Source organism: Apium graveolens, chromosome 11 (genome assembly GCF_009905375.1).
Source record: "Apium graveolens cultivar Ventura chromosome 11, ASM990537v1, whole genome shotgun sequence".
In the NCBI taxonomy this organism is placed as follows: Eukaryota; Viridiplantae; Streptophyta; class Magnoliopsida; order Apiales; family Apiaceae; genus Apium; species Apium graveolens.
Window position 1 is genome coordinate 108307662 of NC_133657.1, and position 61449 is coordinate 108369110.

The window sequence follows — 61449 nt, forward strand, 5'->3', positions numbered from 1 at the left end:
TATAGAGGCATGGTTGGCTCACTTTTATATTTAACTGCTAGTAGACCTGATATAATGTTTTCTACATGTCTCTGTGCTAGATTTCAAGCTGACCCTAAAGAATCTCACTTAGTGGCTATTAAAAGAATTTTCAGATATCTCAAAGGGACTCCAAATCTAGGAATTTGGTACCCTAGAGAGTCTGGTTTTGATCTAATTGGCTACTCAGATGCAGATTATGCAGGCTGCAAAATAGACAGGAAAAGCACAACTGGTACCTGTCAATTTCTAGGGAACAAGCTTGTGTCATGGTTCAGCAAGAAGCAGAATTCTGTTTCCACATCAACAGCTGAAGCTGAGTACATTGCTGCTGGTAGTTGCTGTGCACAGATACTATGGATGAGGAATCAACTATTTGACTATGGTCTGACTGTTGACAAAATTCCAATATTCTGTGACAACACAAGTGCCATTGCCATTACTGAAAATCCAGTGCAGCACTCAAGAACCAAGCACATTGATATCAAGTACCACTTCATTAGGGAACATGTGATGAAAGGTACAGTGGAACTTCATTTTGTTCCAAGTGAAAAGCAGATTGCAGACATATTTACCAAACCACTTGATGAATCAACATTCACAAGATTAGTAAGTGAGCTAGGTATGCTTAATTATTCATAATTTATGTCATCTATATAATCTGCCTTGAAGCCTGAAATGAATTTGCTGCAAGAACAAAGTTGGCTTTAAGTAAGACTTATCCTATCAACGGATATTCCCTATCCGTTGAAAGCCAAAATTGTTCTATCAACGGATGTTCATTATCCGTTGAAAGACAAATACATTTCTGGTAATTTTATCCTTCAACGGATAAAATGGTGTTGATCATCAACGGATAACTATTTACCTTATCCGTTGAAGTGTCACATCAGTTACTATAAGTGAGTCACAGCCGTTGATTCTTTTACTCAACCGTTGATACAGATATACAGTGTTGTATGTCTTTGTATTTAAGGTAGTTTTCAGAATTTCTACAGTTTTATTTATTCTTGAACGGCTGTAACTTACTTAAAAGTATCATTTAATCATTTTATTTACGTTTTAATTCAAGAAAGTATAAAAGCCCAATTGAACTCTTATTTTCACTTTACGCTTTCTTGCAATTCTTATTCTCCTTCTCTCCCAAAAATTCTCAAGTTTTTCTCTGCAACCTCTACTCACAACAATGGCACCAGTAGTCAAAATTATGTCTCAAACAGGATTTGTTTATGAAAAGAATAATTTCGTAGCCTTGGCTGAAAAGAATGAAGCCCATTCTGATTATCACAAGATGATGGACTTCATCAAAAACTTGCAAACTAAGCTATGCAATGCTGGAAGCCCCAACCATCTACTGTGAGGTGATTGAGGAGATTTGGACAACTGCAGAGTTCAACTCCACAGATATGACTATTGCCTTCTCTCTCAAAGGTAAGGACTATTGCATTAACTGTGATGATATACAATCTTGCTTTAAGTTGCCTGAGAATAATGCCATGACACCACACACTGATAAAGATGTATCTGCTATGTTAGATTCCATAGGCTATGCTTTTGATTCTGCTAGTTTAGGTAGTATTAGAAGGAAAGGCCTTAGGAAAGAATGGAGTTTTCTTGGAGATGCCTTCATTAAAGTTTTCTCTGGGAAGATTAGCAATTTTGATGCCATAACTTCATCTCTTGTTAATATGCTCTATATGCTAGTTTCTGATAGGTACTTTAATTTTAGCAACTGTGTTATGCTAGAATTAGGATCCAGATTAGGTAACAAAGCTAATAGACCACATAACATCTACTATGCTAGATTCTTTATGTTATTGGTTAACCATGTTGCTGAAGGTTTGGTTATATCAAATGAGAATAATAAACTCAAATGTTGGGCACAAGAGAAAAGGGTCCTTGCAGACCTTTTGAGAATGAACCTCAACAGCCAGGTGCCATTGGTATACTTGTCAATCATGAATGCGCCACAGGTAAGTGAGGTAAACACTCCTATAACTCCTACTATTTCCCATTGTTTCTTTGCCCTCTAGTGTGGCCATGGAATCTGTATCTTTGTCCAAACAGGTTCCTGCCAAAGCCACCAAAACCAAAGTTTCAAAACTCAAGTCAAAGAAACCTACCTCTGTTGTTTCTCAAAAGACAACAGTTGTAACAACTACCATAAACCCTGAAGGGAGTGAACAGGGTGTGAGTGGTGAGGGGAGGGGTGAACATCAAGAAACCCCCCAGGATAAGGTGGGAGAGGTGAGTGGTACCCAAGCCAGCCAAGCCACAGTCTCTCAAAAGACTGTGGTGGTTCAAAAGGAGTCCAACACATCCCTAGTTGCATCCTCCCAAAAGGATGTAACTATTGAAAATAGTCCCCAACCAGGGACACAGAACAAAAGAGGGAGGGACACTGAAGCCACACATTCACCAATTAAAGCCTTTTCAAGGAAGAAGAAGGCCAAGACCCTAGTTTCCACACAAGGGACACACACAGCACAGATACATCCACCTGTATCTGAGCCTTCACAAATTCAGCTTGATGTGATTCCAACAAATGTGGAATCACAGCCCCATTCTCTCATAATAGAAACACACCAATCATCAAACTCCCCATCACCCTCTCTGGATGTGGATATGATATTCACATCAATTCCTGATTCTCCCTCATTAAAACTCAGGGAGGAGCCCCACTCAAAACCTGATGATCATCATCTCTTAGATGATTTGTTGGATCATCAGCCAATTCTTTCAGATGTAGTTGAAGAATCTGTGTTACCTCACTTAAAATCAATTCTCACAGATTCAACAATTATGTCACTTTCTATATCTACATCTTTTCCTTCTTCGATGGATATCTCTCATCCGTTGACAAGTGGTTGTTCTTCAACGGATAAGCTTAACAGCAGTTATCCGTTGATACCATTAGTTTCCACTTCAACGGATACTCCCTATCCGTTGATGTTCTCTACACACATAACAGAAACAACACCAACTGTAGAGGACATGGATACTGTACAATCACTTTTAGGTTTGAGGGAAGGGAGTGATCTTTTGAGTGAGAGGTTGGGTTGCTCCCAAGCAAAAGGAGAGGTTGAGAGTCACCATATGCATGCTATTTCTTCCAGCATGGAAAAAGTGAGTGAGGGGAGTGCCACCTTAGAAGGTGAGGGTGAGGGTGTGAGGGTGTGTGTGAGCTAGGGGAGCCCCTGATGCAAGAAAACAGAGAAAAAGAGAGAAAGGCAGGTACAGAAGCTATAAGGGTGGATCCAGCCATTGCTAGTGAGTCAATGAAAATGGATGATGCAGAAAAGGAAAGACAATTTCAGCAACATTTCAAAGCTGCAATTGATAACATTTCCTTGGATGCTGACACTTTTACTCATCCTGTTTCAGCCTATCAATTATTGGCTGCTCAGGGCAATGTGGAGGCAGAACATACATTACACATTGTACACACTTCAGAATCTCTTCTCAGAGATAAAGCTGCTGTTAACAGGCTGCCTTCTCAAGCTGGTGAGCCATCTGAAGAATTTGGAGTGAATTCTAATGATGATGACTCTAATTTTTTGGATGAGAGCATGAACTTAGGGGGAGTAGCAGGCCCAAGTTCTGTTCCTGATCTTCCTGAATGGGCATGGGCAAAAGCCTCAACACCAAGAGAGTTTAGTGTCACTTTGATTAGACAAGTCATGATAATTCAGCAGGCCCTTCAGGAGACTACAGATGCTGGTACCAAGGCAATTCTTCAAGCTCATCTGGAATCTCTGCATCTCTTGTAGTTGCAGCATTTCCAACAAAATCTAAGTGTGGATGAGCTCAAACAGGACATTGCTGATCTGAAATCCTACAATGCTGAGAAGTTGGATTCAGTCATACCTTATGGTACTATACAAGATTTGTTGGGGAGACTGAGGAAAGAATCTGATGCTGACAAGAGACTGGCCAGATTGGAAAACAGGGTTCAAATCATTGAAGATTCTATGGTCACCATTCTTCAGAATCAACAAACTCAAACAAATCTACTCATGCAGCTGGCCAATGCACAAGGCTTGACTCCTACCCTTGATGATAACAAAAAGGGGGAGAATAAAGGGAAAAGGGAAGGAGAGCCATCAACAACAGTTCAAATTTCTCAAGTGCTAGTTCCTGTCATCACCACTTCTCCAATTATTCAAATCAAAGGAAAGCTTGATGGAATTGATCTAATCCATATAGCAGCAGCTGAATTGCAAGTCAAAGAGCAAAGGAAGAAGATTGATGAAAAGATGCAACAAATATTTGGTTCTACAACTTCTCAATCACAATCTGTGAAGCACAACACAAAAGTGGAATCAATTATTATGGAACTCAAGCCAGTAGGGAGGAATAAGGTTGGAGAGACTTCTTCCATGGATTTGAAACCTATGGTCCTCAAGCCCAACAACAGATCCAATAAGGACTCTACAAAGAATCCTCTGAAAGAAGTGGATTTTCCTCTTCCAAAGGCTGATGAGGACAAGCTTTTGGGTAGAAGTATCTCATATCTCAAAGAGACCATGGATGTGGCTGTAAGGAGAAACATGACTATTATCTTCAGAGAGGGAAAGAGCATATGTGTGATGCAAGGACATCCCAAATTCTCAATAGCCAAGAGGGAAGAAACCAGAAGGTTGAAGGAAGAAGCCAAACAGCTAAAGGCTGACAAAAGAGCACAAGCAAAGCTTGACAAACAGCTAAAGTCAAGTCAGGCTGGAGAACAGAAAGAAATTGAAGACAAAAGTGAAGATGAAGCTATGGGGGACGTGGTTGGTACTGAGATGGAGGAAAGAAGTAAGGGAAGAGAAGAATGGCAGAAAGGGAACAGAAAGAAGGTCAATGCAAAGAGAAAAATGGTAGATAAGACTGAAGAAACCCAATCAATATCCAAACCACTACCCTCTATTCCTGAACCCATTATGCCTGACCCCTTCATGAACATTCATGGTGAAACAATCATTCCCAAGGAGGAACCAATTGATTGGGATACCATCAAATTGCCCACCTTCCTAACCTCTTCTCCACCATCAAAGAATCAGAAAAGAAGAATCAAATCAACACCCTCTAGAGCCTCAATCAAATTCACACAGAAGTCTAAGCCTAAACCTCAAGCCTCTAAAGATGATTATGTTCACATCTGTGACATAAAAGAATTTTCAGACATTGAACTCTATCTGGATGAGCTGGAGGAAGTAAGGGGAATAGCTGCCTATAGACAGCTACCAGAAAGACTAGTGTTCAAATACAAAGGAGATGGGGAAAGAACCTGGCCTCTTTACAGAATTCTGAATGAAGGCTACTCTACCTTGATTAGAGTCTACTCAGCCATACAAAGGGATTCTGGCTTTACCAGGACTGCCAAGACTGAGATTCTCAACAAGATTGCCAACATAAGGAAAACTTGGAGGGAGCCCAATGTTTTGCCTAGAACTTTACTCATTCAAGAAAGAGGAATTACAATTCACAAATCACCTCATTGGTTGATGGAGTTCAGAGACAACAAAGGAGTCAGAAGATTTTTCAGAATTGAAGATCAGCTCAAGATTGCCAGTAATGAAACTCTCAAGGATATGCAATCTAAGTTGGACATCAATGAAGAAGATGAAGCTGAATTCTACAGAAAACTTCAACTTCAAATAGAGGAGAATGACAGGAGGCTAGGAAAGAAAACAAGGGATCAAAGGAAAAGGAAGTAATCTGCTCAGGCTAAAGGAGCACCCTTGGAAATAATGTAACTCTTCAATTCCATCTCAGCATACACATTTTTGTAGCACTTTTGAATTTCTGCTTTATTACAGTTAATATATTTGTCAAGTGTTTTGTTATCATCAAGCTAAACCCAAATTTATGCCTACAGTTCTAGTAGACATAAATAGGGGGAGATTGTTAGGAATATGTGTATCAGTTTGATGATAAGTTAAACAAAACACTTAAGTAGAAATCTAGTGATTGTAGCCTCAACGGATAAGACCATCTTGGCTATCCGTTGAAGGAGTAGCTTTACTTAGTAATAAGTTTAGTATTGTAGCACATTTCATTCTCTGGTTTCAAGTTGTAATTCTTAGATGTTGTAGGAAATTATCAGTCATGTTGACTACTAATGGATATACAAATAGGAGGGCTAATTGTAAATATTTCATGCCTTGTAATTTTGTATAAGTGAAGAAGTATCAACGGATATTGAAGACCTTCAACGGATAAGAAACAAAGCTTCAACGGATGTCTCTAATGCTTCAACGGATAATATCCATCAACGGATAAGTGCTTCAACGGATAAAGACTTCAACTGATAATGCATCAACGGATAAAGCTTCAACGGATAAAGCCTCAATGGATAAGGCATCAACGGATGAAAGCTTCAACGGATGCTTGGTTCATTAGCAGTTGATAGTGACAATTCACAAGCTGACAGAGGCACATGGGTTGACAGAGACAAACTGGAATGTGGAAGCCTCTAGGAGGAATCAAGAAAATGCAGCATTCCCATTCTGATGCAAACAAGAAAGTATTCAAAGATTCACATATTATCCTAGATTGCATTGGATAGAGAAATGAAGAAGAAACATGTGAAGAATCCTTTCAATTGTATTTTACAGTTTTGTCTTCACTTGTAAACTTGGTGTTATATAAACCAAGTAGCAGCTAGTAATTAGATAAGAATTTTCCTGAGCTGTTTAGAAATATCAAGAGAGAAAATCATCTAGTTTGTACTAGGAAGCAGCTGTGATTTAATTCTTTGAATCACAGATTTTCTGAAATAACACATCTCTGGTGGAACAACAAATCCACCAGAAAAGTTTTTAAGTTCTTTGTGTTCTTTACATTTGTGTTTGAATATATATCTGTCTGTATCAGCTTCAAGCAATTCACACACATTTGTTCACTTAAACACTTAGCCTTAGAAACTGCTCAAAACTTGAAAAAGTTTTGAGATTTACATTCAACCCCCCTTCTGTAAATCTCATTGTTAGTCCACTGGGAATAACATTTTCTTTTTCCAAAGTGTGTAGTTGATCTTGTCAAAGACAGGTATCTTGATACTGCTTAATTTCTGAGCACTCATTCTTCCAAGATCTTTATATGTTTTCTTCCATATTTTACTCTGATACCACTTGTTATATATTGAATGTAAAGAAATGTAACACGGGGGGGGGGGTTGAATGTGTTTTTTGAATTATATTTAGCTTTTAAAACTGGTTTGGATTATTGGTCAACAAAGCAGTTTAGTTTGTAGAGATAAAATATTTGACTGTAAAACACACAAGACAATATATCAAAAAATTACTTAATTATATTAATTAAGTTTGTCTTGCTACAAATCTGTGTTCTTGAATAGTAAGAACTCAACTTCTATCTTGAGAGAGTTACAAGATTTTTTAGATCTATTTTTGTTACTTCTAAACTAAGGACTCGTGCATGCTTTATAGACTAGCAACACGGGTTTACAAAACTTGCACTAAAATGTACTAAACCAATTTTTAAAGCAACCTTCTCTATTTCCTTTTCCGGTGTTAGCAAATCTGTGCAGCATCTTACAGGTCAGTAAACATCATTTGTCTAGTGAATCTTGGCCCTTGATCTTGTATTCTTCAAACTACTTTTGTAGACATTCCAATTCAGTAAATGAATTATTTGTTGACTGATAATCTTGAATCTTGAACTTGTCTGTATTCAGAATTTGAGATAGTATGTCGAGATCTCCTTTTGTTTTATAGAGAATTGATATATCGATATGTATAATGACTTATCGATATCTTGAGTTCTCTATAAATATATTTGACTTTTCGAGGTCTCGAGTTCTCTATATATGAAATAACTTGTGTATATCTCCGAGATCTCTACATGCAGAAATGACTTGTTGATATCTCTGAGATCTCTACATAGACATTTTGACATATCGATATCTCTGAGATCTCTATATGAGAAATTGACTTGTCGATATCTCCAGTTATCTACATCTTTATTTGACTTGTCGATGTCTCTAAGATCTCTACATGCAGAAATGATGTAACACCCTAAAATTCAAGGTCGGGAATTCGGGTTGTTACGATCACTTAATATTGTCTAATAAATAATTAATCCTCTTTTCACATAATTACTCGACCTTTTAACCAAACTCACACACACACACAGGTTATATGCTCAGAAATATTACTAAATTAACGTTAAAGTATTTAAGTTATTACAGACCAAAGGAAATTATCTCAAAAGAGTGAACGCCGAGAACAGCTCTACATGAGACTGGCTCGGGTCACAAATAGTCTTGGTTTAAGTACTCAAAAGGAAACTATCTCTACTCGTCTACCTGAGGTGGCTGGCGGACGAACAATCTACGGTACTCACGTGCGTCCCCTACCCGCTTGCGGGCAGTCGTCCTAGTTCGGGCCATGCTGGTAATCTGTTGTGATATGATATTTATAAAAGCAAGAGTGAGCACTAATGCTCAGCAAGATATAGATATCCATTATTTAAATATGATCATTTAGGGAAAAACAACCATTAAGCATTGTATATCCAAGGTTTCTAAAAGTTTATATGCTTGTCAATTTTTATGAAAAACTCAACTTTAAAAGTATCAGTTTAATCAGTTTATACTCGTACTCATTTCATCTCAAAATCTCAATATGATGCTTGAACCAAGATTCTCGAATGGATGTGATATATATTCATCAACAACCTTATTTAAAACTTAGCCTTATCGGCCTTCTGCTGTAGGTTTCTCAACAATTTATCCAAAGTGGAGGAAAGAGACTATACTGGAATAAACCACGTACCGGTGATCAGCCGAATACGAAATTTTCTCTACTAGTAGAAGGAATACAAACCTAGCCGCCTTTGGGCTTATCAATACATTACACGATGGTTGCCCATTTCCGTGCAAGTCTGAAAGTCAATGGTCATAGAGACCATATAACTGTATACTGCGCCACTCCGCGCTTGGTCACTACCCGATACCTCTCCGTGCCGGGCAGGCCACATTCCAGTCCCAAAACAATTATATCATTTACATAAAATCCTTTTCGAAGGAATAGATCGTTCTTAGTTGACCTTTAAATAAGATGATTTATTCATCACTTTTAATACAATTGATCCTTGGGAGTTGTCGGAGTTTTGAATTTAAAATCATTTTCAAACCCTTAATCGTAGTAGAGTTTTACATCTATTGTTCACTTGCTTTTCATTGAGCGAGGAAGCAAAACCCTTATGCTTCTAGACTAAGTTCCCTAAGGTTTTGATAAGTTTCAGATGATTGATCTCTTCCAAGAATTTTGAATAATTTAGAAAGTATCCTTGGGAACTATGTCTATTTTTAAATGATTTTTAGAAGTACGGAATATTACATATTTACGGTCTCATAATATTTTTAAGAAGGGTTCAATGAATTGATAAACCTTAAGTACAAAATATTTCTCAATAAGGTTCAATGAATTGATAAAAATCTTAATTAAATACTTAAGACAGGATTTGACATCTTATAATTATCCTTCGAATGGTTACATACGTTTTAGATCGAGTGAATTTATTTAAAAGCTTTTCAATATCTCTTTAAGTATTTTCCGGATATTTTAGTAACTCTTTAGGTATTACTTATAAATAAATAATCCGGTAGGATATCCCTTGAGTGAATATTCGATTATCTCTTTTAGTTATAAATCAAATCTCAATCGTTCGCTTAATATGTATATTACGCGAAAGTACTTTGTTTATTGAAATCGAAATCTTCCGCGTCCGGCTCGTCCCGGGATTAAATCGATTTAAAAATATCTCCGACTCCCACTATCTTGTATTATATTACAATTACGTTTCAATTTCTCATACTCGTATAAAATGAAGTTTGTTTTCGTAAACAATCGCATAATTGGAATGTATTGATATCACAGACAAGCATATATTTTCAAACTGTAAATCATGGCATCAATATCACAACAGTATATATAGCATGGATAATTTGTGTTAGGGTTTCGTAAACTTGCCTCGAGTGCTAGGAGTGGTATGGTCTCAGGGCTTTTGTTGGCGATCTAAAATCAATAACCAACGATCTTATTTAGTACGTGATTATCGATTCGCTTAACTAAAACATTTTTATAAAATCGAAAAATTAATATTTCCTTAAAATTCTTTTTGGACAGTCTTCCTTGCTGCATTATTTACTTATCATGATTTTTCCAAGATCCGAAATTATTTTTAGCCTTTCAAAATCATCATGCAAGTGGCCTATGTGTAATTGGCTTTTCGTATGAACGCTCTACACTAAAACTGTCATAACTCTTAAACCGTAAATCCCCTCGCGACGATCCACACATGTACAGAAACTACAAATCAAGATCTACCCAGTATGGCCAGTGACTCACAAGTTTCAAACATTTACATGGCCGAATACACTGTAGAAGGCAGACCAAGTGCAATAGGCTCCACATTCCATTCCTACTACTTGTTCTTGACACAATCACTTCTTATGACCAACACAACACTTCTTACTTCTCAAGATCCACCCACATACACCTTATATACTTTATCTAGCATCACATACAAGCATCACAACTCAAAAACTCAATTACTTAGCAAGAATATGAGCAAAACAACCTTACACATACACAAACTCTTGGATCTTGACACTACATCATAAATAAATCTTAAACCCACCCTTAAAACTTTAAAGAGTTGGAAGTTATACATTCTTGAGCACTATGAGGGTTAGTACTAAGATGATTAGGGCTTGGTTTGCTTGAAAAACACTTAGAAGTGCTAGATCCTTAAGAAACAAAACCAAGAAACCATGTTAGTCAAAACAGTCCATAAAGTTCTTGAACTTCAAGAATTTGTTTCTCACAAACCATTAAGAATTTGCCCATGAAATCATAGATATACCTTTACTAGGATGTAAGGAAGCTTTGTGAATTTTTGTAGAATTTTTAATAGAGGGAAGAATGGAGAAGTGAAGTGAGGAAGAGGGCTCTCCCTCCTTTTCTGCATAAACAGCCGAGAGAATGAGGGGGATGGGGGGGTTGGCTTGATTTTTGTTGAAGTGTGGGAGTGTATAAGATGGGTTTGATAGTGTGTATATATGGGCATAATAATCAGCAAAAGAAATGGCTTAGTTGACAATTTTAGATGAGTAGAAATGGGGAGGTATGGCCTTGTACCTTATTGTCTCCCAATTCACTAACCATTCACTTACTATTCACTTACTATTCCACTAACTATTCTAGTTAGCTTCTAATTCCCTAGTTACATCTCCTAACTACTAGTTAGCTTGGTTTTGCATGGGCAACTTGCATGGAATTAATTTCTCATTCGATTATTTATCGTACACGCGATTGTCGTCCCATTCCTATAGTTTACTCTCATAACATTTCGTTTCGTAGTGAATTCTTTTATCGCTTATTATCCTTTAACCAATCATATTCCTTTCTCTTGATCATAGAGACACCTTAATATAATGTTTATTCCACGTAGTATTCCCGGTTCTACGTCATTCCTTACGGATACGAAAACACATAGTATAATCGTGAATCTTCGAATTTCGACGGCTTTTACATTCACTTATTTTCCTCGATAAACAAGAATATGATCTCGGATTTCCAAAATTCCACTATTCATATTTGTGATGAACTCCATACGTATTACATAATTAGTTCCAGTTACTATTCACTGAAGTTTTAAAATATTACAAAAATTAGGGTTCTTACAAATGATTGTCGATATCTCTGAGACTTCTCTATATATCATTTTGGACTTCTCTATAAGTCATTCTGGATTTCTCGATTGGTTTCTCAATATATATTGATCTGTGACTTGGCTATATCTTGATTTAGAACATTTTATCCTATAACATCATTATTCAACTCCAAGATGCTCCATCTTTTCTCTGAGGCATGATCAGAACTTAATCTTCTTCCAGAGTTTATTCCTTAGCTTGAAACTGTTCACAGAAAAATTCACCAGTCTAATCTACTAAACATTTTTACAGACTTAAGGAATAGAATTACATAATACAAATATTGATTATCAAGAAATTTAACCTTAGGGTTGTCAATATGATTTAATCTTATTATTATACAGACTTGTCTTGCAGAACAATACCCCATAGTATCTTACTTTGGCTATATAATCGAGGAATGCAGGGCTATGCTTGATGAGTTAGAATTTGTTTTTATTTTTTTGTTAGATGATTTGTAAATCGGGTCGCTCATGCTATACCCACTATTTCTGAGCTGATTGTATTTATAAGGAAGTTCATCTCTCTCGTGAGATTCAAAATGTAATCATGGATGATTTACAAGTTTAATAAAAGATTTCTTTTTTCAATTTTTTTTAATAGTATAGTAGAAATTTTATTCTTAACCGGTCTTATTACTTTAATGTCCAATAAATATTTCTGTATTGTATATCATTTTGATAATATGTTGATAATATCGTAATATTAAATCTTGGATACTAAATAAAACTCATGTACCAAAAACTGAAAACGTTCAAAATTAACAAAATCGGAAAAGAAAAAAGAATCTATCAACGGTCAATAATCGTAAAAATGGAAATTTACTAATCCGCAATATTAGGAATAACAATATTATCTTAATTATCCATCCAACGGTCATATTTATCATATTAAGAAAGAAATAGACCCTCCTCAACTTCTCTACACCCGCGCCACAGGTGATCATCACACCAAAATCTCCCCTCCCATTACCATCTTTGGCGCCAAATCCGACCTGGCATATATACACGTCAGCTTCCACGTAGGAATCGCGCCAAAACACCTCTCTCCCCCCAAAACCCTCACTCTACCTGTATATATATATTAGCTACTGTAAGTCTACAACTCGCCTCCCAATCTCTCTCTAGGTCTTTCTCCCCAATCTCTCTGTCCATCTCTCCATCTCTCTCTGTGCATCTCTCTCTCTGCATCTCTCTCTCTCCGTCTCTCCATATTTATAATGGATTCAACCGAAGAAATGAGATCGACATTTGATTCGTTTAAATCGAAAAAGATCTTAAACTCGACCTCCAAAACGGTGTCGTTCCACGAATCCGTTAAAGCTCCTATTGAGAGTCCGTTGAGCGCCAAAACGCCCGAAAAATCAGTAAATCCGACCCGCCGGCTCCGGAATCGAGCCACAGTTATGTCTCTGAAAGAAGTTCGACAGTGTGCTAAACAGCTCCAAACCCGAAATCCGGAAACCCGACCCGATCCGGACAAATCCCTAGATGAACAGATCTCCACAGAGCATGTTCAATCTCCTGCTCCAAAACCGAAAAAATCCCTAAAGCTGCCGGAACAGTAAGCACTCCTTAATTTTAACTATATATATAAATATTAATGTATATGAAATGGTATAGAATTTAATTTACATTTTGTTGATGAATTTTTCAATGTTATTAGTGAAATGAGTAGAATGAGATTCGGGTGATTGAAGCTCGTAATAAGGCCTAATTCGAAGCTTTGTTTATGAATTTGATTTTTAGATTTGTGATGATAAGTTGTGAATTGTTTGCAGGTATGAGATATTGGATAAGTTATTTAGTAGTTTGGATAGTTCGATTCGGTTACTTCGTATCAAGGGTACGGTGTCAACGTTCACCAACATTAGCCCCAAAATGGAATGCTTAACCGATAGGTATTATTATTTATAATCTCAGATTAATTTAGCTCACCAACATTAATCCCAAAGTGGAGTGTTTTCGGTGGTGGTTCATGCTAATGGCTTTGTTATTGGTTTGATGTAGGAGATTTTCACATGGTCATTTAGCTCAGCTGAAGTTTGTTTTCCCTGAAGCGATTGAGATTGAGAAGATTCTTATACGGGATGAGCGTACTTGTTGTATAAAACCTGATCTTCATGTGAGTTTGAATTTTGACGCCATTGAGAGTGGTGGGAAGTCCATGTCAAATAGTTCTAATAGTGGCAGTTTGCTGTTGAGGAAAGCTTTTCGTGCCCGACTTTTCAAATTTTCTGAAGCTCATCCGAAGGTATCACTTGTTCTACTACTCTTGTCTAGTATTTTCACTGTGGAAGTAATAATCATATAAAACTGTTTGTTTAAATAATGTGACGTGTGCTTGCTTATCATAAGACATAAATGTGTGCTTGATTTTAAAATCCATTTTTTTTAAAAGATATTTTATTATAATGCCAACACATTGTTGCTATTCCCTGGTTTCGATCCCTGGAGCTTTAAGTACCCTGCAATATCTTATAGGGTGATGTTTAAACTAGTCTAGTATAAGTCCGAACAAGCTTTTTAAGAATTTTTTTCCTCAAATTGCATGTTATGCATACAGGGGGATGAAGTTCCGGAGGCGACACTACCAGAGCCATTTAACAAGCCAACTCAAGGCTTGCTGAACATGGATACCGTTCCTGCATCCAATATTTCCTCAACTAACCAGAAATTGGTATTCTCCAGTCCGCAGACCGTACCAGCTTCCCATTTATCTCAGTCCTTCAGAAGGGGATTCTCAAAACGAGCTTTAAGCAATGAAACAGTGAAGACAAGTCAAGTGCAATCTGTTGCTCTTTGCCCAACTACAGTTCTTCCAGATTCAAAACAGTGCAATGATCTTTCTTCTGAAAAGGAAGCATCAACATCTATAGCCTCTCCTTTGAAATCAGCCATCCCCCGAAAAGGCTTAGTATCTGGGGGTTCCCAAGCTTGTCCACGAGCCTCTTGCCCCCCTGCAACTCCAATCAAAGTATTAACTTCTGCAATGAATGAGGTTTCCTCCACTGCATCTGATAGCATCCAAGTTACTGCTGTAAAATCCTTCTCAAAATCATCAAAATTGCTAACTCCTGCAAAGCTCTCAGGCGCTGAAGGCACTCCTGCAAAATCCCTTTCGACTCCTGCAAAACTCATGAGTGCCACACCCGTGCTGCAGCCCCCAAAGAGGTGTTATATGAGCCCAGATGCTGATACAATAAGTTCACCTAACAAATTAGTCAGGCGGCCACAACGTAGCAGGTCCCTGAAATTTGATACCCCTAATAAAAAGGAACTTGTTGAGGAAGCAGTTGAGACCCCTATGAAGAAGGAACGTGTTGAGGAAGCCACTGGGGGCAGAAAGTTGTTCCTTGACAATGATATTTTTGACATTCTTCCTGAGAATCTTCTTCAGTCGGTAAGTATTGCATGATTCTGTTTTTTCTGATTACTATTTGCCATGCTGATATTTGTTGAGTGTTGCTTTGATGCTAGCTGTTTATTATATTTTAATCAAGACCTTGAATATTGAAGATGATATCACTTTAATTTTATGCCAAGTAATAAGGCACCTTTAGTGTATAGGTCATACATGAACTCACTGCATTAGGCAAGTAATAGAAGATTGCAACCTTTGGAAAAGTCCTTCTGTTTTAGCTGATATTGCTGGTGTTTAAAGTCCCATTTGTAACACTGAGAATAATTATGGACAGCTGCTTTCTATAAAACTAGACTTAATTTTCTTTTTAGTTCTTTGTGGTGACCACTTAATGTTGAGAAAAGTTAAGATGGACAAACAGGGCTGTATCTTACTTTATTCCATACACTTCAAGTACCCTGTTCTACAGGACAGGGTGCATTTTGGTCGTTCCATGATGTGTGCTTTAAAGTTGATAAAATAAATTTCTGGCACAACTGATGAAATTAGCTTCTTTTTTCTGCCTCGAATTAGAATGAATGGTAATTGTTAGATGAAGTCATCTATGAATTGTTTGGTATTTATTATGCTCTAACAATCCACAAATATGGCCAGAATTTAAAAATTTTAGAGTGTACTGCTTGTGGCTGTCTTTTGGTGTCTTGACTTAAATCAAAAGACTAAACACAATTTTTTATTGCAGATACGAGAAAAGGAAAAGAAAACCCTGGAAGATCAGGACCCAGCGATCTCGCAAGCAAAGCGACGCCAACAGATGATTGCTAGCTTACCTAAGCTCTTTGACATGGTTCATTACTTTTTTCAGTCAATTAAGCGTTCAGCCATTACAAAAGATGAGCTTATGCACAAAATTATCACAAGCCATTTGGATATTGTTGACAAAAGTAAGTCGCTGTTAGCAATAAAACAAGATAGGAAATCAGCAATACTTTGACAAATATTTTGAATCTAAACCTGTTTTATATTATTTACAGGAGAGGTTGAACAGCAGCTCAGATTGTTGCAAGAACTAGCTCCTGAATGGATATATGAAAAGTCCGCGATTACAGGGGATCTTCTTCTGTGGTAGGAACTTCATTTATTTTTCTTTTAGTGGTTGCCCTGTTAGCTTTTCATGATTGATAGTTGCAGTCTTGTATTATTTTGTTTGAATTCAGAAGTATTAGGCATGAATTCGATATTCCTCTATAATGAGGTTATACTGTTCTTCAGATATTAAAAGTATTTATTGTTGTGTGTTCTTCTGCAGCATCAACAAGATATCAAGTCCCGAGTCAGTACGAGCAAGATTAGCTGAAGCAAGATAAAGAATTCTTGGTGGACTCAAAAGCTGACAAAAGAAGACTGCACCAACTGCATTTTGCCCCTGTACATGTCATTGGCATTGTTTCTAACTTAATTTTTATTCATTCTGTCACTAGCATCACCAGTTCTGTATTTTAGTTTGAGATTTAGAATGATGAAATCAAGTTAGAAATCTTAATCTTTTGTTGCCAGTTAATAGCCAACAGAGCCTATTCTTCAGAACCTGGTAATTTATCGAAATTATATCGTTATTTACAAATTTGGCATGTCAACTTAACTATATTGTGTTGTTCTATTCTCACTGACCATTAGATTTAAATTTGATCTTCTTGTCCTTTACATTGTTACAAAATTAAGCATCTATTCTGATGAACAGCTTTGCACAAATTGTGTGTTCTATTCTAATGAACAGCTTTTCCTGTGTTTCTATTTTGATGAAGAGCTTTACTTTGGAATGCTAATCCTTTGGATGAACTATTGTATTATGAGTTTTTAGAAACAATGTAATTTATGTAAAATAGAAGAACTTACACCCATATCTAAATCAGCAGGCGTAATTTTCTTGATGCATCTGGTCAAAGAAGCCAGATAAATGATCAAGGCTTATTTTTTTGGTTTTAACATCCTGATTAATGTGTTCTATTGATTGATAATAATTGCTAAATATCATATAGTGTTTTTCTACGTAGGTTTTGTCTGTTTGTCCCTGTTATTTAATAAGAAATTAAGAAGCCTTATTTGCATATGTGCACTGCTGTTATTATTCTTGTTGGGATACTTACAATGTCGAAGATATATCCAATGCGGGGAAAAGTAAACAATGAACACGATTCCCTCGCATGCTATAAAGACACGAGGAGAAAACCAAGAGAATCTAAATTAGAAGGAATGGAAAACATGAGGCAGCGAGAAATGTTGCAGTTTAGGACTCCCCAGCACCCAAGTTCAGGCACCAACAACTGGGGTGGTGCTTCACCGATGTTAGCTAGAGATGTACCCAAGGAGTCCCTGGAGCAAAGGTACATCAATCTTAACTATATCCGGACACGTGATGAGATCTTTCCGGTCCTTGATCATGATTTTTTTAAAAGTTTGACTGAGAAAGAATCACAGTGTCCTCCCACACCTAGTCGCCGCAGGGGAATCTTGTTCAGGTTCATGTTTAGGCAGAAACTCAAAAGCGCGCAGCTCGGTTCCCCTAAGAAGAAAAAGAGATGGTTTGCCAAAATGGATCACAAAACAAGGTGGCCTCAAGGCTGGTGTTGATCTGTTCAACAAGTTTCTCTCTTTTAAGTTGCGGCATTCGTCATGACAAGTCTGGCATCACTGCTGTGCTGGTGTGAGTTTGATAATGAAGAGAGATCAGGGGCAACTTATTCAATATGCAATGCAGTCGCAAACATCACTTGTGATGAGATATATATTCATTCTATTCTATTATATATATATATATATATATACAGAGTATACACTAATTGCAGATATATACACCTGAAAAATGTATGATCTAGGGGCTTGTTTAAATTATCAATAAGCATGTCTGAGTTGTAAATGCAACAATGTTTAGGTTCACTGGTTTAATTATAAAATAATTAAGTAGTGGTAAATTGTTTTAATACACATCATCCTGATAAAAGGACTTATTCTTGTGACATTCCTTCTGTAACTTGAAAGTAACATGATCACATTTGATACTCAAGTCATCAAAATTGATTTAATGATCTAATCAAACACAGAAACACAATGACTTTTGCTATCACACTCTTCTGTTGCATTCCTCTTGTAAGCCAATCTTTCATAACATGCCCTTTGACTAAATGACCATTGACCATACATACATACATACATACCATTGACCGCAATCCATTGGATGCCATAATTGATGTGGCATTCCTTTGGTGGCTAGAGTGTAGATTGGGTTGATCACCTGAGTGACATGATAGCTGATCGGTCGTCTCATGTATATAATACAAAAATTGAAGTATATAAAATACAAAAAAGGTTAGATATATTCAATAAAAAAACATATAATTTTATTTTTTATTTTGGAACATCAAAGGTATACATACATACGAAAACAAAATTTTCGTTACATACCGTTTATAAACATTAATTTCATTTCAAATTGAATATAAATTCTAGATTTGAAAATTCAGAATCTCAATTTCAAATCTTTTGTTTATAAATTCAAGAAATTGATTTTCAAAACTTTTTTTTTGGATTTTTCTAAAACTTGAAATAATATTTTTTTTTTGGAAAATTGAAATATTAATTTTAAATATAAATTTCAGGAAAAATTGTCGAAATACAATTCTTTAAAACAAATCCCCGAAAAATTTCCCGGTGAAAAAGTTAACGAGAAACGATTCCACGATATTATTTCATTTATAAAATTCTTTTGAAAAAAATTTCAACCGGAAAAAGTTTTAGCGAGAAATTTTTCTGAAAAAAAAATTTCCGAAAAAAGTTGAAATTTTATTGAGAAAAAAATTTGTGAGAAAAAAATCCCCAGAAAATTTTCTCGAGAAAAATTCCCAAGAAAAAATTATCGGGATAAAAATTCTCGAGAAACTTTTCCCGAGAAAAAATTCTTGGGAAAAATTTTCCGAGAAATTTTTCTGGAAAAAAATTCCTAGAAAAAATTTTCACTTCCCGAAAAAAAGTTATTGTGAAAAAATTCACAAGAAAATTTTTTTAGGAAAATTTTGGTGAAATTTTTTTATGGAAAAGATTTTCCGAGAAAAAATTCAAGCAAAAAAATTTCCGAGAAAAAATGTTCAAAATTTATCTAAAAAAATTATTAAAAAAAATAAGTCATTTGAAATGACATGTAATTTACCAGTATTTCAAATTCTAATTTTTAAACTTATTCTTTAATTGTGTTGGATTTGAACAAATTCCAAAATCATATTCTTGGTACTTATCAAACAATTAATCAATTTTAGGATTTTAAATGAATAGCCTGTATTCAGACAGGTTATTAGGTATTTTGTAAACTGAATTATAATAGAATATATAACAAATATGAACTATCGCATAAAACTAAGCATAAGAAGATCAAATACATACGGTCAGAATATATTTATAAAAATAGATCACATATCAAATTATTTGAAGATTAACAATCGCTAACCAAAAGAGATTAGAAGACCTACTTAAAATTAAATCTTAGCAAAAGGATTAAAAGTAAGCTATTTTAACAGGTTGGCGATCTTGGAGTTTCATGGGTTAATAATTGTAAAGAGGGGCTGCGCCAACATACAACATCTGTGATTTTAATAAAATAAATAGTAATTTATGTCCAGAAGAAAGAAAGTAGCAGTGCTAATAATCACAATTGTTTTGATGTAATATAATTTTTTTTTGTTTTTCAAAAACAAAAAGGGATTGTAATAATATTATTTTGGTTGTGAGTTTTAATCTTATCTCACACTTTATATTATTTAGATTCTGTTAACTTCGGGATTTATTATATTTCTACTGTTATTATATTAGGTTATTGGTTTTGTGAGTTCTCGTTCCTAACCCCCAGAATTGAGAGCGTCACATTTACACTCTAGGTGTTACGGAATGATATATCTCTCAGATAATCTAGCAGCTCTCCAGGATAATTGTTCATCCTCTGAGAGAGTATTTTTGTAATAATTTTTATCTAATTAATATAAAAACTGTTGATTCTGTTGAAATTTTATCAAATTGTTTGCATAAATTGTATTCACCTCCTCTACAGTTGTATTACGTTCCTAACATTATGTATCAATCATTAACGTTGGAATTTGTTAGAAACTATCTGGTGGCTCTAATTACATATGTTTTGAGAATACGATACATTTCTCATGCTCGTTTTTATAAATCATAAAAAATCCAGTAATAAGTTAATTCAAATAAAATAAGAAACCTAATTCGGGATTTATTATACGCCATTTGTTTTGGGTCTTATATTATTATAATAAATGAACCGTCTTTGAACTTGGTTTACATTCAAATTCAATCAAATACCGTTCTAGAGACCAAAAATTTTATAGTTAGTTATCACGTCTATTATTGAACCTTAATTTCGAATTAAATTTTAATTGATACCGGACTATAACTTTTGTGTCATATATATATATATATCTAGTAGTTATCTATCATAAATTATGTAATTTCCGCCTTTTAATATTTGGTTGTTAAAGGTTTGTAGAGATTTCAACTGCTACTACTAACTGGTAAAATGCGACTCGGATTTGATGCATCATAAACTATTGAGTTAGGATAAGACAAATATATAATACTTACTCGAATTTAATTTATATACGATTTATAATACTCGAGACTAGATTATATTCGAATAAAACTGTTATGGATCAAAATTAAGTTATAATAATTGCTGTGCTTACTACTAGGGTTCGTGAGTTTCGAGACTCAATTTAATTGCTCTTGTGTCTCGTGACTCGATATGTGTTAACAAGATGCCTACGTATCTTGCTGATTGCCAATGATCAAGTCAAAAAAACGTAGTTCTGATTGGTGGGGGTGAGACCCCTTATATAGGTGTTGAGAGTCCTTGAATTGGACTAGACTTAGGGAACTTGGTGGACAAGTCTCTAAATTAGAATGGATTTTGAAGTTCTAAGAGGCAGCAAACTAAATTTGTCCCTATTTTTCTTTTAATATATAGAAGGAGGATACAATTATTTAGTTTTTGACCAATCGATAAATAATATTTTTACAGCTAATTTTCGATTTTTACATATGGGTGGGATGCTTAAAATTTAAAAATAAAAAATAATAAATGCATCTGGTTGAAGATTAAAGATTAGAGTGGATCGGGTTCCGGTTCCGGTTCCGGTTCAACCCAGTTTAAACTGTAAACTTGTCTCTCCATCCATAATTCTAGTCTCTAGATCGATTTTTATAATTATAATTATAGTTATTGTTATTTTGTTAGTAAAGTAACCGAGCTGTTTCCAGATCTGATTCGTCTCTACCAGTAAGTTCTCTCTATTTTTGCATTCATATGTTCCACTGTGATTACTTTACCAATTGTTCATAATTGTTACATATACAGATTTTTATGTTTTCATTTATCGATTGAATTAATTTGATTGCTTTTAGTTGTATATTACTGTGTTCCTATTTTTGAATTATTTTAGGGCGTGATTGCAATTAGTCGGAGGGCTTGGGATATCTGTGAATTGCCAGATTTGAGTGTTGGGTTTAAGTTGAATGTTAATTTATCAGACTGAATTGCCTGTTTCTACGTTATCCAAAGAATTGTTCGATGTGCTCAGAGGTGCTTTATTTAAGATGGTTGTCGTTTTTGTTGGGGGATTTGGAGAAAAATTGAGGCGCAAACAGTTACTGCTATGTACTGAATTATGTGATCTAAATATTGATTTTAAGGGAAAGATCGTAGAAATCACCGTCGTAACAACTAAATCATCATCACAGCAAAAGTAAATAGAATTATATTTTCTTTATTATTTATTGTTGTTTGAGTACTCTTCATTATTACAAAATAAAATTGGGTTCGATGCTAACACTACTTTTTGATGTAAATACAATTAGCTCGGAAGGAATCTAGGATAAAATCTCCGTGAATGAGTACAAACTCTTTCCGCCTGAAGATTAAATCCGTGATTGCAAAGACGATTAATGTATCTTTTACGGATTATGGAGTCTTACCTTTTTAATTAGCTTATACCTGTCCGATGAACAAATCATTTGTTAATTTTTTTTTTTGATATACAAATAACATCTTTATTGGCCCTCCTTTATTTCATCTTTGCGTGACAACAACCTCCTTTTCTGAAGATCCTTTTTCTTTATTATTTTTTTACTATATAATAGCTAGATAAGGCTAGAGTCCTAAACTATTTATTAGTAGATAAGGCTAGGTTCCTGAACCACTTATACTAACAGGGATGTAAGACCAATTAAACCTCCTACTCTTACATGTATAGGCTAGGAAGCATGGATGCGCAACCCGGGATACCGCGTATCCCTGTATTTCTTGGCTGGGATTTGGTTTTTGGTCAACTCTAAAGAATGGAGACTGATAAAATACATACACGTTTTATGTTGTAATTGATCTGTTTGTAATCGTCTAATAAAACTGTGTATGCTGTATATGCATTTGTATATGTGTTTCTGATTTCGTATGAACTGACTATATATGTCTGTATGAGCTGTAAACTCTTTTTCTTTGGATTGGTCGAATCTCTGTCCCGCACTGTGCACCTGCACCCCCCCCCCCCCAAAAAAAAAAAACCACCCACAATTATGCCTCTTAGAGTATAGGATATTATTTAGCTTCATTTCCTCTCACGATTTAGTAAAAAACATCTTCAATTGATTGGTATGAGATTGTGGAAAAATTAAGGGGTTTTCCCTGGATTTCTGTCTCTTGCTTTGAAGAATTAAAGATCATTTCTTGTTATTAACTTACGATTTATGAATGAAAATATGAAGTATTTCACATATACCAATCTTATCATGAATTTAGATATATATAAATATTTAATTTATTATTTTATTTGCTGAGTCCCGTATCAAAGACTCTTCGATGATTGGTGAATCCCCGTGTCCGTGTGTGGCGAATTCGTAGGTTCAATTCCTACTGGATGCACCGTATCCGAGTCCGTGCTTCTTAGCTTGGAGAAATCTATATGAATAAGCATTTCTTAGGGAGCAAAGGATCAGAGCTGAGTCATCTGATTATGTGACCATGGTAATGGATGTAGTCACCCACTGTTCGTCTAGGGGCTCCTAATCTTTAAAAGGACATGCATAGTACATACACAGCTAATGCATATCTTTTTCGAGTAGATCATGTTTCTAAGTGTCATTAGCTGGTGCCCGAATAATTAATTTAATTATTACTCTGATTATATTGTGAATCCATTTTGAACAATGGTGGACTTGTTGTGTTTAAAACTGTAGTATGCAAGCTGTAACTAACCTTCGTAGCATTATAAACCAAAATTTATCATATGTTATGAGGTTTCTTGTCATGAATATTCCTGATATTGTTTCACCCACTGCTTGTTTGGATGCAGAAATGTATAATAATATCGGGAACCAGCCTGGGGTTTCAAGACCACCCCAAAATACTATGCAAAGTCCGTTTGGTGATGCATTCTATGGTGCTGGCTCTGGACTAATCAGAGGTGGATTGGGTGCTTACGGAGAGAAAATTTTAGGATCCAGTTCAGAATATGTGCAAAGCAATGTAAGTAGTGTTCTGTAGTTTTTTCTGTTAAGAAGTGGGCAAAGTTTGTACTTGCTATCCACCAGGTCAAGTGTACTAGGTAGCACCGTTTTTATAGGCAAGTGTGATTAGTTGATAACCGATAAGTATGGCATCTAAGATTATTAATTCTATTAACTTTGGTGTTATGTTAATGATCTAGTTCTGTTCCCTTTTTCCTCCGATTGGTCCCACAATTGTTGCTTTTCCATTTATTTTACTTTCCTACTCTTTCATGCACATTTTGTTTCCATGTCTCGATAAACCTTCAATTTTATCGTGTTATGTAAGAATTTTATGTCATCTTCTAATCAGTGATGTAGTGTAATTTACTAGTAAGCAAGTATCCATTATCAAGAAGGAAGTAGTATGAAGTATGACCTGCACATTCAAGTATTTATTTTATTTGCATTGTTCTAAACTTTTCATGCATGTGTATAATAATTATGGGGAATGAGAGAACCTTCACGGAAAAAGTAACCTCATCTTGTAATTGTTGGAACTTTCTGGGATAAATTTTAAGAATTTTCATTTTTTCGCACCTGATTATTGTTATTTATTAATGATCAACAGATAAGTAGGTATTTTTCTGATCCCCAATACTATTTCCAAGTAAATGATCATTATGTGAGGAACAAGTTGAAGGTTGTCCTTTTTCCTTTCCTGCACAGGGTAAGGCTGCTGCTATAATTTTTTTCTATCTCCTTGTAATTTTTTGCCTCAATTTTTTTTTTTATCTTTTTCCTTTTGTTACTCCAGGGTCACTGGACAAGGATTACTGAACCAGTTGGGGGTAGGTTGTCATATAAGCCCCCAATCTATGATATAAATGCTCCAGATCTGTATATTCCGTTGATGGCATTTGGTACCTATATTATTCTTGCTGGCTTCTCATTGGGTCTTAATGGCAAGTAAGTTTCAGAATGAACAAGTTTCTGTATATCCAATATGACCAATCTGTATATCCTTTCTGACTTGTGGCCATGTGGGATTCACTTACCAGACTCCTCTGTTCTGAAAATAAACTTCTACCTAAATTTTAAAAGCTTGCTGTTGTACTTGTCTGCATATCTGTTTCCTATGAACCTAATATTGTAAAAAATAACATGAATTTTACACTTAAATGGTCAGGTTTAGCCCAGAAGCTCTGAACTGGTTGTTCGCCAAGGGATTAGTGGGTTGGTTTTTGCAAGTTTCACTGCTCAAAATGTCGTTGTTTTCATTAGGTAGTGGGGAGGCACCTTTACTGGATATTGTGGCGTATGCCGGGTATACCTTTACAGGTATATGTTTGGCTGTTCTTGGGAAGATAATTTGGAGCTACTCGTACTACTTTTTGATGCCATGGACATGTTTATGCATGGGAACTTTCTTAGTGAAGACAATGAAGAGAGTTCTGTTTGCAGAGGTGAGGACATACGATTCAAGCAGGCATCACTACCTCTTGCTCTTCATTGCTTTAGCTCAGTTCCCCCTCTTTATATGGCTAGGAAATGTGAGTCTAAATTGGTTGTTCTAAACTTTAGTTAGCAACATTTGGGTGTATATTGACTTTCACAAAAATGTTAGATCTAATTATTAGTTAGTTTATATGAGAAGTTGCATAGTTTCTTTCGTATAGTATGTTTTTGGTGGTTCTGGAATTACAATTCCAGCGCAAAGTGGACTTATGTCATATCTGTAACCACTGTACATTTGTGCTGGAAATGTAAATTTGGCTTGTAACATAGTTTGTTTCTTTGCTGGTTGAGGTTATTTGAAGTTTGTGCTGTAGCAAATATATTTGCAAGGTGATGGAGGCTCTTTAAAAGGAACCATGTTATTTTCTTTTTCTTCATATGACCCCACAATCTACATGAACTAAACATGAAAATCCAATAATCATAATACTGTGCAGTACACGATTTTCTTGTGTCATCTTTATCAATGTGTCTTCGTGTGCTTATCGATGTGTCTGTTGTGTGCGTGCGCTGTGTATTACCCAGCCAAATTTGAGAGATAAATCTTCCTACCATATCTTTTTTTTAAAGGAAAAAAAATTAAACTATATAATTGATTTTATATAAACTTGACGTGGACATTTTGTGTTATAAAATTTTGTTTACGCCACCCCCCTATCCTTAATTTTGATAGGTAGGGAAAATTCAGTGAATTACTTTTAAATGAATAAGTAGTTGGAGTATGGAGTATATGTTATGTAAATATGTTCTGATTTTAAAAAATTGTAAAACATATCATAAGTTATGTAGTATTTTAATTAGTTTTATTTAAGAACCAACATAGGTAATTGTTATTCAGGGGTCATTTGATAACCCATGAACCACATTAGTTCAACTTGTTTGTTTGATGTTTTTCTTTTCTGAACCATACCATTTTGATCCAAATTTAGCTGAACAACACTGCCAAAATTTTCTAGCTGAAGGGTTTATATCATTGTATTGTATGAGTGAGTAACCGCTGCCAAAATTTTCTAGCTGAAGGGTTCATATTATTGTATGAGTGAGTAACAGCTATAATGCTGTCATGTGTTACCTATATTTACCTGCTAAACTCTATTATTATTATAATTATTATTATAATTCTTTAAGGCACTTTTTTATTAATTTATTTGAAATAGTTGTTTGTTTATTGTACCCATTGATACTTAGCTCATCTCGCTAATATGTATGAAAATAATATATAAACTTATTTCTCAATAATAAAGTGACATGTGTGTATATATTTATTTATCATTAATCAATGGTAAAATATAATTTAACAAATATTAAAAAATTACAAAAAATTATATTTTTTGTCGATAAATAAATTTACTGCACTTATAATCAGATAATAATTAGTTCTTATAGCCATAAAAGTATTAATGCTATAAATTATATATATGGCATGTTTAGAAAAAAAATTAAATACTATTTAATCATTGAGAAAATTTATTTATCAAATGATCCCGGTCATTCATCACTCAGAATTTATCAATCATTGAGAAATTTGATATATTCAGAATTATTCAGATTTAGTCTTATTAACAAGGCTAATTAGTTTCATTTAGCAAATAAAATTGACACAGTGACATTTTGTAACCTTTTTTGGAAATTAATATGGTACCCTCGGCATTTCCCCTTATTTAATTATGTTCTCTTACTAATTGTTCATGTTTTAAAAGAAATCAGGAAGACTTGAAAAAAAAAATCATGTAGATGTATATAAAAATGCATTAGCCTTGTGTTTGCGAGCCAACTATTGGTACGAAGTTGTGAAATTATAGTGGCATAACAAATTAGTATACAAATTAATGAAAATTACAGATAAAAAAGAGATTTATTTTTATGTTACTGTCCTGACAACTCAGCTTGCAGCATTTTGACAAATAATTGGTTATGCAGTCTGAAGGTCATAGCTTATAATGAGAAAGGGTTGATGAACCATCCAATGGTTTTGTCTGGTAAAAATTAGCGTATTCGAGTGGGAATACTTGGTTGTATATACATGGATTAGTGTGAGATATTAGCTCCTCTATCGGCCCGAATGGTTTCTGAATGTTCTGAGCACTAGGATACAGAAAACATGCAGCTGATACCCTGGTTTGATCAGAACTAGCCTGCACCCTATGTTCCACACTTTTGAACTTGTCATTGGTGATAACCTGCCAAACAGGATCAATTACTAAAATTTTATTGGTTATTCCGTTCTGTTTCAATTTCAAGTTAAATTTCATGTGATTCAAAATTACCTGCATGAGATCACCAATGTGGGCAATGAGAGCTCCAGGAATTGGGGCCGCATCAACCCAGTGATTCTGATGAAGGAATTGGAGGCCACCAATGGTGTCTTGGAGTATTATAGTGAGGAAGGTTGGGTCTGAATGCTGTGGAGCGCCTACAGCTAGATGAGGCTCAGGGCAAGGTGGGTAATATAACCATGTCATGTATTCGCTTTTTATGCATTCTAGGCGTCCCAGGTAATCACTGCTTAGTCCTAGTGCCTCTGATAGCAATTCCGATAAGTTCTCCCTTATCTTGATGATGGATTTCACGTAATCTACCATTTCCTTTCTGCATAGTATACGATTAGACAAGGTATCAAAATTCTGTGTTAACTTAATTTTACATAAATTTAAACTAACCTGCAAACTGAAGGTATTTTTTCAGAATCCAGTTTATCATCTAAAAAAGCACAAGCCATGGCATCCCTCCAGGGGCCAGGACGAGATTCATGGACTAATCCATTGGTAGTGTAGAACCGAACCTCCTGACTACTGTCATCCGAAAACAAGCCTGCCTTAGCCTCGTTTGGCTGTTCATGCAACTTTCTTATGGCTTCTAATGTCGCATCAATAACGCTAGCTTCCATGCCATGATTAATTAATTGAAAGCATCCCCACGTTTCACAAGCCTCTCGAATTTTACCAACAATCTCATCTCTCCGTGCCTCACCCCCCTCGAGGTCTATCACCGGGACTTGTAAACCGTCACCAGAATCACCGGAATATTTCGGCAACTTATCTTGATCAGGATGCACAAATATTCTAGGAATCTTTACAACACCCGAATCCACGAGTCCTTTGACGCCAGCTTTAGTTTCTTCAAACTCCTCCATCTCCTTGCACCAAGCTTGATGCCCCTCAGCTACCATGATACCTGCCATAGAAAGGTTAGAATTCTTTTTTGCTCTTTAAGCCTTATCTGTTATGATTAAAACTTCGAAAAGTAGACTACATTATATAATGATTACGTCTACGTCTCCGGCGTTGACATAGAGCAAACTAATCAAATGACAAGCTGTAACGACAGTTACATCTCAAGTTAAATATTAAAACGTGATTAGTTAACCACCATTATAAAAACTGAAAATCGAAAAACCGCCGGAGGGTATATATATGTTAATATGTTCATACGTTATGCATGACCTGCAACTTCGAAAAACGTAGATTAATTATAAGTACAGATGTTCAGTTGTTTTCTGTAGTATTACAGAAAACATAGATGACAGCGGAGCTAAACTTAATATACTTGTTCTTAATAATATATACCATACTGTTGCATTAAGCAATCCAGCAAGAACCGCTTTACTTGCAAATGATCAGCATTCATCCGCTGACTAAAATGAATGGACATTATTGTTTTATTCTCGTTTACTCTGTAGCTGGTATATGTGTGTATCCTTGTGGGGGGTCTAAATATATTACACATTAGCTTTACAATCCTTCATGGTGTCAAAGCATTTAAGGCCAATTTTATAACTGTATCTTACAAACTTTGCAAATCTATTCACTTGGGAAAATCACTAGAGTTAACGAATACGCAAAGAACATCCGTGGGTGAGACTTCACGTCCATTCACAACCCTAACTGCATCTAAACAGTTTCATACATTATTGAAACTTGTGAAATGTATATGTCTATAGTTACAGAGAATTAATCCAGAGAGAGTGAGAGAGAGATTGAGAGAGATTAAGAAAAAGAGAAATCATTATTCAACTAAGTGGTCAACTTTGAGTTTGTTACATCATCAGTGGTATATAATAGATCCTAACAAACATTTACTACTAACTTAAAGCTGTGTTTGTATAGAATGGAATTGCCTTTATGAAAGGTAAAGTCAATATATTACTACATGCTCTATATAACAAACGAGTCAACCGGTACATTTCAAGTATCCAAGGACTCTCACACCAGTCTTAAGATGTTCTTCACGAGGAGCATGTAAAAACGAACTTAATAATTGTACTGAGGAGGATATATTAGGTCAAGTTGTAGTCAAATACAATAATATGCCAACCCAAGTTCTATAAACTGAAGGTTCATACATCAGTGTACCTGATTGTTCATTATCATGCAGCTTAAGATGTGAAGCAAGAGGAACAGAAATAGGTTTACATTCAACTAAACCAGCAGAATAAAGCAGATGTAAAATAAATTTTGCTGGGTGTACAAGGACATGAAGTCTGATGCTGAATACCCAATTCAAACAAAAAAAGAGTGAAAATGATGATTAATGAATTCACTACCATTATCAGTCCTTATTTTATGAATATCAGTATCACAATGAGTCTTAACAAGTGCTCAAGTATGAGGTTGTTACATCAATATATAATAGATCCTAACTAACTTTTACTATAACTAACATAAAATAAAATTGTATTTGTATAGAATGGAATTGCCTTTATGAAGGTAAAGTCAACTTATTACTAATTGCTCTATTTAACAAACAAGCCTCTCCTGATATGGCATCAGGCATATGCTCATTAGTCATATATAACAAAAACATAAAATTTTTGCATCCTTTGGTGTCTATAGTATGTGGAAAGCATGATTCTTGAAGACAAATGTGGTTTTCTTTTTGGTAGAAAGATTTGAGTCCCATGGCTTAGTTTCACCTCTTTTTAAGTATTTTGTTATGACAGAAACAAAATGAGTTGCGTTAAAAAAGATATTGTCTGATTAAGGAGTCAAACTTTTTCATTCAGCTTATATGGAAACAGCTTCCGAGTAAAGGCTCGAAATCTGTTGCATCTCGATCATTGAGGGAAGCAGGGGAGCCTCATGCTTAGGTTACATTGCTCTGTTGAATGCAGGAGCGTTCCTCTGATGCTTTCGTGTCTCATTGGCTGCTTATGTGCAAGAGCGTTGTCTCTTGCAAGAATCACATATCTTGTTGCCTTATTTCTTGCGATAAATCTGTCAACATCTTGTACCAATGCTATTTACGTGCAAAACCCGCTGCCTAAACACCTTATGGACGACTTTTGACCCTAAATCAGATTTCCAATGCCAATTACCTTGGCTATCTTCTGCTTGAATTGTTTACGAATAAAAGCCCATTCTCTGACCGCTCTCATCATGCAATTTCGATGAGAAGTAGGTTCATTATGCTGGCCCATGTGCAAACATTTGATTTTTTCAACCCATATAGTGTGTGCAGTAACAGAAATAAAGCTTGCTTAACTGATCACATGCATCATTAGATTTCATTCTTTCAAGGATAGTTGCATCGCATAGCCAATTTTGACCCTGATACCACTTGTTGAGCTGCAAGCATGCCCGTCTAGTCAGATCTTTGATCGTGGTTTCACGCCCAAGAGTTTCCCACATCCTACCACCACAGCCTGTTATCCCAAGACAACTTCAGAACCTTTGACTCTGATCCACTTGTTGGGCAAGTCTCGACTCAAAGCATTTACAATCGAGTACACCATTTTGTAGAAAACCCAAGAAGATGGGGAAAAAATCAAGCCATACCCTTATTTTGGAAGTGACAAGCCTGCAGTTTTTACTTTAAGTGGTTCAGATGAAACAAGGTGGTGTATGAGAAATTTTGTCAGCCGATGAGCACATTCCGAATCCGGCCTTGAGCCATTTCATTGACAAAGTTTCCATTTTGGTTACTTAATATGATATCAAGGCTGCTTTAAAGGTTAGACTATTCACCGCCCACAACATTCTCATATGTGCAGTTCAATTTTAGGTGGTGACTCTCAGTTTTAACATCAAACCACTTAAAGTAAGCATTGGGCATAGTTAATCGTCAATTTAAGGGGTAATACTGACCACTGTGATTCCTAACCATTCAACATGGTCCATGTTGCTGTAGTTCAGGGAATTTCCTTGTGGTCACAGCTGAAACGCCTTCCTGCACAGATGTTCTGGTTAATACAGTTTGTCTATTTGTTTGTAAGGCGTTCAGTAAAGATCCAAGTGTATACTATTTTCTGCCAGAGTTTAGTAGCATAGCATATCCTTCCAACTATGGAAGGAAGGATATGCAATGCTAAGGGGACACTGAATTACTGAAACTATTATGGAGGAAACATAATTTCATATAATATCGTAAAGTTTCAACAACAAAGATGTTGGTTTATAAATTATATCACCAGCACATGAGATTTGTCAAACCCTCCCTCACTACAGTTCTAGCTAAAAATTACAACAATCACACACAATTATACAAAGAGGAGCAATGTGCTTAAGCCTCTTAGCTATTAAGCTTAAACCAGTACTTGTGGTTTTCTTGAAACAAAGGAAAAATAACTTTTCTAATTAAATGAGATAAACTTTAAAAGGAATGGTATTACTATGCTCAACTGAACATAAGATTGTGGCAGGTTTTGTCACAGGGATATGGACAATCAATTAATTTGACACCTGATCGATCAAAAAACCAGTCTCCGACAGATTTTGCAATACCCTGCCACAAAACAAATTGCATCAGATTGCTATTTAAATAACAGAGTGACTAAAAAGAGAAACAGATGAACATTTTCCCTGGCCTCTCCTTACATTCAGAAATATGTTTCCTCATCAAGTTAGGCCAAACAACTACCACATCAAACTATTTCTACCCTTGGTGACATCAATTCAGAATTCTTAGACTTTTCCTCTTAAAAAGGAATGCAGCCTAACAAGTAACTGATAACTAGAAACTGGACAAATCATCAGGATGATCTAGAAACAGCTAAACACATACCTTTTCATTAACCATGGGAGCATCATTGGAAAACCATGTATCCTGTCTCTCAGTTTGGCAATGGGCGAAACAGGAATTTATAAATAAACCATTTTGATCAGATAAAGAGAATTCTTTAATATCTTGGAGCATTTGATTCCTGAAGTCTGAACAATAATGTACATAGATGTCCTCATCTTGTTAGGTAATTTGATTAAACTAAATTAAAAAAAAATAGAGGATCTGGTTGATTAACAATAATGTAACCTTGAAAATACTGGATTTGTGATGTATTACAAAGCGCATGATTTGATTTGCAACCCCTCCAATAACCATGAGGATCAGCAGATGATGGAGCCAAAGTATTACTGACCTGGTTAGGGATGTAAAATGTCATTCACCATTTACGTTACATGGAGCTCAGAAGAAAAAAAAAGAAAGTAAAACATCAATAAATCTGTTTAGAAAAAGGTGAACATCATTAGGGGTCAGAGGGCAACAGAAAGTCAGTACATGCACAAGAAGTTGAATCATCACAAGTCTACTTATCTCAACAATGTAGGGAAATGATCATTTTACTCTGTATTTACCCTTCTAGGGCACTCAAGCCATACACTGTCAAATTAAAAAAAAAACTTAGGACTCTACCCTTTTTAGAACAGGTATTGGCCACTATTGAATAGAGTACACCAGTCTACCACGAAAGTGTTCAGCTTCCATTTACTTTTAAACAATTATGGGGTATATTACAACTGTGAGTCTTGACAGGAAGCAAGTATGGTATCCTTGACCCTAACAATCCTAAATAGCATACTAATTAGTAATGAAACCACTTGAGTAACAGATATTTAAAATACTTACCTGCCAAGCATCATAGGCTGCATTTAGAAGAAACAAGGGCGTCTTCACATTGGCAATCAAATTCTGAGGAAAGAAACACTACACATACATAGAAAGAGAGAGAGAGAAGGAAATAGCATGAGTTAGAAAAAATAGAAATGCATGTTCAATATGTACTTGAAATAACAGGGAGGACGAATGATACCGAAGTAGGATCCAAATGGTTTGTGCAAGTTCTTGGCAAGTTGTTTTGCAGTCCCTAAAGTTAAACATGAGAAAATCAAGTTATTCAATTATCATGCTATACTTTTAGAAAAACTAGCGTGGCATAAATCAGGATCTTGGTAAATAATTAATTTAGCAGAAGAAAATCTTCAAATTTTAACCCTTGATACATATTGTTAGATCCAGAAGTTGATGTAGAATACCTGCAATTTAACGACGCCGTCATACATATTTCTTAAAGTTTGACCTCCAGATACATCAACTCTATTTTAGAGACAAATGAAGAAAATTAAATTATATAATTCTTGGGAAGGGATGGTAACTACAATGACAGGAGGATGTATATTACGCATCAAGAAACATCCCGGCATCAGTTAAACATTTCACTTTTGTTGTATGTGGTAGCATATCCTCAAACTCGTCACAATGCAATATGGAAGCAAGACCTCCAGCAGAGCATCCAGAAAGAAGAGCCTGTAAATGATTTATGATTAGGAATTTACAAATAAATAGGTTACATGTATTAAATTATAGATGAAATTTTACACAACCTTGCTAGCTTTATTCATTCCAAGTGACATTAATTCCTCCATAGCTGCCAACCAAATTTGTTGTCCTCGGAAAAAAAGTTGTGCATCCTAAAAGTAAAACAATAATAAAACCCCACTACTAGGATGTTCTTATGAAATTTCAAACTACGACAATCAAGCCTGCATCAGATCAACGTAACTAATGAGCTCGTCCAAAAAATATTCAAATATATGTGGTCTAATTTAAGCAATGGTATGTCATTCATCACAGTCTATCACAATACGCATATTGATGGTAATGCTCCAGATCTGATGCAGGTTTATCAATTTTTATCATTTAAGTTGTAAGAATAGCTGACTGACCTTATTTTCACTATTTCCGCTGAAAGATGCACCATCACAGTAACGAAGCTTAACTCTGTTCCAGTTAAAAAAGTCTGTTGAAAAACATTCCAAACACAGATTTTAACAAAAATGAGGGGTAATATGTCTTAGTAAGCAGTGACTTTACATTTGAGTGCAAAGGAAGCTTATTAGTGCGAACCAGGATTTTCTTCAGCTTTATTGCTTAATATTCCGGTAAAAGGTAATATCTTTTCCATATACTTGGAAGAACCACGACGAGTTGTCTTACGAAAAACGCAGCTTCGGACAGTATTACACCAACCACCTCCCTGCATCAAAATACCAAACAACACTAAAACTCACATACAATTTTCAAAATATCACAGTTTTGAGTTAATATTAAGTGTATCAAGTATCATAAATGTATACAAGTAACTGTTAGCATTTTCTTTAAACATTGGCTACTGGGACGCTTTCCGTAAGGGGCAGTTCTATAAATCCACACTTTTTGTGTGAACAAGCACAAAGACCTAATTCCGTAACAAGAAAAAAGATGTACAAGCTCTTTTGTCCGTGTGCTTGTCTTCAACTCAAGTACTTGCTCTAATGCGAGTTTGTAGTGGTGCAAGCATAATATCCATGAGTAGCATAGAGAACAACTTAACAATTTGCAGGACTCAGATTGAAGATGTTCATGGGTTGTGATTTGTGGATAAATACGAAAAAAGCTTGCACATGCAAAATGGATGAAGGATATTGACTAAAATGGCATATCTAAGATTACCAATACGCGGAAAAGGAATTCTAATGCACCCCAGATAAGAATGATAGACCATTTTTATTGTAAGTTATATTTAGAAGAAACACAGATATATTATTAACTGATGAACAAATTACAATATTTAAACTACAGAGAGAATATAACTTCTCCTGATAACATGGCTATAACTGCACAAATACATAACTGCTAATATATAATCTGCCAAACTGAATCCTAAAACTATAATAATAGTTTAACACATTATTAAATATAATTTCAGTCCTAAAGCATATATTTAACACTCCTCCTTACTTTAGGAACTGCAAACACCAATCTTTTGCCTTAGAAACTGAAACCTACTCACCGGAAACGGCTTTGTGAACAAATCTGTCAACTGATCTTCAGACTTGCAGTAAATTAATGTCACAATCTCTTCCTTCTGCACTTCTCTTACGAAAAACAATTTTATGTTGAAATGCTTAGTTGTCCCATGAAACACAGGATCATGGGAAATAGCAATGGCAGCCTGGTTGTCAACAAAAATCTCAATGCTTGCTTTCCAATAAATTTTTTCTTAACCACAATGCTTGATTAACCGTTGCTGTTGCTGCAACAAATTCCGCCTCAGCAGTAGATTGAGCCACGGTTTCTTGTTTCTTCGATTTCCATGAGAACATACCAGATCCAAATGTAAAACAGTAACCCGAGGTACTTCTCATGTCATCAGTACAACCACCCCAATCACTGTCAGAGTAACCTACCAGCTTGAAATTCTTGCTTCTTTGAAATTTAATACCATAATGACTTGTCCCTTTAATATATCGTATCACTCTTTTAGCAGCCTTAAGATGCAATTCACTTGCACAATGCATAAACCTGGACAAAACACTTACAACATTCAAAATATCTGGTCGTGTTGCTGTTAGATACATCAAACAACCAATCATGCTTCTATAGTATCCCTCATCAACTTTATCACCACCATCATTCTCACACAACTTCTCCTTCTGATTCATAGGAGTGCTTACTGCCTTGCACTCTCCAAAGTTAAACTTATTTAATATCTCCTTTGCATACTTCTTCTGACATATGAAAATTTCATGCTCAGCCTGCATAATTTCCATACCAAGAAAGAAAGACATCAACCCAAGATCTGTCATCTCAAAAACTTTCTTCATTTCTTGCTTAAACCTTGTAACTAGGCCTGCATTATTTCCTGTTACTAAAAGATCATCAACGTAAAGCGAGACAATCACAACATCATCATAATGACGTTTGACATAAAGAGTAGCCTCTGACAAGCTTTTTTTAAAACCCAAGCTCAACAAATGATCATCTATCCTTTTGTACCAGGCTCGTGGAGCCTGCTTTAAACCATAAAGAGCCTTCTTGAGAAGATATACCTTGTTCTCTTCTCCCTTCCTCTTAAAACCTTCTGGCTGTTCAATGTAAATTTCTTCTTGCAAAACACCATTTAAAAATGCTGATTTTACATCCAGCTGATGGACTCTCCAATTCATTTGAGCGGCTATCGCAAGTAAAAGCCTTATGGTGTCCAAACGAGCCACTGGTGCAAAAGTGTTTGAATAATCCACACCAAAAACTTGAGAATATCCTTTAACCACGAGTCTTGCTTTGTGTTTATTGACAGACCCATCAGCATTTAGCTTGGTTCTATACACCCATTTGACTCCAATAACCTTTCTGTTTTCAGGCCTTCCCACTAGAATCCATGTATTATTTTTCTCTATCATGGACAACTCCTCGTTCATTGCAGCTACCCAATTTTTGTTTTTTCTTGCTTCTTCATAATTTGCAGGTTCACAAACAGCAATGTTGCATCGTTCATAGATATCAGACAGACTCCTAGTTCCTCTTACGGGGACATGATCCCCCATTTCATTTTGCAAGTCAACATTTTCTTCTAATTCTTCAGTACTTGAACTAGGAAGATTGAATTTCAATTCCGTCATCAAATGATTTTTCTTCTCTGCAACGTCATTCCAGTTCCATTCCTCATTCTCCACAAAGTTAACATCCCTGGTAACAACAAATTGTTCGCTTTGTGGATCGAATATTTTATAGGCCTTATTAACGTAGCCTACAAAAATACCTGGAGATGCTTTTTTGTCCAGTTTATCACGTTTGTTCTGCGGAATATAAGTGAAACACAAACAGCCAAATATTTTAAGAAATTTTAGTGATGGTTTCTTATCATACCAGGCCTCGAATGGTGTTTGATCATTTAGTGCCTTCGTCGGAAGCCTATTCTGAAGAAATACAGCTGTATTTGCTGCCTCCGCCCAAAACGACTTTGGTAATTTTTTTTCATGTAGCATACATCTGGACATTTCCAATATGTACCTGTTTCTCCTCTCACTAACTCCATTTTGTTGTGGCGTGTAAGGAGCTGTTAGTTGATGCTCAATGCCAGCACTTTCACAAAACTGATTGAATTCATTTGATGTGTATTCTTTTCCATTGTCTGATCTCACAATCTGAATTTTGCAGCCACTTTCATTTTCAACTCTTGCTTTGAACTTCCAAAAGACTTGAGCTACTTCTGATTTAAACTTCAAGAAAAATATCCAGCACATTCTAGTGAAATCATCGATGAAGATAACATAATAAAGACTACCTTTTAAAGAAGGTGTTCTTTGCGGGCCACAAACATCTGTATGAATTAATTGCAGTTTTCTTGTTGCTCTTCCAGATACCTTAGGAAATGGTTTTCTAACAAGTTTACCAAATTGACATGCATCGCAGTTTGAAATCCTATCTTCAAAATCTGGAATATCTTCTGCCATCAATTTTGACTTCATTTGCAACAACCCTTTGTGATAATAATGCCCAAGTCGTTTGTGCCAAACTTCTGTGATATTTTCCTTGATAGTAAATGCTGATTGCTCCTCCTCCAATGGATTTAAAGAAAAACTCTTTCCTTTCATTCTAATAATAAAAATATCTTGATTGGCTGCATCTTTTATTAAACAATGTTTGTCTTCGAAAATAACTTTAAATCCTCTCTCAGTTAGTTGACAAACACTCAACAAGTTTTGTTGAATATCAGGTACATAAAGAACATCAGAAATAAGCCTAGTACCTGAACAACTTGCAATTGCAGCAGTCCCTTTTCCTTTTACTGAGATGTAATCACCATTCCCAATCCTAACTTTTGTGATATTGGTTGGCCTTAAATCTCGAAGAATCTCCTTGTCATTTGTCATATGATTGGTGCAACCGCTGTCGATTAGCCAACTCCCACTTTCTTCACTACTTGCAAAACAAGTAGCCACAAATAATAGATCCTCCTCCTCTGGATCAGCCATCTTAGCGTCCTCACCTTGTTGCTGATTTTCATTCTTGCATATAATAGCTTCATGTCCCATCTGGTTACATTTGTTGCATTTAGCATCAGGTCTCCTCCAACATTTGAATGGAGGGTGACCCTTTTTTCCACAATGTTGACAAGGAGGATAATCTTTTCTAAATCCTAGTCTTTTATTTTCGAATCTGATCCCGTTACCTGTTGTAGAACCTTCTCCACTTGAAACATGATACTTTTTGTACACAGACCTCTTATTTTTCCCATCGTCTTGATGCTTCATTGGTAGGGCTCCTTCTATACATCCTTCTTGTCTCATTGCACGTCTCTGCTCTTGTGCTTGCAAGGCACTTAATAGTTCTGTAAGTGTAATCTTTGACAGATCCTTGGTATTTTCAAGAGTAGTAATTGTGACCTCAAACCTTTCGGGCACCGTGACGAGAATCTTTTCGACAATCCTGGAATCTGCTATTGAAGAACCTAACAAACTGACTTGATTCCCGATGTTAAGAAGACTGTCAGCATACTCCTTTATTGTCTCTGTCTCTTTCATCTTTTGCAACTCAAAATTACGAATCAAATTCAACACTTGCATCCCACGAATTCTGTCATTTCCTTTGTACTCAGACTTGAGGAAATCCCATATTTCCTTCGCTGACTTTAGAGACATGATTCGAGTAAAAATGGATGCTGAAACTGCAGCAAACAAACAGGCTTTAGCCTTTGATTTCTTTATTTTCTTCTCCTTCTGTGCTTTGATCTGCGCCATCGTAGCATTGTCAGAAAGTTCATGAATTTCGTAGTCTTCCACAACTGCTTCCCAGAGATCTAAAGCATCCAAATACGCCTCCATACGCACTGCCCAAGTCTGGTAGTTATTTCCATCGAACACTGGTGGAACAATCGAAGAAAATCCAGATTCGGCATCCATTAGTTGTCTAATACGTACAAACACAGATCCCTTAAGAAGAGAGCTCTCATACCATTTATAAGTTATATTTAGATATATTATTAACTGATGAACAAATTACAATATTTAAACTACAGAGAGAATATAACTTCTCCTGATAACATGGCTATAACTGCAGAAATACATAACTGCTAATATATAATCTGCCTAACTGAATCCAACTGAATCCAAAAACTATAATAATAGTTTAACACATTATTAAATATAATTTCAGTACTAAAGCATATATTTAACATTTATAATTCAAATGCAACTTACTAAACTAAAAGTTGACGTTTCATATCAGTAATTGTACTACTATAATTTCCCAAGGTCACCATCACATGATAAATAGCTTCCAGCCCCTAACACAGGTAAGCTTTTGAAATATTAACATGCACATAAACTATGAAGACAACAATTTTTCTCTCCTTAAATGAAATGTAGCACAAAGATTTGACTAAAATACGACTAAATCTAACTACAAGTCAATACTAACACTTTCACAGTCGAATTGGTAAAGTTCCAACATTACAATTGACATATATTTTCGCAAAAGAAAATGGGATATTAGCTGACCTCTAATTGTATAAGCCAGCTGTCGGCACCGGACCCGAAACCCCGATCCAAATGATAAGCAGGCAATGTCCCATCTAAACAAACTAAAAAACCACCAAACAAAGTTAATTAAACAAACACCTGCCTAAATATCAGGCATGTTACTCACACAATTATACTTAAAACATACTTCAGACAACAAAACATAGTACACACTTACACACAACTAAACAAACACTTTTAAATCCAAATCTACTTCAATCCAACATAATTACACACTTACACAACTTCATTCAAGATTCTAAAAAGAATCCATTACATATAATCATACATATACAACATGTAAGCAAATACTAGTATGAATTACCAGCTCCTTTAGAGGAAGAAATGGAAGAAGAAATAAGTGTTATAGGAACCATTAATGGTTGTTGTTGAGGTTGAGTAGCATCTGGATGTGAATCAAGCTGGTCTTCAAGTGAATACAGAGTGTCTTCGGATCTGTCCGGAGCTGCCGCATAGCCGCCGAGGGTGAGGAGGAGAAGTAAGCAAGCTGATAAAGCAGACGCCGTGATGTTCATTTTCCGGCGAGCTTGCTTTAGTTGCAGTAACAAAACTGATGCTACAAATGTGTTTTGTATTTAAAAAGAAGAGGTAAAAATAGAATGTGTGTTTTAAATGCGTTACGCATTAAATTGGGTAAAATAACAGCCTCTAGTTGCATCACATGCTGCTCTTTCATAATATTATGAGTTTGTCTGTTTACGCATGTCTATTTATACACGAAAGAAATCCTCACCTATTATGTAATATATATAATATAAATGCAAAGAGAATAAGGCAGAAATTAAAATTTCATTATTTTTGATATCACAAGATAACAAGACTTTTGTAATCTTCTTAAACATTGGTTACATGATAAGTGAAAAACCAAGAGTTTGTATTAATTAATGGGATAAAGGTGAAAGTACATCTAAAAAATTAAGAGTCATATAATAATGTCATAACACTTTCCCTTTGATAACTCGTACAACAACATGCCTAGTTAAAACGAAAAACCGATGGGAAAAAATACGAGTAAAGAAAAAAGAGTACATATAAGAGGCGTTTGGTACGAGATATTCAACAAAGGGAAAGTGAAACAATTTGGCTCATTCCATTGTTAATGTTTGTTTAGTAAAAACAATAATTCTCTTTCCACTTTTTTAGTTGCAGGTTTACTCCATATTCCTCAAACTCCATTGGCCACCTCCCATTAGGTATTTGACCACCATTTCCTACTTTTATTTTCTTATTTCATTTATAATTTAAATCTTGGACCAAAAAAATACATGAGTATGCAAAATCAATTTTAAAAATTAAAAGTGATTTATAATCTAGTTTTTATAAATTAAAAATGATTTTGATATAAATTTATATGTTAATTTATTAAAAAAGTTAATGGTGCTATTAAATAATTAAATTTGGTTATTTATTATAATGTTAATATATTATACTGTTACAATATAAATATATTTGACTATATTGAGATTGCTTAATATTAAAAAATCAAAAATAAATGTAATCATATAAATTTTAATTCCGTTTCCGGATCTGAACCAAACACGTAAAACAATTCTGGGTCATTCCTTTCCTTTCTCCTCCTTTCCTTTTCTCGATTCCATTCCGTTTCTCCGAGATGAACCAAATGCCCCCTAAGAGTATACCATATATGTCCCCCCCCTCAATCCAAAATGACTATAAAAATTACTAAATATCTCGAAGCCTGCGTATCCCAATTATATGCACTAATTTCTCGAAAGGAGTGGTAGAAAGCGCCTATGTAAACAGATCTGCTGGATTCTCACATGAACGAATTTGACAAACATCAATTTCTTTTCTTTGTTAATGTTCATAAGTAAAGAAGAACTTTGGGTCTATATGTTTCGTCCTGTCACCTTTAATATAATCTTCTTTAGTCTGTGTTATACAAGCTTCATTGTATTCGTACAAGATAGTTGGAATGCCCTTCTTTACTAAAAGGCCACACGATTCTCGGACATGGTGGACAAGAGATCTTAGCCATACATATTTCCGACTGGTTTCATGAAGTGCCAAAAGTTCAGCATGGTTTGAAGAGGTTGCAGCAAAAGTCTATTTTGTAGAGTGCCATGATATTACAATATCTCCATATGTGAATACATAGCCTGTTTGTGATCTTCCTTTATGAGGATCATAACGATATCCCACATCAGCATACCCTATTAATTTCTCCTTTGACTCTTTTGAATAAAATAATCCCATGTCCATAGTTATTTGAGGATATTTAAAAATTTGTTTCACTCCGGTCCAATATCTTCGAGTTGGAGCAGAACTATGTATTGCCAATAAATTAACAGAAAATGCAATACCATGACGTGTACAGTTGACAAGGTACATAAGTGCACCAATGGGACTAAGATATGGTACTTCAAGACCAAGAAGTTCTTCTCCTCATTCTCTAGGGCGAAATGGATCATTTTGTTTTTCAAGTAACTATAGGTGTGCTAACTGGATATGCTTTATCCATAATAAACCATTTAAGGACGACTCTTTTGGCTCCCGACGGTATAAAGTAGCTCGAAGGAATAAGCACCCAAGGACACGAATCTTGCTACCTTTCCATTTAAACTCTAAAATCTCCTTATTTTACTGTGTAAGTTATTAAAATTCTACTCTTCAATGTGTTGTCATATGCTTTACTTGCCACTCTATAGTTTGTTTTATTACAAGATGATGGTTTTGTGCAATGAACTGAGATGTTAGATGCCACTTTTTTCCATCATGAGTTTTTTTATACATTAATTGATCTTTTAATATGTTGTTGAATTTTTAATGTACTTGGTAGATCGATGACTCACAAACACAGTAATCACCTCATTTTTTAGACTAATTTAATTTATATTATTCAAATTAGTAAGCAAGGCAATTTTCATAGGATTGCTGTGAGGAGGGTAATGCAGTCACTTATCACTCTTTTGTAATCTTTTTTTTTGTTTCTATTATAATTTTTCTTTTAGCACGAAAGGGACATTTTTGTACACCAGCATTGGATATGGTAAAGTAGTAATAAAATCACTCCTTAGAGCTATGATGCTCAAGATTATATATGCAACTCCCAAGCTTGTATCTAACATATTCTAGTGGATAATTAATACATTAAATGTTGGTTTATATACCCAAAGTATTTGCCTGGAGAGTTTTGGTCAGAGAATAAATCCAATATATCAGACTAAAATTTTTTTAGCTAGTTGAACATATTGATTTTTCTTATTCTTTTATTCAGTGTTATATTTTTCGCATTTATTATGAGTTTCGTAAGTTAATTGTAAAAAGAGAAATTAATCCGTGTAACTATTTTTCAAGCTAATTTAGGCAACTTGATATGATTTTAAAAATTTTGTGACCTTTAACGTATATACCATGACTTTGTTTGATCTACATATTAGTTTATTTGATTATATATATATGCTTAATTTGTGATTATTATATAGTGATAATTTCAAACCTTACAAAACTTGACTTCATCGTATTTGATGTCACCAGAAAAAATTACTTGACATGGATTTTGGATGCGGAAATCCACCTTAGTACTATGGGCCCCGGTGACACAATAAAAGCAGGAAATAAGGCCTCTGAGTAAGATAAAGCAAAGACCATGATATTTCTCCGTCATCATCTTGATGAAGGATTGGAAACAGAATATTTGGTTATTAAAGATCCAACAACCCTTTGGAAAAATCTAAAAGAAAGATATGATAACCAGAAAACTATCATACTTTCTAAGGTACGCTATTACAAGATTTTAAAGGTGGAAGAGAGTATAACTCTACAATGTTTAATATTACTTCTCAACTGAAATTATGTGATGAAAATATATCTAATAATGATATGTTGGAAAAAACCTACTCCACTTCTCATGCCAATAATATGCTCATGCAGCAGCAATATCGTGAACGGGGATTCACAAAATATTCCGAACTTATATCTGTATTGCTTCTTGCCGAGCAAAATAATGAACTTTTGATAAAAAATCATCAAGTTCATCCAATTGGTTCAACACCGTTGTGCAAGACATGCCTGTACTATAACAAGACTAAGTCAAATTGACAACTCTAAATAAGTTGTATTGTAATCTTAGTTTGCATTTTGTATTGTAATATTTAAAGTCTGTAAAAATGTCAAAGAGCAGACTGAAGTCTTTTTCTGTAAACAGTATCAAGCCTAAGAATTCTATCTGGAAGAAGATCAAGAAGATCATGCCTCAGAAGAATTATGAAGAAACTTGGAGTTGAATAAATCTGTTTTGAGAAAAATGTTCTAAGTCAAGATCTCTACAAGTCACATATTTAATGTTATAGAGAAGTCATTCGAGAACTCCAGAATGACTTATAGAGAAGTCAGGAAAGCTACTAGAGAACTCAGATATATCGACAAGCCAAATTGGAGAAATGAAGATTGGAGATATCGACAAGTCATTTCTTCACTAGAGAACTCAGAATTATCGACAAGTCAAATATCACTAGAGAACTCTGAGATATCGACAAGTCAAATATCACTAGAGAACTATGAGATATCAACAAGTCAAATATCACTAGAGAACTCTGAGATATCGACAAGTCAAATATCACTAGAGAACTCGGAGATATCTATAAGCCAAAGTGAAGATATGAAGTGGAGAGATCTCGACAAGCTAAATTCTCTTATAGAGAACTCAGAGACCTCTACAAGTCAAATCAACTATAGAGTAATGAGAGATCTCGATAAGTCATTATACTTATCGAGATGTCAAGTTCTTTATATATCAAACTGGAGATCTCAAGGTAAAACTCAAAGTACAAAGCACAGACCAATTCAATATCCATTAAAAATCAATAAATAATCCAATCAGTTGGATTGACAAGTCTTCAAAAAGCAGCTTGAAGAGTACAAGATCAAAGGCCAAGATTAACTGATAGAGTAAAGTCACAGGCGTGCAATATTAGCAAGATACATTAAGCAAGAAATAAAAAATTTTGATTTCCAAAAATGGGGTTTAGTACATGCTAATGCATGCCGTGTCATAACCAGTGTTTACTGTTCTATAAAGTAAACACTGGATGCTTTGTTAGAAGTAACAACTTGGATTAGAAAAATTAAGTATTCTCTCAAAGAAGAAGCTAAGCTCTTAAGCAACAAAGAGCCTAGAAATTTTGTAGCAAAACATTCTTAATTTTAATATAAAATTAAGTGAGTTTTGAAAGATTTGTGTTCACTGTTATTGCTTGTTTAATTTCAGTATTAACACATTTCACTGCAAGATTTAATTTACTTTGTTCATCATCTTAAACATTCAAGAAAAGCAGAAAAACAGAAAAACACATTCACCCCCCCTTTATGTGTAATTCATTATCTGATAAGTGGTATCAGAGCAAAATCTGAAAGAAAACAGATTCAAGATCTTGGAAGAATGAATATACAAAAAATTAGTAGCATTAAAATCCATGCTTTTGATAAAACTAACTATACTATTTGGAAGAAGAAAATGTTGCTATTTATCAGGATGGCCAGTCCACTATACATTCAGATTCTCAAAAATGGGCCCTTCACTCCTATGGTTAGAGTTGAGGAATTTAGAGATAGAGACATGGTCATCCCAGCTCATTATGCTCCTAAGATCCTTCAGAGTACACTGAGCCTAAAAAAGAAAAAGTCTTCCTGGACAGTGGCTTGCAGTTGATCCTAATAAAGTCACTTGATAATATAATGTACAATAACATTGTCAAATGTGACACTTCTAAGCAGATCTGAGAAAAAAATGAAATACTCTGTGAAGGAACCGAGGAAGTTAGATCTAATCAAAGAAGGATACTAATTTCACAGTATAAGGGTTTCATGGCTAAGCCAAAAGAAAGTATCACTGATGTGTTTGAAAGGTTTAACAAGATGATAAATGACTTGCAGCTGCATGACAAATACTATGAAGCTGAAGAAGTGAAATTGAAGTTTTTGCTTACACTCCCTGATCATTTGGAATAGAAAATTTCAGCAATCAGAGAAGGGAGACACTTGAGCATAATAACTTTGGAAGTTCTACATGGAATCTTAAAAACATATAAATTAGAGATGATTCAAAGGAAATCATTAAGAGCCGGTCAATGGCATGTTGTAGATGGTTCAAGTGCTCTAATTGTCAATGAAAGCCAGACCTCTAATGATGAGCCAAGATCCCAGACTCCAGTTGCCTCAGCAAGTGAGCAAAAAAATAATGATTCACAGGAACAAGTCATACTGGAATTGGAAGAAGATGAGTTCTACACCCTGGATGAACTTGATGAGCTTGATCAGTCAATGTCCTATCTGGCAGGAAAGTTCTCTAACATTAGAGTAAAGAAGCCAAGATTCTTCAAGGGTAAAGGAAAATCATTCAACAAAGACAACAACTGGAAAGGAAAAGGGAAGTACAAATCTGATAGCAAAAATGGTTACAAAACTGAATCTGTTGACAAATCAAAGATAAGGTGCTATAACTGTGATGAACTAGGCCATTTTCCTACAGAATGCAGGAAATCCAAGAAAGCAAAGAAAGACAAAGCTTATCTTGAACTGGAAGCAAAGTATGAAGCTCTTCTGAAGAAACATCAAAGCAAAGCCTATATTGCCGAGGGAAAGAGTTGGGATGATTCTGATAATGATGAAGATGAGGAAGTTGGAAATTATGCACTAATGGCTTTGGAGCAAGGAGAGTCATCCTCATCAAAATCACAGGTACCAACCCTCACCACTATTGATTTAAGTGTGAGTCAATATAAGGAAACTGTAGAAAAGATGAGCACATATATATTTTACATTTATACAACTATGTTGCTGCTAATGAAGAGGTTAGCAGACTTAAAAGAATCTTGAAAATGAGAAACAAGTAACTGAGTTGTTGTTGGTAGAGCTTGAAGCTGTGGGACAAGAGAATGCATATCTAAAGAACAAGCTCAAGTGTGCAAGTGAGATTGAAGCAGTGTTAAGGGAGAAGCTGGGAAATAATGAAGTCAAGTTAAAGTCCTTCAAGAATGCATCTGACTTGGTTGGACAATACCATGAGAAGAACAAGCCATGTGCAAATATTTCTATTGGTCTTGATTATGATGCCTTGAACAACAAGAAGAAAGATATAGTTGACAAAGGAAAAGCAACAGAAAATGAAAATGTTCCAGCTATGCTGAAAAAGGTTGTTTCATCTATGTTCAAGGCATGTGAAGTTAATTTCAGTGAAGAAGAGTTGACTATAAAACAAGAAATTGCTGATGAAGATAATGAAAAGAAAAATGCAGAAGCAACTCAATCTTCCAAAGCTGAAGAGAGCTCATGGACAACCAAGGTTTCAAGACACCTGTCAAAGAAACAAAAGCTGCAGATGCAAGAAAGAAGAAGAAAAATAGAAATGGGAAGATTGGGATAAACAAAAGCAACAATTTTGCTTATGTTGCAGATGCTCCAAGAAAGATATGTGAGAAATGTAGCTCTGTGAATCACCTAACTCACCTTTGTAAAAAGGTTGTTAGCAAGCCAGTTGAAGGAGCCTGCAAATACAATGAAGCAGATGCAAATGATCCCTACTCATTATGTGACAAGTTTGATTGCATCCCTTGCAACTTAAAAGTGATGAAAAGCTGCCACAAACTGAGAGTAGACCTCAAAAAAACAAAAATTGGGTCTACAAAAGACAGGGAAAATGCACAACAATCAATGAATTCTATTTTATCTGAAACAACTCATTCTACTTTTGCTAAATCAGTTAACAAGAAGAAAGTGCCCAACACTTCTTGGGTTGCTAAACACACTTAAAACTCATTGTGTGCAAGGAAAAAGAAAGAAGGTCATATGGATCATAGACAGTGGATGTTCCAGACATATGATAGGTGATAAGGCCCTTGTTGTGAATATGTTGTGTACTTGATGATCACTTAAACAAAATGTCTAAGTAGATTTTTACTTAGTGAAATTATGTAGCTCTCGACGGATAAGAATTATAGTCCTGACGGATAACTCATTTTGGTCCCGACGGATGATTAACTTATTATCCATCGAGTGAGTAGCTTATGTAATAATAAGTTTGTAGCACAGTGATGTATGCACCTTTGTATAGAATCTGTAGTAGCATATAAGTCATGTTGACTTTAACTAGATATGCAGAATAGGTTGATTAATTGTACATAAGCAATGTCTTGTAATTCTGTATAAGTGAAATGAAGTCAAGTGCCAAAATAGCTACCGACGGATGATTAACAAAGCCTTCGACGGATGATCAAATGACTATCAACGGATGTTTAACATAGCAGTCGATGGATGTTCAATCATGTCATCGACGGATGATCTGAAAGTCGACGGATGATCATATCAAGAATTCAAACATCAGTTGAACAGTGAAAGCTGACACACAACCGTCGAGTTGGATACAAACACACTGTGGAAGCCCATTAACTGGGTAATAGAGGACGAAAAGCAGCAAAGATCAAGACTGTTAGATTTTATATTTGTTCAGTATTTTTGACTTTGTAATCTTGGTAATATATAAACCAAGAGAGTAGCAAATAGAAAAATAACTGAGATAGCTGAGAAACACAAAAACAGAGAAATCTTTGTAAGCATAATCTTTAGCATTTCCTGTATTCTCAGCAGTTCTATTTTGTAAGCAGCTGTGAGCATTTCTGCACACAGAGTCCTCTTGATATATTATATATATCTCTGGTGGAATTGTTTAAATCCACCAGAAAGTTTTTAAAGACTTTTATTTTTAATCATTTATGTTTTGATTCATTCAAGTTTACATTCCGCATTGTGCTAATCAAAACAAATATATCTATAATCGAGTTGAACATTTTTATTTCAAGAAAAAGGTTCAAGAATTCCATTCAACCCCCCTTCTGTAATTCTTGCTATATTGTTAAGGGACTAACAATTGGTATCAGAGCGAGCTCTTAATCTACAAAGAGTTTAAAGATCAAAACAATTCAGCAAGATGAACAAGAAAGATGTTGGAGTCAAGATTCCTTTTCTTGATAAAGATAATTACCATCATTGGAAGGTAAAGATGCATCTTCATATGCTTTCTCAAGATGAGGCCTATGTAGACTGCATAGAAAGAGGCCCTCATGTTCCAATGAGAGCTGCAACAGGAAATGAACCATCTGTCCCAAAGCCAAGGCATGAATGGTCTGATCCTGAAATTGAACAAGTCAGGAAAGATAAAAAGGCCATGAACATTCTGTTCAATGGTGTTGATGCAGACATGTTTGATAACATCATCAACTGCAAGACTGCCAAGGAAGTTTGGGACACTATACAGATAATCTGTGATGGTACTGAGCAAGTAAGAGAAAATAAAATGCAGCCCCTGATTCAGCAATATGAGCATTTTCACAATGAAGAAAGTGAGTCTTTCACTGACATTTTTAGTAGATTCCAAAAGCTACTAAATGCTCTTAAATTGCATGGAAGAGTCTATCAGACTAAAGACTCCAATCTGAAATTTCTCAGATCTCTTCCAAAGGAATGGAAACCAATGACAGTCTCATTGAGAAACTCACAAGATTATAAAGAGTTTACTTTAGAGAGACTGTATGGCATTCTGAAAACCTATGAGCTTGAAATAGAGCAGGATGAAAGAATGGAGAGAGGAAAGAAGAAAGGAAGATCCATTGCACTAGTTGCTGATCTGGAAAAGGAGAAGGAAGTGAAGATGAAAGCTGTGGAATCAACTTCAAAGGTCTGTGAAAGCAAGGGTAAGGGGCTAGCTACAGAAAATGAAGATTCATTGACCCAAGATGGCATGGAGGACATTGATGAGCACCTAGCATTCCTTTCAAGAAGATTTGCTAAGCTCAAGTTCAAAAAGAACTTTGGAGCAGCCAAGTCAAATAGAAACATGGTGGATAAGTCAAAATCTAAATGTTTCAAATGTGGCTTGGCAGGGCATTTTGCAAATGAGTGTAGAAAGTCAGATTCCGGTAAGAAAAGATTTGAGTCTGTAGAATACAAGCAAAAATACTTTGATCTTCTCAAACAAAAGGAAAGGGCTTTTATTACACAAGAGAATGGCTGTGCAGCTGATGGTTTGGATGAAGATGAGGATGTCAGCTATGTCAATCTAGCCCTTATGGCCAAGTCTGATGAAACAGAGACAAGTTCCTCAAGCAATCAGGTAATCACTACAAACCTTGCACATTTATCTAAAGCTGAGTGTAATGATGCAATAAATGACATGTCTACAGAATTGTATCATCTGCGTGTTACACTTAAGTCTCTCACTAAAAAAAATGCTAAAATCAAAGAAAACAACTTGTTTTTAAGTGAAAGGAATAATGTGCTTGAGTCTCAGTTTGTTGAGTTTGAGAAACTAAAAATTGAGTGTAGAATTGCCAAGGAGGAATTAACCGAGTCCTTGAAAAAGGAAGAAATTTTAAAGAAGCAGCTCGATCGTGAACAAGAGGTGATTAAAGCATGGAAAACATCCATAGATGTTCATGCTCAAATCACCAAGGTTCAAGGAATTGAGTCTTTCTGTGATGAAGCCTGGAAAAAGAATAAGGAGAAACTAGAACCTATTTTGGTAGATGGGTTGCTGACAGATGTAGATTCGACGGATGATGAGGACTATCCGTCGGATAACAAAAAGTGTTATCCGTCGAATGATAAAAATCCTCATCCGTCGGCTGTAAGCAAACCCATTAGCAAAGCCAAATTAACCAAGCTAAATGATAAGTATGGGTCTGTTTCCAAGAACTTTGTTTCAGGAAAGTCAAGTCAAGCTAAGAAAGGGAAAAAGGCTAATGTTGGTCACATGACTGTCAAACAGTTAAGTGACAGACTTGAGAAGATAGAGGTAAAAACAGAGACTAAAAGGAAAAACAATAGGAATGGTAAAGTAGGGATTAACAAACACAATAACTACACACCTGATAAATATGCTCCTAGAAAAATCTGTGTCAAGTGTGGTAGTGTAAATCATTTGTCTGTTAATTGCAAATCTGCCATGCCTACTCCCATGTCTGTTCAGCCTCAATTCTCTAACATGAATGTCATGCCTCCCATGCCTGTTAATGCTATGCCTACACAGAACATGAATGCACAGTTTGCTAATATGCCATTTGCACCTAATCCATATTATGCTGCATACAGTATGCCTCAAATGCCATTTAGCATGCCCTACTGGAATAACATGTTTGCACCAAGCATGCCATTTCCTGTTAGCCATAACATACATGATAATTCTGTTGCATCTAGTAGTTTCAAAGGCCCAACCCAAATGACTAAGGAAGAATCTGAAATTCCTAAGTCAAATGAGTTAAGACCTAAGAAACAGAAGAAGAAAGCTAACAAGGAAGGACCCAAGGAAAATTGGGTACCAAAATCAACTTGATTTGATTTTGATGTGTGCAGGGAAACAGAAGGAATCTTTGGTACTTGGATAGTGGTTGTTCAAGACACATGACTGGTGATTCTACCCTGCTCACAGAGTTTAAGGAGAGAGCTGGCCCAAGTATCACTTTTGGAGATGACAACAAAGGTTATACTGTGGGATATGGCTTGATTTCAAAGGACAATGTCATCATTGAAGAGGTTGCCTTAGTGGATGGTCTCAAGCACAATCTGTTGAGTATCAGCCAGCTTTGTGACAAAGGCAACTCAGTAACCTTCAACAAAGAAACCTGTGTTGTGACTGACAATCAAAACAACAAAGTGGTTCTCACTGGTGTGAGAAGAGGAAATGTGTATCTAGCTGACTTCAACTCAACTAAAGCAGAATTTGTAACATGTCTTCTTAGCAAAGCAAGTCAAGATGAAAGTTGGCTATGGCACAAGAAGCTATCCCATTTAAAATTCAAGACTATGAATGAGCTGGTAAGGAAAGAGCTGGTTAGAGGCATTCCTCTAGTGGAGTTTACAAAGGATGAACTGTGTGATGCCTGCCAAAAAGGGAAGCAGATTAAAGCATCATTCAGGAAGAAACTTGATTCAGCAATTGAAGAGCCTCTGCAAATGCTTCACATGGATTTGTTTGGACCAGTCAATGTATTGCCAATTTCTAAGAAAAGATTTTGCCTAGTAATTGTAGATGATTTCTCAAAGTTCTCTTGGACACATTTCCTAAAGTCTAAAGATGAAGCTAGTGAAATCATCATCAATCACATAAGGCAAGTTAACAATCATCCTGATTTCAAAGTTAGAAGAATTAGGAGTGACAATGGAACTGAGTTCAAGAACTATGTCATGAGAGCATTTTGTGAGGAAAATGGGATCTTGCATGAGTTTTCAGCAGCAAGGACTCCACAACAGAATGGATTAGTGGAAAGAAAGAATAGATGTCTTATTGAAGCTGCAAGGACAATGCCTGAAGAATCAAAATTACCAACATATTTCTGGGCTGAAGCTGTAAACACTGTATGCTACACTCAGAATATCTCTCTGATTAATCAAGCAAGATGCATGACACCTTATCAATTATTCAAGAACAAGAAGCCAACTCTAAACTTTCTTCATGTCTTTGGCTGTAAATGCTATATTCTGAGAAATCAAACTGATCAAAATGGGAAGTTTGATGCTAAAGCAGATGAAGGAATTTTTGTTGGATATGCTATTGGTAAAGCATATAGAGTCTACAATCTAAGGACCAACATTGTTGTTGAATCTATACATGTTGTGTTTGATGATAAAAAGATTGAAGGACTAAAAGATGGAGATTATCATGAGAGCCTCAAATTCGACAATATTGAGATGGTCAATGATGAAAGTGATGATGAGAGTGATCAAGAAACAGTGTCTAAGGATAATGCAGACAAATCTACCACAAATGAAGCACAAAACTCAAAATCCGTCGAGTTACATAATGCTTCATCCGTCGGAAGGCAATCTGTATTATCCGTCGGAAGACAACCTGCCTCATCTGTCGGTACTCAAAATCACCATCCGTCGGGTTATCAAAAGGAGCAGGAAGTCAAGGGAGATCACCCATAGAAAGTACCCCTTTCTCAAATCAAAGATCCACAAACTCAGGGGGAGTTTCTAGCAATCAAAACTCAATCACACATCAAGACATCATTGAGGTCTCTTCATCTAGGGCTAATCTACCTCAACCAAGGAAATGGACAAAAGATCACCCCTTTGAACTGATTATTGGTGATGTTTCTTCCAGAGTTCAAACCAGGAGAGCAACTCAAGAAGAATGTCTATACAGCAGCTTCCTGTCTAAGGAAGAACCAAAGAAGGTAGAAGAAGCCTTGTTATATCCTGATTGGATTTTAGCTATGCAGGAGGAGCTAAACCAATTTGAAAGGAATAAAGTATGGAAGCTGGTACCCAAGCCTAAAGGAAAGAATCCAATAGACACCAAATGGGTATTCAGAAACAAGATGGATGAAAATGGCATAGTAGTAAGGAACAAAGCAAGATTGGTTGCTAAAGGCTATTGTTAGCAAGAAGGGATAGATTTTGATGAAACATTTGCTCCTGTTGCAAGACTTGAAGCCATCAGAATCTTCTTAGCCTATGCAGCCCATGCCAATTTCAAGGTCTATCAAATGGATGTCAAAAGTGCCTTTCTGAATGGAGATTTGGAAGAAGAAGTGTATGTAAGTCAACCTCCTGGCTTTGAAGATCCAAATTTCCCAGAGTATGTCTATTATCTACTGAAAGCACTTTATGGACTGAAGCAAGCACCTAGAGCCTGGTATGACACTTTATCAAAGTTCCTTTTGGAAAATCACTTCACAAGAGGTACTGTAGATAAAACTTTATTTTTTAGAAATGTTAATGGCTCTAGCATACTTGTTCAAATTTATGTAGATGATATTATTTTTGGCTTTACAGATGAGAAACTTTGTAAAAAGTTTGCCAAACTGATGCAAAGTAAGTATGAAATGAGTATGATGGGAGAACTAACTTACTTTCTTGGTTTACAAGTTAAGCAAGTTAGTGATGGAATATTCATTAGTCAAGCTAAATACATTTTTGATCTTTTAAAGAAGTTTGATCTAATGGATTGCACATCTGCAAAAACTCCCATGGCCACTGCAACTAAGCTTGAACTAAACACTACTGAAAAGTATGTGGATATTTCAAGTTATAGAGGCATGGTTGGCTCACTTCTGTACTTAACAGCTAGTAGGCCAGATATAATGTTTGCTACATGTTTATGTGCTAGATTTCAGGCTGATCCTAGAGAGTCTCACTTAATAGCTATTAAGAGAATTTTCAGATATCTCAAGGGAACACCAAAACTTGGCATTTGGTATCCTAGAAATTCTGGTTTTGATCTAACTGGTTATTCAGATGCAGACTATGCAGGTTGCAGAATTGACAGAAAAAGCACAACAGGAACCTATCAATTTTTAGGAGACAAGCTTGTGTCCTGGTTCAGTAAAAAGCAAAATTCAGTTTCTACTTCTACAGCTGAAGCTGAATATATTGCTGCTGGCAGTTGCTGTGCACAGATTTTATGGATGAAAAATCAATTGCTAGACTATGGTTTGCAAGTTGAAAGGATTCCTATTTTCTGTGACAACACAAGTGCAATTGCCATCACTGAGAATCCAGTGCAACATTCAAGGACAAAGCACATAGACATCAAGTACCATTTCATAAGGGAACATGTAATGAATGGTACTGTAGAGTTACATTTTGTTCCAAGTGAGCAACTTGCAGATATTTTTACCAAGCCACTAGATGAATCCACCTTTTCTAGGTTGGTAAGTGAGTTAGGTATGCTTAATTACTCTTGAATTTATCTGAATTATTTTGCAAGTTGAAAAGTAGCCAGAAATTTAGCTAATTTTTAGTCTTGGATGAAATTTTGGCTAAGTCAATATTTGCATCTCGACGGATGACCATTATCCATCGGGCTGAGTCATCCGTCGATATACAATTGTAAATAAAAATCAATTATTTTTCTGGAATCTTTTTAAACTCGACGGATAACAGTTTATCCTCATCCATCGAAGTGTCTAAATCTTAACCTTTAATTCCCTGAACATTATCCATCGAGTATACTTACAGTTTGTAAGCATTACACGACGGATAATGAGTGGAATTTTTACAGTTTATTTTTAAAAACGGCTATTTTAGGCAATTTCTATTGGGTAATTTACTTCTCTTTATTATTTTTATCCGTTGATTTTGAGTAAAGTATAAAAGCTTATTTCATTCTAATCATTTCTTTTATCATTCTCAAATTCAACTGTGTTATTTCATTCTCTCTCAAGCAAAAATCCTCTTTCTCTTCAAGCTTTTCTTCTCTAACAATGGCACCCGTAGTAAAGATCATGTCACAGACTGGGTTCATATGAGAAGAACAACTTCACTGCTTTGGTCAATAAGGGTATTCAGCAATCAGAAGACTATCATAAGATGATGGACTTCGTGAAGAACTGCAAGTTAAGTTTTGCCATGCTGGAATCACCCACAATTTATTGTGAAGTTGTTGAGAGATGTGGACAACAGCAATCTACAACTCTACTGACAAAACCATCACTCTGACCATCAAAGGTAATGATTCTGTATCAATAGTGATGTAATAAAAGCATGTTTCAAGATTCCTGATGATAATGTAACTGCACCACACACTGACACTGATGTTGTCAATATGCTCAATTCATTCATTATTGAAAGGCATATGTCATAGCCACTCGTTTATCTCGAGTATTTAACTCAACTCAAATAAGAATGTATAAGTAAATAGTGGATCAATCATCAGGAGAGATCTCCAAAGTAACATCTGTCAAAGATCAAAGAAACATTGTTCATCTGCAGACTTGAAGATCACTGGAAGAAGTTCAAGAATTTGATCATGCCTCAGTGATGTAAATCAAGATCGTGGATTAATAAGTGACAGAGATCTCGTCAAGGTATCAATTTATTACAAGGATTCAATCAGAATATCAAAGTCAAGACATGAAGAAACGTCACGGAAGTAGTCACTCAGAACCCAGGCAGTACATCGAGTGTCAGCATGAAGTGGCGGAATTGATTCATAAGTCTCAGTGACTTTCAGAAGATTGTCGAAGAATGGATGATGCTCAGCGTAGTATTAATTCTCTATTAATTAATTAAGTCATATAATTTAATTAAGAAATAATTATATCTGCAAAGATTAATTTATTGATTAATGAATTAAATTGATTAATTAAGTTAGAATGAATATAAGGATTTACAGAATTTAATTGATTAAAATCTATTTTAATTCTAAAAAGACAACGATTGTACTAGTATGACAATCGGTAGGACAATGATAGTCATACCGAAAGTCATGCTAATTCAGTTGATTGTCTTGATAGAATTATTGTAGATTAAAATCACTTATTAATTCAGTAAGACAATTTCATCTGTACCTACTATGACAATCAGTGACAATCAATAGTCATACGAAGTCTTGCAGTTCATTTTAATTGCTTACTAGCTCTAAAGGATTGTACACAGTTCAACATCTCGGCTGTGGTGATTAAAAACAGCAGAGACCAATTCATTTACCATAACACATACAGAGAGCAATAACGAAGCCAAGAACAAAAAAGAGAACAAGCAGCCAAAAATTTCATCTATCTGCTAATTCAAGTTTTCAATTCTAGATTGTAAAGTTAAATCCCAAATCAACTAGAAATCACTTCTTGTCTTGGTATCAATCTAGCGGATTAAAATCCCTAGAACTTAATCTCAAATCGCTTTAGCATTTGATCTTTTAATTACAAAATAGAAAAAGTTCATGTCGAATTATTCTAGATTTGTAATAATGATTGAGATGAATCCACTTGTAACCGATACCGTAGTTGTAACACCTTTCAGTTTAATAAAAGTTTTATTAACTGAATTTTGTTTCACCAATTTTATTCCGCATTTTATCGACGAAACGGTATATTTGCATTCAACCCCCCCTTCTACAAACAATTGGGGGACCTAACAATTGGTATCAGAGCTTCTGATTAACGTACAAATCAAGATCTAGACTTTTGTGTTTTCTTTCACTTCTTGAATTTTTTATTCACTCAAAAAATTATAATGACTACACAAAAATTTGGAAACCGTTTTAAATTCACTTTTCGATAAAGAAAATATGTTATGTGGAAGAAGAGATGCTAACTGTTTTACAGGTTGCTAACCCCAAAAATTTGCAAGTGTGAAGAAGGTGTCCAAAATTTCCTATGGTTATGGAACCAGAAGGTATAGAAATGATGTGGTGATCACCAAAGCGAGAACTTATGTGAAGGATCCTGAGGACTTCTCTCCTGCTGAAATAGAAGAAGCTTCCCTGGATGCTAGCCTTCATTAACTTAGTAGATTCCCTTAATCCCCTGATGAATAAGAATGTGATGAATTGTGTAAAGATTCCAAACATATCTGGGAAAACTATTGAGATTTAATGAAGGACAGAGGAAAGTTAGGGAGAACAAACTAGAAATCCTAACCTCTGAATATGAATATTTCAAATCAAATCCAGGAGAAGAATCATGAAGTGTTTGAGAGGTACAATGCATTGATCAACAACCTGAATTTAATGGTAAATACTATTCCATCAGGGAGGTCAACAAAAAGTTCTTTAACATGCCAATCATCTCGAAATAGAATCACTGCCATAAGAGAAGCAAGAGCTCGGAGTGAGATTTCTTTGGAAAGGCTCTATGGTGTGTTAAAGACTATGAGTTGGAGCAGATTCAGCAGAAGGAAGTTTCGGAAAAGGAAGAGTGGTCAGACGTCTACTGCTCTAGTAGCTGATGAACAACAACAACAACCACAATATCAACATCAATCTCAACAGAAAGAATGGTACAGTCTTCCAAGGTTGAAGATAATGTTGATAGTAGCAGAATTTGATTCTCCTACTACAAATCAATCAGGAAATGATTATTATTCCTTGAAGAACGAGAGACAATTGGAGGATGAGTCAATGGCCCTGATTGTCAAGAGATTCTCAAATGTCAGATTCAAAAGGGAATCCCAAGTTCAAGTACAAGTCCCAACTACAACAGATTCCAGAAAGGTGGATCTTCATCCTCTAACACCAGCAGTGGTGGGTATTAAAACAGGGAGGTTGATCGAAGACCCATTCGATGCTTCAACTGTAATGAGTTGGGACACTTTGCCACAGAAGCAGGAAGCCAAAACAAGCTAGGAAGAACTCTTATGATTCTAATCAGAAGAGTAAATGAAAGGGCGTACCTGGCAAAGGGAAGAAGCTGGGATGATACTGACAGTGAAGATGAAGAAGTTGGGAATCTTGCTCTCATGGCGGTAGTGATGCAAGCACCTCATCGTCAAGAAAAGAGGGCATTAAACAGGTACAACCGGTAGGTGTGGATTCTTGACAGCGGATCGTCAAGACATATGACCGGAGATAGAGCCCTGCTATCAAATGTGGTGAGAAATCTGGCCCAGTGGTTACCTTTGGAGATACAGCAAAGGTTTAACGGAGGGATATGGCTGTTGCAAGCTGGAAATGTTATCATTGAAAATGTATATGTTGTGCAAGGACTTGAACACAATCTTAGCATTAGTCAGTTCTGTGACAACGGCTACAATGTTTTATTCGACAAGCTGAAGTGTCAGATTCTGCACAAGAAAAGTGAAAAACCCATCCTTAATGGATCCGGAAAGGAAATCTGTTCGTAGCTGACATGAACTCTGGAAGCATTGAAGTCAATTGTTTCTATGCAAAGGCATCGTCAGATGAGAGGTTGGCCTATGGCACAAGAGACTTTCCCATCTCAATTTCAAAACAATGAATTCTTTGTCACAAGAGAATTGGTAAGAGGTCTTGCCTCAAGCTGGAATTCTCCCAGAAGGACTATGTGAGGCTTGCCAGAAGGAAAGTCAAAGAAAGCAAGTCACAAAGGCACTGACACATCTTCCATAACTGGTGTTCTGCAATTATTGCACATCTGATTTATTTGGTCCAGTTAATATCCTTTCTATGTCAAAGAAGTGTGAACTGTCTGTGATAGTTGATGACTATTCCAAGTATACGTGGGTTTTATTTCTTCACTCTAAGGATGAAACACCACAGAGTTGTGATTGATCATATCAAGATGATTTGAGTTAGATTCTAACGTCCCTGTTAGAGCAATAACGTCAGATAATGGGACAGAATTCAAGAATGCACTTCTCAATGGATTCTTTACAGACAAAGGGATTACCAGACAATTTTCAGGCTCCTAGAACCCCTCAGCAAAATGGAGTGGTAGAAAGGAAGAATCGTACATTGATTGAAGCTAGCAAGAACGATGTTAAGTGAATCAGGTCTTCCAATGTACTTTTGGGCTGAAGCTGTCAATACTGCATGTTATACTCAGAATCGAACTCTAATCAACAAAGACTTCATGAAAACTCCTTATGAGATTTTGAAATGAACAGAAACCTTCTATCAAATACTTTCATGTATTTGGGCCAGATGCTTCGTGCTCAAGGATGGAGATGATCGTCGTGGTAAGTTCGAGGCAAAGGCATATGAGGTATTTTTTGTTGGATATGGAAGAAGATCATATAGAGTGTATATCATTGATCAACACAAAGTAACTGAAAGTGTCAATGTTACATTTGATGACACTAAACTCCCTAGTATCCAAACTGAAGATCTTCTGAGAAACTGAAGTTTGATGATACGTCAGATTCAGAATCAGAACATGGTCAAGAACCTGAGGTTGTTGCTGGTGAAGAACCTGTTAATTCCTGATGATACTCAAGGTAATAGTGATGGAAACTTTGGCAACAATGAGATACCCACTGCTACTGACGGAGAATCCTTCAAGTCAACATGGCAACAACTCAGGGGAGATGCTGAAGGATCATCTAGTAGGACACAACATCACAATGAATTTCAAGGCGAATCATCAAGATCACATCTTTCCAAGACAGACAGTATGGAATAAAGCTCACCCTTTTGATTGATTATTGGTGATCCAGATGTTGGAGTCAGAACTAGACGTGCTACTCAAAATGAGTGTCTTCTCAGGATTTCTCTGAGATGGAACCTAAGAAAATTGAAGAAGCCCTGTCTGATCCAGATTGGGTGATTGATATGCAAGATGAACTCAATCAGTTTTGAAAGTCAACAAGTCTGGAAACTGGTACCTAGGCCTGTACACAAGAAAGCTGTTGGTACTAGGTGGTATTCAGGAAATAAACTAGCTGAGAAGATGGTGTGGTTACAAGAAACAAGGCATAGCTGGTAGCTAAAGGGTATTCTCAAGCTGAAGGTATTAGATGATGAAAACCTATGCTCAGTGGCTAGACTTGAGGCCATCAGGATATTCTGGCATTCGACAGCATTTTCAAACTTTAAAGTTTTATCAAATAGATGTCAAGAGCGCCTTTCTGAATGGAAGCTGGAATGAAGAGTATATGTAGAGCAACCTCCTGGTTTTGAAGATCAAGATCTTGGATTTGTTTTTTCTTTTAAAGCTATCTTGGGCTAAAACAGTCTCCAAGAAAATGGTGTTATGACACTCTCTCTGAATTTTTATTAAAAATAGCTTTATTAGAGGTGTCATAGACAAAACTCTCTTTTCTAAAAAAACATAAGATGATACTATATAGTCCAAGTCTATGTGGCACGATAAATATTTGGGTCTACTAATGATAATCTCTGTAAGCGATTGCTAAGTTTAATGCACAACAAGTTGTGAAATGAGCTGATGGGAGAGTGAAGTTCTTTCTTGGATTACAAGTAAATCAACGGTTAGATGGAACATTTATTTGTCAATCCAAGTATCTCAAAGAACTCCTCAAAAAGTACAATCTAGAGATTCTGCATCAGCAGGACTTCATCAACTACAGCTGTCAAGCTTGGACCATGTGAAAACTCCAGTAAGGTAGATGTCACAAGCTACAGAGGTATGATTGGCTCGTTACTCTATCTTACTGCAAGTAGACCAGATATTATGGATGCTACATACTTATGTGCAAGGTTCAAGCGGACTAGAGATATTTCATCGTTGCCGTTAAACGAATCTTAAGATATCTTAAGGGAACACCAAATCTAGGTATTTGGTACCCTAAAGAATCTGGTTTTAACCTTGTTGGATATACAGATTCAGGTATGCAGGAAGTGTTGTTGATAGGAAAAGCACCTCAGGAAGTTGTCAATTCCTAGGAAGCAGGCTAGTCTCATGGTACAAGCAAGAAACAGCAAACAGTTCAACTCAACGGCCGAGGCTGAATTATGGGTGCTGCTGGAAGCTGCTGTGCTCAGAGCTTGTGGATAGGAACCAACGAGACTATGGCTCTGTATTGAACAAGATTCCTTTTTATGTGACAACACAAGTGCAATAGCCATTACCAACAACCCTGTGCAGCACTCGAGGACAAAGCAATTGACATCAGGTATCATTTATTAGAGAGCACGTCATGAATGGTACTGTTGAACTATTTTTGTTCCACAGAAGAACCAAATAGCAGATATTTCACTAAACCACTACGAATCCACATTTACCGGATTAGTTGGTAAATTGGGCAGTTGAATAGTTTTAGTGATTAATTTAGAATATCTGGGATCGTTCTTGAATGATTTACAAATGAATTTTTCATAAATGAAAAATTCATTTGCAAATTTATTTTCATTTTATATTCTGGCTTATTTCTATGTAATATATATTATCTTATCTATTGTTATTTTCCCTTCTTGTCAATTAAAATATCTCAGAATATGTATTTCCTCTAAAAAATATTTCTATGAATTTTATTGCTAAAATTCAAGAGAAATCTATTTTTGGAATAAAATAAATAAATTCTGATATATTGTCTTTGTTC

The 61449-nt window shown here is 35.6% G+C and overlaps 4 protein-coding genes across 5 annotated transcripts; 2 read left to right on the plus strand and 2 right to left on the minus strand.

The window, feature by feature from the left end:
- The first annotated feature begins 12796 nt into the window (after nt 1-12796).
- On the plus strand, nt 12797-16589 carry LOC141698631 (CDT1-like protein a, chloroplastic). Its single transcript, XM_074503403.1, has 7 exons — nt 12797-13306; nt 13524-13643; nt 13753-13996; nt 14309-15145; nt 15849-16050; nt 16141-16231; nt 16416-16589. The coding sequence occupies exons 1-7, from the start codon at nt 12963-12965 to the stop codon at nt 16471-16473; spliced, it is 1896 nt and encodes a 631-aa protein (XP_074359504.1). The 5' UTR covers nt 12797-12962; the 3' UTR covers nt 16474-16589.
- Nucleotides 16590-21284: 4695 nt separating this feature from the next.
- LOC141697833 (uncharacterized) lies at nt 21285-25429 on the plus strand. Of its 2 annotated transcripts, none has more exons than XM_074502387.1 (5): nt 21285-21443; nt 23512-23684; nt 24276-24374; nt 24462-24613; nt 24834-25429. In XM_074502387.1, the coding sequence occupies exons 2-5, from the start codon at nt 23514-23516 to the stop codon at nt 25219-25221; spliced, it is 810 nt and encodes a 269-aa protein (XP_074358488.1). In that variant the 5' UTR covers nt 21285-21443; nt 23512-23513; the 3' UTR covers nt 25222-25429. The 2 variants fall into 2 exon arrangements, with proteins under 2 accessions (XP_074358488.1, XP_074358489.1); XM_074502388.1 differs by lacking the exon at nt 21285-21443 and adding an exon at nt 22787-23183.
- A 1493-nt stretch (nt 25430-26922) lies between these two features.
- Nucleotides 26923-28450, minus strand: LOC141697981 (1-aminocyclopropane-1-carboxylate oxidase homolog 6-like). The gene is made up of 3 exons (XM_074502569.1): nt 27823-28450; nt 27430-27751; nt 26923-27342 (listed from the first exon to the last, which is right to left on the minus strand). Exons 1-3 carry the CDS (start codon nt 28341-28343, stop codon nt 27091-27093), a joined length of 1095 nt encoding a protein of 364 aa, XP_074358670.1. The 5' UTR covers nt 28344-28450; the 3' UTR covers nt 26923-27090.
- A 3043-nt stretch (nt 28451-31493) lies between these two features.
- Nucleotides 31494-40408, minus strand: LOC141697192 (pectin acetylesterase 6-like). The gene is made up of 12 exons (XM_074501467.1): nt 40040-40408; nt 39694-39776; nt 34280-34409; nt 34099-34172; nt 33757-33843; nt 33555-33679; nt 33409-33469; nt 33186-33239; nt 33002-33079; nt 32408-32513; nt 32162-32307; nt 31494-31882 (listed from the first exon to the last, which is right to left on the minus strand). Exons 1-12 carry the CDS (start codon nt 40248-40250, stop codon nt 31775-31777), a joined length of 1263 nt encoding a protein of 420 aa, XP_074357568.1. The 5' UTR covers nt 40251-40408; the 3' UTR covers nt 31494-31774.
- Nucleotides 40409-61449: the final 21041 nt, after the last annotated feature.

Bases quoted from the DNA above. Each gene is read 5' to 3' on its own strand.
- LOC141698631 (XM_074503403.1), top strand. From the start codon at position 12,963: ATGGATTCAACCGAAGAAATGAGATCGACATTTGATTCGTTTAAATCG. The intron at 15,146-15,848 runs GTAAGTATTGCA...TTTTTATTGCAG, and splicing joins CTGAGAATCTTCTTCAGTCG to ATACGAGAAAAGGAAAAGAA. The intron at 16,051-16,140 runs GTAAGTCGCTGT...TATTATTTACAG, and splicing joins TTTGGATATTGTTGACAAAA to GAGAGGTTGAACAGCAGCTC.
- LOC141697833 (XM_074502387.1), top strand. From the start codon at position 23,514: ATGTATAATAATATCGGGAACCAGCCTGGGGTTTCAAGACCACCCCAA. The intron at 23,685-24,275 runs GTAAGTAGTGTT...AATGATCAACAG, and splicing joins CAGAATATGTGCAAAGCAAT to ATAAGTAGGTATTTTTCTGA. The intron at 24,614-24,833 runs GTAAGTTTCAGA...TTAAATGGTCAG, and splicing joins TCATTGGGTCTTAATGGCAA to GTTTAGCCCAGAAGCTCTGA.
- LOC141697981 (XM_074502569.1), bottom strand. From the start codon at position 28,343: ATGGCAGGTATCATGGTAGCTGAGGGGCATCAAGCTTGGTGCAAGGAG. The intron at 27,752-27,822 runs GTTAGTTTAAAT...TATACTATGCAG, and splicing joins AAAATACCTTCAGTTTGCAG to AAAGGAAATGGTAGATTACG. The intron at 27,343-27,429 runs GTAATTTTGAAT...CCTGTTTGGCAG, and splicing joins ACATTGGTGATCTCATGCAG to GTTATCACCAATGACAAGTT.
- LOC141697192 (XM_074501467.1), bottom strand. From the start codon at position 40,250: ATGAACATCACGGCGTCTGCTTTATCAGCTTGCTTACTTCTCCTCCTC. The intron at 39,777-40,039 runs GTAATTCATACT...GTGGTTTTTTAG, and splicing joins TTCTTCCTCTAAAGGAGCTG to TTTGTTTAGATGGGACATTG. The intron at 34,173-34,279 runs GTTCGCACTAAT...GTTTTTCAACAG, and splicing joins TAAAGCTGAAGAAAATCCTG to ACTTTTTTAACTGGAACAGA.